This window comes from Quercus suber, unplaced genomic scaffold (genome assembly GCF_002906115.3).
Source record: "Quercus suber isolate HL8 unplaced genomic scaffold, Cork oak 2.0 scaffold_132, whole genome shotgun sequence".
In the NCBI taxonomy this organism is placed as follows: domain Eukaryota; kingdom Viridiplantae; phylum Streptophyta; class Magnoliopsida; order Fagales; family Fagaceae; genus Quercus; species Quercus suber.
In genome coordinates, this window is record NW_027069595.1 from 951940 (window position 1) to 1024028 (window position 72089).

At 33.5% G+C, this 72089-nt stretch overlaps 4 protein-coding genes, 1 non-coding gene and 1 pseudogene across 8 annotated transcripts; 3 read left to right on the forward strand and 3 right to left on the reverse strand.

The window, feature by feature from the left end:
* The first annotated feature begins 1035 nt into the window (after positions 1-1035).
* LOC112024640 (UDP-glycosyltransferase 87A1) lies at positions 1036-4444 on the forward strand. Its single transcript, XM_024057249.2, has 2 exons — positions 1036-1504; positions 3283-4444. The coding sequence occupies exons 1-2, from the start codon at positions 1036-1038 to the stop codon at positions 4185-4187; spliced, it is 1374 nt and encodes a 457-aa protein (XP_023913017.2). The 3' UTR covers positions 4188-4444.
* A 1067-nt stretch (positions 4445-5511) lies between these two features.
* On the reverse strand, positions 5512-6408 carry LOC112025941 (S-adenosylmethionine synthase 2). The gene is made up of 2 exons (XM_065776287.1): positions 6366-6408; positions 5512-6297 (listed from the first exon to the last, which is right to left on the reverse strand). Exons 1-2 carry the CDS (start codon positions 6406-6408, stop codon positions 5714-5716), a joined length of 627 nt encoding a protein of 208 aa, XP_065632359.1. The 3' UTR covers positions 5512-5713.
* Positions 6409-6415: 7 nt separating this feature from the next.
* LOC136068758 (S-adenosylmethionine synthase 2-like) lies at positions 6416-7539 on the forward strand (annotated as a pseudogene).
* An 11797-nt stretch (positions 7540-19336) lies between these two features.
* LOC112024618 (E3 ubiquitin-protein ligase hel2) lies at positions 19337-28096 on the reverse strand. Of its 4 annotated transcripts, none has more exons than XM_065776412.1 (9): positions 27953-28096; positions 27813-27849; positions 23084-23260; positions 22447-22749; positions 21834-22042; positions 21691-21739; positions 21511-21600; positions 21334-21396; positions 19337-21156 (listed from the first exon to the last, which is right to left on the reverse strand). In XM_065776412.1, exons 3-9 carry the CDS (start codon positions 23249-23251, stop codon positions 19579-19581), a joined length of 2460 nt encoding a protein of 819 aa, XP_065632484.1. In that variant the 5' UTR covers positions 23252-23260; positions 27813-27849; positions 27953-28096; the 3' UTR covers positions 19337-19578. The 4 variants fall into 4 exon arrangements, with proteins under 4 accessions (XP_065632484.1, XP_065632483.1, XP_023913003.2 ...); XM_065776411.1 differs by having other exon boundaries at positions 23084-23264; positions 27953-28095; XM_024057235.2 differs by lacking the exons at positions 27813-27849; positions 27953-28096 and adding an exon at positions 26559-26669 and having other exon boundaries at positions 23084-23264.
* A 15117-nt stretch (positions 28097-43213) lies between these two features.
* LOC112024642 (peroxidase 5-like) lies at positions 43214-45979 on the reverse strand. The gene is made up of 2 exons (XM_024057252.2): positions 45776-45979; positions 43214-44129 (listed from the first exon to the last, which is right to left on the reverse strand). Exons 1-2 carry the CDS (start codon positions 45953-45955, stop codon positions 43362-43364), a joined length of 948 nt encoding a protein of 315 aa, XP_023913020.2. The 5' UTR covers positions 45956-45979; the 3' UTR covers positions 43214-43361.
* TRNAI-UAU (transfer RNA isoleucine (anticodon UAU)) lies at positions 45109-45182 on the forward strand. Its single transcript has one exon. It is a non-coding gene; the product is annotated as a tRNA-Ile (tRNA).
* Positions 45980-72089: the final 26110 nt, after the last annotated feature.

Here is a 72089-nt window from a genome sequence, read left to right on the forward strand (position 1 = left end):
AAATAAAATTTTGAGAAAGTTTGTTTTGCTTTTCATCTTTTATTTACTTATTTATAGTTACGATAGTATTTCAATCTATAGTACCTGCTCCATTATAATTTTTCTTTATTATCAGGTCAAGTCATCAATTAGTTTTTGGTATAGATAGGATTCGACCCCGATCTTTTATTCATCGACAAAATGTTTTACTAGTTGAGCTAACTGGAACCCATATTTTTCTTTTAATATTCATAATATAGAAATTGTTTTAATTATAATATATATTACTTCAAAAAAAAAAAAAACTTTCATGCACATCACATAGGTTAGCAACTAGCTTCTTCTTAACTCTTAGGGTTTATTTAGATACCGCTTATTGCTGAAAACTGAAAACTGAAAACACTGTAGCAAAATAATTTTTAAATGTGTGAATAGTGCCGTGAGACCCATTTGTTATGAAAGTTTTGCTGAAAAAAAGAGGTCTGTGAGTCCCATGAACTATGCACGAGACCCACACAAAACGTCAAATGCCAGTAAAAACACAGACACTGGCATATCCAAATGCTCACTTAACATAGCCTTTCCTTGTCTGTTCCTGCATTAGAGTCTCTTAAGACAACTTTGAAAAATCCTTATGTCAACTAAATATAATCCAAGTGGTGACAACCGACAACCGTGAATATTAATATAAAGGAAGATACAAATGGGATTAAACAAACATAGTTTATTTTACAAAGCATACCTATAAAATAATTCATGTGTGTATTGTTAACTGTTAACTGTTAACTGTTAATATATGTTACTCAAAAAAAAAAAAAAAAACTGTTAATATATGCTAGATTGTATAATAGTTTGAAGTCCATCGCCTATAAAAGGCTTGTTGTGATTGTGTTGAGGCAGAGAGGCAAAACTAGAAAGATAATACAACCCTAGCTATCAATATAATTGCACTGTTCATCTTCTTTCTTTTATTTCAGTTCAATCATTTCTCTATATACCTGTGTTTAAGTGTGTCTATATATACATATATATATGGAATCAATCACCGTCCGGCACATGGTGGCGATACCTTTCCCGTGCCAAAGCCACATCAACGCCATGATGGGTGTTTGCAAGTCATTTTCTTCAAAACAAGGCCGTGGAATTCTCATCACCTTCGTTGTCACTGAAGAGTGGCACAGCTGCATCTGTGGCTCCGACCCCAGCAAGCTAAATGATAACAGTAACACCATTCGCTTCGCTACCATCCCTAACGTGTTCGAGCGTGAAAAAGTGGGTGACTTTGGGCCCTTCAACGAAGTGGTGAAGGCGAAAATGGAAGCTCCCGTTGAAGAACTCCTAGATCGACTCGACCCTCCGGTGGATAGAATCATAGCTGACTTTGAGCTGCAATGGCCACTCGACTTTGCAATTCGAAAGGAAATTCCAATTGCCTCGTTTTGGAGCATGTCAGCATCTTTTTTCTCCATGCTTCATCGTTATTATGTTTTCACTCAGCATCATCATTTGCCACTTCACTTTATAGGTACTTCCTTTAGTAATAATGCATGTTCGTGTGAATAAAAATAACAGATCTCATCGGCACCATTTATCACATTTTTTACGAAAATTTAATAACATGTGTGACTGTGATCAAAGAATTATTAATATCATATCAATCAACCTACCATTTCTTCTCTTTCACTCACATACGCACACATCATGATTGCACTAAAAATTATGATATGAAAGCTATGTCCATAACCAAGAGTCTTGTAACTCAACTAATTAGCATAACCTGAAGTTTTCAACAGAAACCTTCTGAATTCAAATACCCTTCTCCCATTATAACTATCAAATTTTCAAAAGAAAAAAAAAAAAAAAATGGGTCCATAAACTTTCTCTAAAAATAATAATCCTTCGGACACAAAGTGACATGATATACTTTTTTCGTAGGATACTATTTTTTGTGTTTTTTCTGTCATAACTACTTATATAAGTTGTTTTGATGGGTTCCACTATTAAAATAAATAAATACATTTTTTATTTAAAGACTAAATTGGAGTAGCGTAATAATTGGTTTTATAAGGTTGTTTTTATCAAAGATTTTCAATGTTCAAATCACTCATTTCCTAGCTACCAAATATATATATATATATATAAAGTCAGCCCGATTGAAAACCTAAACTATTTTATTAAATAAATGTTGTAACTAAATTATGACAAATTATTATTGACCATCAAGATAATCAATAACTTCGCATGTAAAAAGTAAGAAGAGTGTAATAGTTGTTATCAAATTGAAAGAGACATACAAAAATTTAATTAATATTTTTTTACTTCAAAATCAATTAAGAAGAGTGGTTTTTAAATAAAAAATTATGATATAGAAATTAAATAGATGTTATTTAATATATATCTAAACATAGATAGGAATGCACTTTAAGTCATTGCTTTATGTGTCAAATTCTATTGGGTTGGCTTTGACAATAATTGGTGTATAATATAATAAAAGTTGTGTCAATAATGGGCCCAGATAAGAGTAATGTTGCTCTAATCACAATAGATCATGTTAATTAACATTTTTGAAAAATAATGTCCCTAGGAATAAAATTTTATGTTTTACTCTTAGTGTTTCATTTTATGCTCTACTATATGTCTATTTTTTTTCATTTTAAACTTTAATTTAATATATATATATATATATATATATATATAAACATGTGATGATTGTTAGAGCAGATATAAAATGGACTATTCAATATGGAACAAAGGATTTTTATTCATGTCCCTGGTATTACTTGAAAAATCCCTGCTTCCTTATTGTAATTTTAATATATGTATATGTTTACTAGTTGGACCCCTCATAGAAATTAAATTTGGTTTGCATGTAGTTTCAAATCACTAGAGAGAATTCATTCCACTATATATTTTATTTCCTAGATCAAACAATATATTTGCCACATGCGTCAGAATTTTAAATAGTAAAGCAATTGTTAAACTTTTAAATTTATAATATTTAATCCAAACTATTAAAGGGTTGTTTGGTACATGCACTTAAAAACATATGTGGAAATAGGTGTGGGTGAAAAAGTGTGTAGAAATACGTGTAATGTTATTTAAAAACTGAAAACATGTGTTTAAGTTGTTATATCAAACGGGACTAAATATGTTCATTTTAACTGGAGAAGATCATTTTCCTGGCTAACTATTCACTTTTTGATTTCAACTAAGCCCACCTATTTCAAATGCAAAATATTGATTTGCAATTAGTGCATATTAGTCGGTTTCATAAGATAATTTGTCCTGCTTTGGGTGTGATAGATCAAGAAGACAAGCATGTGGAAAACATTCCCGGAATTTCTTCAACACATTTAGAAGACCTACGAATCTTATTTCATGTAAACAACCCAAAGGGAATGGAACAACTCATGAATTGCTTTTCAATGGTGTCCAAAACACAATATCTTCTTGTCAATTCCTTCAATGAGCTTGAAGCTCAAGCCTTTGACTCTTTGAAAGCAACATTCCCTTTCCCTGTGTACCCTATTGGTCCTACCAACCGTTGCTTGGAACTAAAACTTGATCAACATAGTTCCTTTACAACTACATCAACTATTGACTATCTAAAATGGTTGGATTCCCAGCCTAGAGGCTCTGTCTTGTATGTTTCATTTGGAAGTTTTTTTGAGCTTTCAAGCACTCAAATGGATGAATTCGCAGTCGCGCTTTGTAATAGTGGTGTTCGGTTCTTGTGGGTGACGCGTGGGGAAGCTTCTAGGCTGAAAGAAACTTGTGGTGGTGATAAAGGGTTGGTAGTGCCTTGGTGTGACCAACTAAGAGTGTTGTGCCATCCTTCTGTAGGTGGATTTTGGTCCCATTCTGGATGGAATTCAGTCCAAGAAACTATTTATGCAGGCATTCCTATGCTTGCTTTTCCCTTATTTTTGGATCAAGTTCCTAACAGTAGGAAAATTGAGGAAGATTGGAAGATTGGGTGGAGGGTAAAGAGAGCAGAGATAGGAAGTGAAATTTTGGTGGCAACAGAGGATATATTACAACACATACAAAGGTTTATGGATCTTGAAAGTTGTGAGGGAAAAGAAACTAGGAAAAGAGCAAGAGAGCTTAAAAATATGTGTGATCAAGCAATTGCTAAAGGTGGATCATTTGATTCTTATTTGGATGCATTTGTTAGTGACTTTTTAGAAGGCAATTTGAACCATTAAGAAGTTTCGTTATTATATGGGATTTATGTGGGTTTTTTTCTTTTTCTTTTTCTTTTTTTTAAAGAAGAGAATATGTGTGGCTTGCTGAACATGATTATGGAATTAGTAGTAAATGTATAATACTGTTATCTTAATTAAGTTAATGTGTCAATTAATTTGTTGCAAGTGGTTGATCTAGCCAATTTAATGTAATTATGACCTTAAGTTGCTTATGGTGATTAATGGAATCATCAATATCTTTGTAACAGTAGTGATAGTTACATATTGTGTATACGAAACACGGTTGAAAAATCGTATTTTGAAAATGTGATTTTAGCTGAAGTGTGTAAGTGTGTGTTACAATAATTAGTGTTTTTTTTTTTTTTAATTGTAATTTTAAGGTTGTATATTTTGATGAATCTCAAGACAATTGGTTGCCGACAATAGCAAGCAATAGTCAGCACCATTTTGTTGATTTGTAGTGGCAAATCGTTGATGTTGTTGGTCACTTGGTCCCAGATGGGGATGGCAGTTCAATTAGGAAGTGAAAATTATGTATTCAACTCAATAGGCGTTCCAAATGGGTTGGATTAGATTCGAGGGGAACTGCTAAATAAAACCGTTTTGACATTTAGTTTAAACTGGAAGTGGTTTTCGAAATAAGAGAATGCTGGGTGTCGTTTACATTTCAGCCTTTTAAAACTGAAGGACATGTCATCTCTTCTTTCTTCTTGAAAATAGATGATAGGCTACATGAACGGTCTCGCAGTGTTTCAAACCAAAGTCATTGGTTAGGACAAAAGAAGAAATACAAACCGGAAAATTATTGACTCAATATTATAAGATAGAACATGATAGGTTTTAAAAGCATTGTGAGAAAACCTGACTTTGCAAAATGACAATGAGCCCTACGGCCTAAATTTTCAAATTCAAAGTCTACTGGCTTAAGCCGGTATCACTAAAATGACTTGAAATGTTTACTTTAAGTCTTGGTTTGAGTGAATCAAAAACCATTGAGAAAGCCATAATGAGAATAAATACATTTATAACCCTTCGAGGATTTAACTATAATTTCAATATCACCCATTAATGCTTGAAGTGGGAGAACCTGCTTGTGGTCCAAGTTTCCAAAGGGCCTGTGCTGAGTCCCATTCTCCACTTCCTAGCGTTTTTGGACACATTGTTCTCAAATTCACGCTTAAGAGTGGATCAATAATCAGAATGTCAATGTCAACAAACGAATTCATGATTGCATGAATCAATTGAGGCTGCTCTGCAGCTGATCCTTTCTTCCATGTTGTAATCTAGTAAAGTCCATCCATATGGAGGCAGCAACATCTACAAGTTTCATCAGCTATGACTCAAGTTCATATATATTCTTTCACATGGCCAAAGGCATATAAGAAGAAGTGAAGAACATTACAGAAAGGGTAAAAAAATGAAAAGAAAAAGAAACACAATGGCAAGCAAACAATAGGCACCCTTAGATCGGAGGGCAGTTGCAAAGACCAATCATATTGATCATTTGCAAACAACTGGCACTATCTTCACTCTTGGGGCTTTTCCCACTTGAGGGGCTTCACTACCTCCCATGTGAAGTCGGTGTCATCTCTTCCGAAGTGGCCATATGCGGCTGTCTTCAAGAACCTGCCATTTCCACCTCTCTTAAGATCTAGGTTAATGGCAATCATTCCAGGCCTGAAATCAAAGCTCTCCTTAACAATCTTGAGAATCTCCTTGTCTGGAATCTTCCCAGTGCCATATGTGTCAACAAATACAGATAATGGCTCAGGAACACCAATGGCATATGAGACTTGCACAATGCACCTCCGAGCAAGCCCATTGGCAACAATGCTCTTTGCAGCCTGCCTAACAACATATGCTCCACTCCTGTCAACCTTGGTAGGGTCCTTTCCAGAGAAGGCACCACCACCATGGGCTCCCCATCCACCATAAGTATCAATGATGATTTTGCGGCCAGTGAGACCTGCATCACCATGAGGTCCACCAATGACAAAGCGCCCTGATGGGTTCAGATGGAAGATTGTCTTCTCATCAAGGTACTTCTCAGGGATGACAGGCTTGATAACATGCTCTTTAAGATCAGCAGCAATTAAAATAAAAATTGAGGCTTTAGAGTTTTGATACCTTATTTTGTTTATGGAAATTTTAAAGAAAAAAAAGATGTGATTTTTTTACGGTTGAAGTTGCTTGCAACAATTTCTTGGGTTGGAAGTGACATTACTTTCATGGGTTTTTCCTTGTTCTGTACTCAGCTTTAGCATATAGATTTGTTCTTACTATATCACATGGAAGATTCTGTTTAACTCTTTGGTATTTGCTTGATTTGAAAGTATGGATATATAGTGTCCGTATGGAACAACTTATTTAGTTTTTTTGCTGAAAGTGTGCTAAAGTATACTTATACCTTAAAACAAGTGAGAATAAATGAAAAAAAATGAGGTTTCAAAATATGTATATATATAAGATAAAAGTGAAGTTGAGAAACAGACTCATAGTCTTTATGCTTTCTAGATTTGTGTCAAGAGTGGTTTTTCTCAATCTCTGAATTGCAGGATCATATTCTTCTTCTAGTAGACTTTCATTTTAATGTAATTATTAGAGAATATTACTTGATACTTGTCTTGTTGGTGCTTCTTTACTTTTACACCATAATTGGTGTGTAGTGAAAGCTTGTTTGATGCTATTTTCTTTACTATTATTTGCCTTTAGAATATTTGCTTTTGGGAATCTGTTTAGGCACTNTTTTCTGATCAGTGCTTGATGCCTGCCTGAACAAGACCCTGAGAGCAAGGTTGCCTGTGAGACATGCACCAAGACCAACATGGTTATGGTTTTTGGTGAGATTACCACCAAAGCCAATGTAAACTATGAGAAGATTGTACGTGACACATGCCGTACGATTGGATTTGTTTCTGATGATGTGGGACTTGATGCTGACAACTGCAAGGTTCTAGTTAACATTGAGCAACAAAGCCCTGATAATTGCCAGGGTGTCCATGGCCATCTGACTAAGAGGCCTGAGGAGATTGGTGCCGGTGACCAGGGTCACATGTTTGGCTATGCTAGATGAGACCCCTGAGTTTATGCCTCTGAGCCATGTCTTGGCTACCAAGCTTGGTGCACGCCTTACTGATGTTCGTAAAAATGGAACCTGCCCCTGGTTGAGACCTGATGGTAAAACTCAGTCACTGTGGAATACTTCAATGACAATGGTGCTATGGTTCCAGTACGTGTCCACACTGTCCTTATTTCCACTCAGCACGATGAAACTGTTACTAATGATGAATTTTTTTTTTTTTTTTGTAATTATAACCCAAGAAAAAAAATAAGAGCACAAACAAAAGCATAAATTTCTCTAATTTTGAGCCCAATGAAGAAATTTGCATCATTTCTACTCAAACTATAAGTAAAGACATATTACACTGCTCCAAAGAGTTCTGCAACATTTGCGACCACCCCATAACAAAGATTTTACTAACATAAATCCCAGCAAGTAAACACATATCAAGCATTATTAACCAGAAACCAACAAAAAACAGAGACAAAAACAGAACTTGCCAGCAACCCAAATCATACAACAAGTAACAAAACAAATCCCTCTAACTTAAATCTTACACTAACAAGAAAAACTAAAGCACTAACAAGGGAAATTATCAAACACAAACACTTGGGCTAAACCCAGATGTGTGGTATAGGCAAAACCTGACCTTTGCGTGTCCAACCGTGTCCCCGTCTCTTAAAGGACTCTGTGTGCCTCTCACACTGAGACTTTGGGTCTGTATTTATAGGCCGATAGTAAGGTTTTTTCTATGTGAAAATGACCACTTTGGATATAATATACGGGATTATCAAAAAATAAAAAAGAATGGACAGTCTTTATTTTATATTTTGTTTTAGGGGGCAAATGCTACTATGGCATAGGCACTTCAGTAAGTTCCATGAGCTCTTTTTCTTTTCGATTAAAAAAGAAAAAGCTCTTTTTCTTTTGCATCAAATTTGTCCTCATGCTCCAATTAACTTAATTGATAAAATTTTTAGTAATTAAATAAAATATTTGAAGTTAAATTGTCGCTTACACAAAAACTTATTAGTATCTTATTATAATAATAAAGAGCACTGTGGGTACTTGACTCCATACAAAGGATTTTGTTCGCTTTGGGGAGCCAAACCCTCACGAATTTGTCCCCCGACCGAGTGCAGGCATTCACATGTGTAGTAGTGGTACACTAGTGCAAGCTCCAGAAGCATATAAAGCGCTAGTGGGAGGGTTCTCCTTCCGATGTGGGACTAAGTTGCCTCAAAGGAGTGAACGCCTGCACTCGGTCGGGGGACAAATTCGTGAGGGCCTGGCTCCCCAAAGCGAACAAAATCCTTTGTGTAGAGCCAAGTACCCACAAGCACAATCATAAAAAACGGACATCATAAGTCAAAACTCTATTAAAAAAAAACATTTGTCCTAATAACATCAAAAGATTTTTTTTTTTTGGAAACAAATCACATCAATGGTTAATGTTACAAATTAGGGCTAGTATACTAGTATTATTCCCTTTTTATATTTTGGATTGTTTCCAACACTTTTAAGTATTACAAGAATAACCACCAACAACCCTTAGTATGATCACTCTATAATAATAAGTGTTTATGGAGTGTGGGGGGCAAAAGTTGGGGTTCAAGTCTCTTAAAGGAATTTTACACACATATGTACACTTAGATTAGGCTAGAGTAGAATTTTTATCTTGTAAAAAATAAAAAATAAAAAAAAGTATTACAAGAATATCAAAATGTTTCTTTTGTCAACCATTCGTAAATGCTAATCCACTAAAAAATGACAATATTCTAAAGAAAAATAGTATAAAAAAAGTCTTTTCTAATAGGATTAACAACAATGCAATGAAGCATAATGGAATGAGTGTACTGACAATGTTATAATATCAACTGTATAAATTACAAATTTTAATAATTGATTTTGAAGCAACCTAAAATTTAGAGGGTGTAAAGTAAACTTTAATCTACAAAAAAAATTTTTTCCCAATTATGTTGGTAAGAAAAGTTTGTACATAAAACAATTTTAAATTTTCTCTTGATAAAATAGTGAGTCACTTCTTTTATTATGCAAACAATGAGTTTGTTAGTTTGTAAATATAAACAATAATAATAATTTATTTTTATCTTTCTCGTATGTCAAGAAGAAGTCTAAAGGAAATGCTTTTCTATAAAAATAAAAATAAAAAATAAACGTTTATTATAATTTTTTATGTTTGGATTAGCCTATTTTCTTTAACTTTTTTTTTTTTAAATAATCTAAATAAAAATTTAGATGCATGCTAGAAAAAAAAATTAAAAAATTAAAAAGTACCCGATTAATAAGCTAAATTAAAAAAATAAATAAATAAAGGCATACCCAAGACTGCCATCCCATAAACAAAAAGTGTGCGATTTGCTTACTTTTATAGTTTTACCAAAACTTAACTTTTTGACCAACATATGAATTTTTTTTTTTTTTTTTTGGTTAAATAATATGATTTGTACTTGGAGCATTTTACTTTCTAATAATATATACATGTTACAACATATGTAATAAAAAAGAAGAAACAAAAAAGGCTGAATAAGTATATTTTGTTGAAACTACATAAATAAGAATGTTCATAGGAAGCAAAATGAGAACGTTTGATGATGACTCCCAAATTGTTGGAGAGCTCATGGGAAGCAAAATGAGAAAGTTCCATCATAACACTACTCTGTCTAACTAGCTTTTCGGTGGTGGGGGTCCAGATTTGAAAACGTGTATATATGGAGTGAGATATGGGCCGTTGATGGGGTTGAATTGGTGGTGTGGATTGGTTGGAGTCGGTGGGAGAGAGTGACAGAGCCACCGATAGATATAGGTTTTTTTTCTTAATTTGTCTTCGTGGTATGGTGGGTCACCGGCTGAGCCGGTTGGTTTTTTGTAGAGTTCACACCACCTTGATGTAATTCTTAGCTTCATTTTCATGGCTTAGCTTAGATGAGGGGCTTGGCTCAATTGACTTTTTCTTTTTTCTTTTTTCTTTTTTCTTTTTTTGACTAAAATACATTCTAATCCTTTTAAGATTTATAGGGCTGTTATTTTGGTCCTCAAGTTCATAATTTATAGTAAACTCTATAAATTTCTTCTCAAGTCCAAAAACTTGGTCTTTGATTTCATTTTTGATAAGAGCGACTTCTAAAGTTTTTGTTGGGACTCTTTCAAAGTTAAAGTTCAAATCCTATAGAGAATTCACAATACCTGCTCTAAAATGTCTCTTCTACTCTCCCAATTCATAAAAGTTTCTGTAAAATGGGTTCTTGGGATTCTAATGGTACAACCCATACTCTGGCCAAATGGTCACATAATATATTTGGTTCTTTTGATATAGGTTGTTGTCCTCCCTGTTTTGAGTCTATTATCAGGGTCGAGGCAAGTAGTCCTACTTCTTTATAGTTCCTCTATTTTGTTTTAATAAATTCTTCTTAAATTTTAAAAAAAAAAAATCCAAAAACTTAAACTCTGCTTGGCTTGACTTGAGTTATTAATCAAGTTGAGCTCGAGTTCAATATTAAGTACAAACTACACTAATAAATTCATATTAAGCATATTATTAAGTCCATTTGGTTTGGATGAGTGGTATTAACTCCTAATTAATTAAGGTCTAAATAAGTTACGAGTTTATTTTTCAAGTCTATATCAAGCTTATTACCAAACTCATCAATGAGCATAGACTTGGCTTGTTTTTTGTCAAACCCTATTATTTACAAGTTTGTTTTTTTATAAACCTTTTTTTTTTTTGCTTAGGCTCAGCTCATTTAGTAAAGAAGCCTAAAACAACAGCTCAAGATTGACTTTTTTATAAATAAACAAGCATGAATAAGTTTTATATTGAGCCAAGACAATGTTGTTTTGTGCTTTTTTATAAATAAACAAGCATGAATAAGTTTTATATTGAGCCAAGACAAAGTTGTTTTGTGAACAGCTTGATTCATTAATTTACCTCCCTAGATAAAACTCCCTATTTATTATTGATTATACACAGCATTTCAAACACACGACTTCAACTTACATTCTTTTCTAATGGGAGAGAAAGAATCATTAAAACGTTACTAAAGTTTTGTTAGAAATTAAACACTTCATAAAATAATGTACATTTTTCCCATCTTAATTTTTTGTCTGTGTTGGAAAGTATAATTTACTTTTCATAAAAGTGAAGAAAAAATCAAGTCATTGATTGCCAAAGAAAATCATGGGATTGGTTAACAAATCAAAGGATTGATTGCTAAAGAAATTATCGTTGAATAATATGTATAATTTCTATTATAAATATGAATTCATTTATAATGTATACTTAGAATGAGAAGAGAGAGAGAGAAAAAAAAAGGGGGGGGGGGGAGGGGGTTAGAATGACAATAATTGTTTTTTAGATAGCTTATCTGTAGATGTATTGTTCTTCCATTACATTCAAAGAAGAAAAAGGATTAGCAAAGTTCGTTTATCATTTATTACGAAATTATTATAATATAAGTGTGTGGACAATTAGACATAACTTTTGTTATAATTTGTTGAAGCGGTTGATTATAGGTAATGGACAATCATCACACAAAATTTCCTCCAATTAATTTTAATCCATAACACGAAGTGACGTTTAAAAAATCAAATGATTTTAAAGGATAAATTACACAAAATTATAAATGACACGTGTTTCATATTTAGCTAAAATTTTGAGGGAACTAGAAGGCTTTACGAATTTTTTATATAAAAATAGAAATAAACGAAATATACAATTATACATATTATATTATTATTTTTTCTTTCTTTTAGATATATAGAATTTTAATTATCTACTTCATAATGATTATTCTTTATTATCAAACCAAAAAATTAAGTTTATTGTGTAGACAAAATTTAAAGTCCAAATTTTTTATACGGGGACGAGAATTTATTGCTTGTACTACTCACCAGTCACGGCTCATATTTGTTTGGTTGTTCTCAAAATGGGAATAGAGTTGGTTGTTCAAGTTATTAATGTCATTCAATAGATAAGTGTTTCTCTTACTTTGGAAAGGAATTTTTACAAGGAATGATAGAATATTCCTTAAAAATCTCTTTCAATCCATTCCTTTCATCCCTAGTTCTAATCTTCTACTTTCAGTAGTTGGTTTTTTTTTTTTTTTTGGCTGAATCAACCATTTATGTTCTTTTTTTGAGGCATTGATGTTTCAATTGATGTTTCAGCTTCCAACACCAACACGGAGCATGCCTTCATTTTGTGGAAGAAGTGAAAAGTTGGTCAAAATTCCAACAAAAAAGAGAGTCCACTAGTTATTTTTGTGAAGTAATATATATATATATATATATATCTGTGTGGCACTAATTAAATTCCAAAATGAGAATGGTGACCAACTCATCATCATCAAGATCCTCCAATAACAGAGGCAAAGTCTCTCTCTTTGTTCCCCTCTCCATATTTACCTACTTCTGTCCACTTACTTCTGCCCCCCTCAGTAGTCACCAACAATTCACCAACCACGTTAGACTGCCACGTGTCTGTGTCCAACATCTTTGGAGAACCTCCCCCATTAAAGAATGGAGCTAAATAGCTAATATAACTCATGAGCTCATTGGAGTCTAGCTCTTTGGTTTCAGCTCAAAAGTGAGGCTGTAATACTAAAATCTGCAATATTCCCAAATCAGCAATGTTAACTAGGACAAATCTTTCGCTACTTGTTAAGTTTATAAGTTATAATTCGCATAAAATTAGTTTTACATACAATTACTATTAACATTATATTTATTATATAATTATAACATGATTCATTTAAAAAAAAAACCATTAAGTTTAGAGTAAAATACTACTTTAGTCCCTAAACTTTACCAAAAGTTTGTTTTCACTCTTAAATTTTTAAAATTTTGTTTTTCATCACTAAATTATTCAAAAGTTTGTTTTTCGTCTCAAACTTATTNTCGTTTATCAATTATTACGAAATTATATATATATATAAGTGTGGACAATTAGACATAACTTTTGTTATAATTTGTTGAAGCGGTTGATTATAGGTAATGGACAATCATCACACAAAATTTCCTCCAATTAATTTTAATCCATAACACGAAGTGACGTTTAAAAAATCAAATGATTTTAAAGGATAAATTACACAAAATTATAAATGACACGGTTTCATATTTAGCTAAAATTTTGAGGAACTAGAAGGCTTTACGAATTTTTAATATAAAAAATAGAAATAAACGAAATATACAATTATACTATATATATTATTATTTTTTCTTTCTTTTAGATATATAGAATTTTAATTATCTACTTCATAATGATTATTCTTTATTATCAAACCAAAAAATTAAGTTTATTGTGTAGACAAAATTTAAAGTCCAAATTTTTTATACGGGGACGAGAATTTATTGCTTGTACTACTCACCAGTCACGGCTCATATTTGTTTGGTTGTTCTCAAAATGGGAATAGAGTTGGTTGTTCAAGTTATTAATGTCATTCAATAGATAAGTGTTTCTCTTACTTTGGAAAGGAATTTTACAAGGAATGAATAGAATATTCCTTAAAAATCTCTTTCAATCCATTCCTTTCATCCCTAGTTCTAATCTTCTACTTTCAGTAGTTGGTTTTTTTTTTTTTTTTGGCTGAATCAACCATTTATGTTCTTTTTTTGAGGCATTGATGTTTCAATTGATGTTTCAGCTTCCAACACCAACACGGAGCATGCCTTCATTTTGTGAAGAAGTGAAAAGTTGGTCAAAATTCCAACAAAAAAGAGAGTCCCACTAGTTATTTTTGTGAAGTAATATATATATATATATATATATCTGTGCCACTAATTAAATTCCAAAATGAGAATGGTGACCAACTCATCATCATCAAGATCCTCCAATAACAGAGGCAAAGTCTCTCTCTTTGTTCCCCTCTCCATATTTACCTACTTCTGTCCACTTACTTCTGCCCCCCTCAGTAGTCACCAACAATTCACCAACCACGTTAGACTGCCACGTGTCTGTGTCCAACATCTTTGGAGAACCTCCCCCATTAAAGAATGGAGCTAAATAGCTAATATAACTCATGAGCTCATTGGAGTCTAGCTCTTTGGTTTCAGCTCAAAAGTGAGGCTGTAATACTAAAATCTGCAATATTCCCAAATCAGCAATGTTAACTAGGACAAATCTTTCGCTACTTGTTAAGTTTATAAGTTATAATTCGCATAAAATTAGTTTTACATACAATTACTATTAACATTATATTTATTATATATAATTATAACATGATTCATTTAAAAAAAAAACCATTAAGTTTAGAGTAAAATACTACTTTAGTCCCTAAACTTTACCAAAAGTTTGTTTTCACTCTTAAATTTTTAAAATTTTGTTTTTCATCACTAAATTATTCAAAAGTTTGTTTTTCGTCTCAAACTTATTGAAAATGATTTACTTTCTATCCTTTAACTTTACCAGAAGTTTGTTTTTACTCTTTTGTCTCTAAATTATTGAAAATATATTTTTTATTCATCCATATTTTTGTCTTTGAACTATTATTATTATTTTTATAAAGTTTAAGGATGAAAATACAAATTATTAAAGTTTAGGGATGAAATAAAAAATTTAAAAAAATTAGAGACTAAAATAATATTTTACACTTAAAATTATTAGACCTTTTCTTCACTAAAATGTTAGAAGAAATCAAAAGGGATTGCTATTTTTGGTTTAATGATATGGGCCAAATTGTTTTACAGCTAGCTCATGACAAGGGAAAGCTGATGGTTGGCCTTGCTGCGTACACAAACGTGGGGGCATCCCTTCTTGTCTAGCCCAGCCATGCCTGCATTTATTACTTGTCCAAGATGGCATAACTCTCTTTTTCACTAAGGATTAGTTTTGATGAGCTTATTTGCGTTTAGCTTATATAGTTTTTAGCTTTTTTTTTTTTTTTTTTTTTTTTTTTGTAATTGTATTTTTTGGGTACTATCTCATTGTAATATTCAATTAACTTTTAACATTTATTTTTTTTTTTTTAATACTTATAACAAAAAGTTTTCAGTTTCAGCTAAATAAGCTATTCCTAATTAGAACCAAGGTACATAGACATGTGAGCAATAATGTCAAAGAAACATTCAACACTTCTAAGGGCTGTTGGTACGTAGGTTCCAAACATGATATCTGTACAATACAAAAAACTCAACCATGAAAATAGACTGTAGAAATCTATGATGTGAGGTGGAAAAGAAAAGAGTGAAAAAAAAAAAAAAATCATGGAAGTTTATGTGGTGCGGCCCTGTGGCCTATATTATGGGACAAGAGCCCAAATAGCTATAGTTTCTCTTTCTCATACAGTTTTCATGATAGTATATGTGGGGACAGTTTTTGCGGCCCAAGCCCAAGGAGGTATGGATTCGGAACCCACTGAGCCCAAAACAATAAATATTTGTAGAGATGTGGTGGGCGAAAGGGCTAGGCACAGTAATGAAAATGACAGTATTAAGCAGCAACACTGATGAGAGAAGCTGAATTAATGTGCTCTCGGACTAAAATGGGTACTCTGTCCGAAGAGATGTGTTTCATTGATAATCAAGGATTACAATTCCTGGAGCTACAACCATCTAATATATCCTTTCTCTCTCCTATTTTCCGATCCCCTTCTATCAGAGCGTACCCTTCCCTTATATAGCATTACCTTCTTACATCTCCTCCGTCCACTTGTTCATCATCCAGGCATCCACTTGAGTACATGTCCCATCATCCCACCTTTAGCCTTATGTGAGTGGCGGTAGCTGAGAAAGCACTGTTCAGGTTTCCTGCCACATAAATGCGGCCAGAAAGGTAGTGCAGGGCATTAAATGTGGTGGTTGAAGTATGCCTCCTTGATATTCCCCTGTTGCCGTATATCTTATAGTGTGTGTCCGAGGCTCCTCTCCCTCCTGACGCTTGTCAAATAGATCACTTGAACCTCCCATACTCGCGTTTGATCAAACCTCTTCGGATCGAGACTCATGACTGTTCGACGTATGAGCATCTCCTCGGATGGTATACGTGTTCATCCCCAGGCATCCCCCATTGCGCGGGGGCGTCCGACTGAAGGCTTCATCTCCTCGGATGAAGAGTGTTCCTCTTTTAGGGCCTTGGCCGAATAAGCTGGGTTGGGTTTTTCCCCCCCACTCTAGGCAAAGAGTCTCATGTGAGATTAACACCTTTCATAGGAGACATATCCTTATCGAAGGACCCAATACTCCCTTACCTTTTAAAAAAAGAAAACTAAAATAAGACAGTTTCCATAGAATGAGACCAATATTTACAAGCATCGAAACTCAATAATTAGATTCTTACTATGGTATTCTTCTCCAAAAAAAAAAGATTCTTACTATGGTAGATTCGATAGTATAACATGTGCTATTACATTCTCTCTTTTTGCCTAATCTCAGCATATTTGACTCCTTTGGTACTTAAAAATATATACTTTTGAATTCCCCACGTTTTCATTCTTTGGAAATTTGGTCATTTATTCCTTTGCCACCATCATTACTCGTGATGTCAAACGAAGAAAATGCTAGTGTTTTTTAACATCATTTGCAAGCTATATTCACCAAGATTAGTGTATTAAAAAATCATTGTGCTTCTAAACGTTTCACGATTTCTTTGCATAACAATTAATTGAAAAATGCATCAAATCTTAAAGGACACACACACATATATATATATATATAGATCTTAATTATTTATAAGATCAAAGGCAATCTAAATGTTCATGAGGTGTTGGAATCCACTTTGTTAACACATGATGAAAATTGTGTCACCTAACCCCTTTAATCCACCCAATAATAATAATAAGACGAAGAAGAAGATACCATATAGTTGGTAGGTTGGTTGGTCTAATAATTCTGATTGAGAAATGAGAATGGCTTATTTTATAGTTGAAGCAGCTTTAAGCATGATGTAATAATGATGCTAATTAGCGTGTGTAATTAATTGTAATTGATTATACAAGCATGCAGTGTCTCTATCCACTTTTACTTATTAAAACATTCTTTTTAGTCCATTTGCTTCTCTCTAAAGACCAAACTAGATAAAGCAGGGTGACATCGACTTACAAAAAATTCCAATTCATGCAAGATTTGGATCGTGTTGCATGCCTTATATATTGGTTTGTATATTTGAATAAAATTATATATATAAATGCATAAAGATGACACCTAGCTTTCCAATCTTCTTTGTATCAAAAAAGAGCTTTCCAATCTTCAAGTGGCTGAACTCATCATCCACATTGGTAATGTTCTTTTGCCCAACTCAATTTCAGCAGTGGAGTGCCAAAAATTTCTATTGCAATTTACTAAAGTAGTAAAAGTTATTTATTAACTATACTGTCCTACCAATCAATTTACTGTTATTTACTAAAAGGTTCATGTTATCTCATTCAGTTTGGCATTCATTACACTTGCGAGATCAACATATACTTACACATCAGTAGCCTTAGCTGACAGTTTTCACCTCCTTTAAGATTTTCTAGCACTATCATCAAAATCATCTCTCTTTTTGGCTGACTAGTAAATTCTGTATCTGAATACGTGTATTATTTTCTTGGGGGCAGAATGAATCAAAAATGAAGATCTTCATTTGCTAAATGGTTTTCAAATCAACCACTCCATGTGATTAAAGCATGCTAATTAGTTGAAGTCAGAAAAGCCTATTACCTCTTGTTACTGATGATAAAATGATCAACACTAATAAGGTAATCATAACCATTGACTTTCTTGGCACAATGGCTACAACAAAGGTGATTTGAGGAAAATATAGAGGTCTTTTTAGTTCCATATATTCCCAGCTTAAGAACAACCATGACATTTTCATCTATCACAAGCAGCTATACAGATACGTGCTGAAATTTAAAGGGCAACTTCTTTTATGAAACAAAACCAGAAACAAAAACACAAGCCTCAAGTTCTGAGGAGATAGACTCTAATCAACAATGAATTATGTACGCCGTAACAAAAAAGACCCAGGTCACGTTTAAGTTGGCCAACTTCTTTTAGCTTTTTAGCTTATGTACAGATTTTAAAGAATCACCTTCTCTAGGTAAAATTATGCTTTCAACCAACTTTCAGCAGATAAGCTTTCAACAAAAAACTGTACCAAAGGGACACCTCCTTGTTCAAGGATATATATATATATATATATAAATGCATAAAGATGACACCTAGCTTTCCAATCTTCTTTGTATCAAAAAAGAGCTTTCCAATCTTCAAGTGGCTGAACTCATCACCCACATTGGTAATGTTCTTTTGCCCAACTCAATTTCAGCAGTGGAGTGCCAAAAATTTCTTTTGCAATTTACTAAAGTAGTAAAAGTTATTTATTAACTATACTGTCCTACCAATCAATTTACTGTTATTTACTAAAAGGTTCATGTTGTCTCATTCAGTTTGGCATTCATTACACTCGCGAGATCAACATATACTTACACATCAGTAGCCTTAGCTGACAGTTTTCACCTCCTTTAAGATTTTCTAGCACTATCATCAAAATCATCTCTCTTTTTGGCTGTCTAGTAAATTCTGTATCTGAATACGTGTATTATTTTCTTGGGGGCAGAATGAATCAAAAATGAAGATCTTCATTTGCTAAATGGTTTTCAAATCAACCACTCCATGTGATTAAAGCATGCTAATTAGTTGAAGTCAGAAAAGCCTATTACCTCTTGTTACTGATGATAAAATGATCAACACTAATAAGGTAATCATAACCATTGACTTTCTTGGCACAATGGCTACAACAAAGGTGATTTGAGGAAAATATAGAGGTCTTTTTAGTTCCATATATTCCCAGCTTAAGAACAACCATGACATTTTCATCTATCACAAGCAGCTATACAGATACGTGCTGAAATTTAAAGGGCAACTTCTTTTATGAAACAAAACCAGAAACAAAAACACAAGCCTCAAGTTCTGAGGAGATAGACTCTAATCAACAATGAATTATGTACGCCGTAACAAAAAAGACCCAGGTCACGTTTAAGTTGGCCAACTTCTTTTAGCTTTTTAGCTTATGTACAGATTTTAAAGAATCACCTTCTCTAGGTAAAATTATGCTTTCAACCAACTTTCAGCAGATAAGCTTTCAACAAAAAACTGTACCAAAGGGACACCTCCTTGTTCAAGGCAATTTCCCTCTTCTAATCTGGCATCACAAGTCCATTAACAAATAGAAAAATCCTGCCAGTGCTGCACAAAATATACAGACCAAGTTGGAAACACAAGGAGAAATTATATTTAAAAATAAAAATAAAAATGGTAGCATTCTTGTGTCTAAGGTGCCAGCTATCCTATGCCTAAAAACTAGTACTTCTCCATTTGGATTAAACAGAAAATTCATCACTTTCTGGGGTCTCTCTGGGTAATTGACACAAGTCTCTGCCCTCCACCATTTTGCCAAACTCCACGAACTGGCCATCCTCCGGGCGGCTCCTTACCTCCATCTGATTTTTCTTCAGTCTGACCAGGACCAGGATCAGAATCACCAAGATCTAAAAGTTCTGTGGCATCATTACCTAGACGGTTTCTAAGGAACTTAGAAATTTTTTTCTTTGGCTTATTTCCAACTCCCCCAGTCTCCACATTTTTTGTTGATCCACCACCCGCTAAATGAGAACCATTTTCGGATTTTGGCTCCATTCTTGAGTGATGGGTAGAAATTAAGTTGGACAGTTCATCATCCACAGAAGCTTTTAATTTGCCTTTGGTAGACCGATACCCATCTTTTGATAAGACCTCCACCTCATCTTCAGAAGGCTTATAATTTGATTGGAAACTCGCATCCTTTGAACTATGGAACCCATTTGCTTCACACTTCTCCTTACCTTTTTTGGAACTTTTTTTGTTTTTGGACCGACCACCATTGCTACTTGAAATGTTTTCAGATGAACCAACAGTCATGTTAAAATTGTAAGTCTCAACAAGCTCTTTTTGCTTCCGAGGATCAGGACAGAGTCTTGCTAGCTCAAGGACAAGATGTGACAGACCAAACTGAAAAACATAGGCAAGATATTCCCCTGCATCAATTATGCCCTGGCGATACTCTGTGGATATTTCTCTGAATGCAGCAAATTTGTTCTCATCAAATTCTAAAGCAGCACGAATTTTCTCCACCAGATTCTTGTTAGCATTTTGAACATCTTCCACCTTTGGCAGTGGGTGGCTACTTGAGGGTGCCTTATTAGTTTGAGAGGAAGAAACCGGAGGAAAACTAGAGAGAGAAATATCAAAAGGCCGTCTATCTACAAAGTTTGGATTCGAAACAGAGTGGCCAACCTGATTGGTGCTACCTGAAATCCTTGGCGAACAAGCAAAATTAGACGATGCAAGTAGATGAGCTGTGGCTAGTCCAGACTGAGCAGGGCTTGTATAACTAGATGATGAAGACTCATTAACCTTCACAGGCTTCCTCTGGGAAGAATTAGGAAGATTAGATAATGAGCTACTGGTTGATGAGCTAGTTAAATGACTTGCTGCTGGCCAAGCTTGAGAAGAATGAAGAACAGTTACAGTTCCATTGTTCCGGCGACGAAGGCAAGCAGCCATAGTGTTCCCTTCTGAATGATTTCTAAATTTCTGTCGACTTCTCCTTGAAGCCACAGGTAGCGGAGGAAAGGATGATTCTTCCAGTGTTGCCCTCGTATTTTGTGCTGAAGCATGGCTTTGTCTTGAAGGTGTCTCAGATTCTCTGGTAGCTAATGATTCAAACGCATTTGTGATTGATGCAGTATCCCTTGCTTGGTGATTGGAAACTGCTTGGGTACTTGATGAAGCATGATGATGATGTTCTGTATTGGCTGTCTCAAGACTAGCTTGAATGGCCAAAGAAAGTCGATTGTCTGACAAATCCAAATGAGAGACACATCCTCTACCTTGACGATCTTGCTCATTTCGTCGGTACTGGAAGCTTGTTTGTATCTGGACATAAATAAGAAGAAACAGTAGAGACACCCATATGCCCAAGAGAAGAAGGATTAACAACAGAAAGTGGAAACATTTTTACACCAAACAGGTCTACAAATTGTCCAGATTGCAGCAGACGGTGGAAAGATAACAGACAAGACTACAAAAGGAATTTAAAAAATGCATACAAACCTGAAGAGCGGCATTCCTCTTGCAGCGAGACATGTGCCCTCCATGCTCCATGGCATTATGCCTCTATAGATATTGGATTTAAGTGAGACAATAGAATCTACCAAAAAAATAACAAGCGGAAACATACTCAAAACAAAAAGAGAATGTAGAGCATATTTAGGCCAACAAAGATGTCACCTTGAGTTCAGATTCGTTTGTGAAAACAACAAATTTTTTGGCAATGCAGGCTTCATTCTCACATAAATGATGGTCTTGACGAAAATGGATCTGCAAGATTATACTCTTGATTTCAACATAAATTTCAAATATGACTATTCACTGAAATGAATACATGTAAGAACACAGAAAACAACTGGCCTCCAAGTCATCATAATTCTTGTAGTACTCATATTGTCCCGGATGCCGCCTGCAATGAACAAGGTAAATTGGATCCATGGTCTGTATGTTTGCTTAAACTTCAAGGAAGTTACAACCCTCTCGTAAACAAAAGCATCATTTACCTTTGGCATATATGGCAAGTATAATGTTCAGTGGACATATGCAAGTACAGCTCATTATCTCCATAGAATGGATTTTGGCAAAATTCACAGATAGGATGTCCCATAAATCCACCTCTTTCACTTTCAGTGCCATCAACCTCTGAATCCCCCGTCTTTATATGCTGATTTAATTGTGACTTTTCATATAACTTTTGCTCACTGATAAATATCTGGTACACAATTCAAAGTGAAGTCAGTAACATTGTAGTGCAAGGTCACGTACAACGTTCATGCTTCTAAAAAAAGAGAAGAATTTCAGCAAGATAGTAACAACAAATTTCTACAGAAAATTTATAAGGTACCAAAACCCAAAAGATGGAAGAGAAGAGGGTGCTAAGGTTAGAACTCAAAAATCTGCATAAAAATTTAAGATGTGGAATTCTACAAGCAACTCCCTTGTGTCCTTTCACAAACCAGTTATACAGTGAGTATTCAACTAAAAGAGAAAAAGATAAAACCAAATCCAGAAGCCACATTGTAAATACTTTATATGCAACTCATTATATTACCATGTCATGTTTGACAAATACTAATAATAATTCATCAATGTTTATTTCATGCAAACATATCTCACCTTCCTACCTTCCAAACATAGACTGCACATGAACAGCCTATGTTGGTGGAACAAATGGCCTCTCAGCTGCTCAATGTTCTTGAACCCTGCTCTCCTCTTTGACCCTTCATTCCTTTGTTCATTTTTCTTATCACAAACAATGCATGATAGTCTGCACATGGCCTTTATCATCTTGTAGTGATCCATATCATCAAAATACGCTTGTGTTCCTTCATGATACCAATATTGTCCAACTTGACCCTCTGTTGGATCAGCTGGAAAAACTGAAAAGTCATTAATCATCCTTGTATAATCTCCTAAAGCCTGGAAAAAAGGGAAGTAATGAACAAACATTACAACCAATAAGTATATAAAAAATAAATCATGCAATAACTCATCAAAAATGGCAGCTACAACTCAGTGAAGTGTGAAAATTGGTCTTTTTCTCTTTCTTAGCAGTGTCTGCAAGCAGAAGATAGACGAATGGAATTAATTGTGGAGAAGTTACCATATAACAACAGATCTCGGTTGGATCCAACAAGGATGAAACATATAAGTCTAGAAGAAAACTTTCTAATTCATCAGAGTTGCCAATTCTCCCATAACCAAGCACAGCAATCATGTATGTACGTTAAAGATCTTACTGAAAAATGCTAACCTTAGTGACAAAGATGATATTTGATTCGGACTTGCAAAGGCAGCAACGACGATCATCACAGATGAAACGGAGACGAATGACACAGGTGGAGCAGACCTCCCGATGGCCACATGATCCATATGCAACCCACAAAAGTGTCTCAGCACAGACAACGCAGCTATCGTCCATGGTATATCTCTTCCTAAATGGAAAAAAATGATACGAGAAAAGTGATTTTATGCTCTGATCACCCATTTACATTCTGACCGTAACCAAGTAACCAAATAGATATACAATATGCTTTTTTCCCTTAATTTGCAATGGTTCCCACTAAGGACTCATTCATGTTCAGATCATGACCAAGGCCAATGCCAATAAGGTTGACAGATTAAAAGTTGTTTATGATGGGCCTTCATTTGTAGTCTGGCCACTCCATCATATACTCATGTGAATTATATTCTTATTACTGAGCACTAATAATGAACAAAAGTTTACCTATCAAAGACCAGTGAATACATGGCTCCTTGAAGATTTATTTCAATCAGTGAAATGACTAAAGAAAAAGAAGACTTAAAACTTCAAAACTCATAAGCTCCCATCACCAGTAAATACAATCATCTCATAGATCTCAAACCATAAGGAATTTAATAACTAATAACAGTGAATTTTACACCACTCTGCATTTGTGATATCAATACACATTAATTATCACAATCAACACCAAGAACCTTGATAATGCAAATTAGACCTCAAAAACCAATTACTACTTGCAGGGAGCTCTACATCAAACACCAAAATCAGCCCAAGAACTATGTATGACCTTTCAAACCTATTATAGCAACAAAGCATGTTAACCCACAAAAACAATAGACATTGAATAATGAACATCCAAAAAATGTGCTTCTTGACTGGATCTGTACATGAGCATCTGTATGCACGAGCGTATATGTACATAGATAGGGTCAAATCATGTTACACCTAGCATAATTCTTCCTTACTTTTACACCATCTAAAAAAATTTTATTGAAGTAATATTTTGAAAATCCCATAGTTGTGTTACATGTTCTCTATGTTCTTAACACATTGATGTGGACAAGAAAGAGTTTAAGGAAAAACAAGATTTAATACCAAAAGATTCAAGATTTGTGGTCTAGTTTTGATGTGGGACTTTCTTGACACTTATCATTGGTTACTTTAGTTATTATCAAGTCTTGGTACTAAGGTTTTTTTTTTTTTTTTTTTTTTAAGGTTATAAAGTTTTTGGTTCGGTCTTAATAGTTTTACTAGAATATGGGCAATTTCGAAATTTTCAGATTTTCTGCAATGGGTTGTTCTAGAGGAAAAGGTATTTTGTATCAAATAATACCACGTCATCCATATCAAAATCCCATAAACAAGAGACGTGTACAAAAATAACTACCCACTAACACGTCTTAGTGGGTAGTTATTTTTTGCTGATATGTCTCACATTTATTAAATTTTGATTCTGCTGACAATGTATCATTCATACCAAACACCTTCTTTTTGCTGATGATACTATATTGTTTTGTGATGGTGCTGATTTTCTTTGAAGCTATTACAGGCCTGAAAGTTAATGTAGGCAAAAGTGAGATTGTTCCTATTGGCGATGTTGGGGATTTGAATGGTTTGGCTCGTATCCTTTGCTGCAAGGTGGGCACTCTGCCTATGAGATATTTGGGCATGCCTCTTGGGGCACACTATAAGGATGCATCAATTTGGAATCCTATTATTGAAAAGATGGAGAAATGGCTGGCTGGATGGAAAAGATTGTATCTGTCCAAAGGAGGTAGGCTTATTTTGTTAAAAAGTACCCTATCGAGTCTTCCCACCTACTTTTTATCGTTGTGTACTATCCCTCGGGCTGTGGCTGCAAGAATTGAAAGAATTCAAAGGAATTTCCTATGGGGGGCCTCAGAGGATGTTTTTAAATATCCTTTAGTTGCTTGGGATAAGGTATGCTTGCCAGTTGAATGTGGTGGTTTGGGAATCCAGAGAATTGGGCTGTTTAACAAGGCTTTGCTTGGGAAGTGGTTGTGGCGGTTTGGGAAAGAAAACCATAGATTAAGGCGTCAGGTTATAGCAGACAAATATGGAGAGACAAGAGAAGGCTGGTGCACTAGAGGGGTAAGAGGAGCTCACAGGTGTGGGATATGGAGGAGTATTAAAGAAGGATTAGAGAAGTTCTTTAGCCAGATTTTGTTTAATGTGGGGGAGGGTAGCTGTGTTAGTTTTTGGCATGACCCATGGTGTGGGCCTACTCCTTTGAAGGAACTCTTCCCTTCCATGTATGATTGCTCTGTTTCTAAAGAAGCATGGGTCTCTGACTTGGTTGTAACAAATTTAGGAGGAGGTAGGAGCTGGAATTTATTGTTTCGTCATGGTCCTCAGGATTGGCAGGCAGCCACTATCTACTCATTCTTTGACTTTATTTATTCCTCTATGCTGAGGGGTGAGGGGGATGATCAGTTGGTCTGGAGATTGACTACATCTGGTGTTTTTGATGTGCGCTCTTTTTATAAGCTATTATCTAGTCCTACTACCGATGCCTTTCCTTGGGAGTGTATATGGCGTACTAAGGTGCCTAAAGGGTGTCTTTCTTCTTATGACAGCAGCTAATGATGGGATACTCACCATTGACAACCTTATTAAAAAAGGCAATTTTTGGTTAATAGGTTTGCTTGTTTTGTTGTGATGGGGAATCAATGGACCACCTTCTTCTTCATTGTAAGTTCTCTCACGCTTATGGTGTGAAGTTTTTGCAGTGTTTGGTATTCAATGGGTCATGCCAAGTCAGTGAAATCTTTTTCTTTATTTGGAGAAACTGGTTTGGAAAACATCTTTCAATCATTTGGACATGGTCCTGCATTTTAATGTGGTTAGTCTGGCAGGAAGTAATCCTCGCATTTTTGAAGACAATGCGCAAACTTTGGAACATATAAAATGATTACTTTTTGTACTTTGTTTCTTTGGGCTCGTATTTGGGGGTGTACAAATTGTACTGCTGTAGCTGATTTTTTAGTTTCTATTACTACTTAGCACAAACAGCCATAAAATACATAAACTTCATCAACCCACTTTTGTAATCCTCATATAGCTCCAAAGTTCAAGTCTTTGCATCACAAGTCTCTAATTTCATCCACAGCAAACTCATTCCACTGTTTTCACTCCTAAATGCATATCACACGCACTTTACCATGCTCTATTTGCCAAGATTTTACATCAACTACTCACAAATGCAAATAAAGTCAAACAAAAAGCAAACTAAACCCTTCATACTTTCATGCAAAACCCACAAAAATTAACCAACCCACCACACCTTTTACCCAACTAAATTGAATAAACAGAGCCACCACAACCATAACCCAGAAATTCTTTCATACACATATACACAAAAAACCCAAAAAGATCAAAACTTTCATTCCATTTACACACACGCACACACATCTATAGACAGAGATAGAGTCTTAGAGAGAACCTGAGGGACTTTTGATTAGTAAGAACTAAGAACAGATCTGCAAGAGAGAGAAGAGGGCTCTGTTAGAGAGAAATACAATAGTGAATGAAATGCAAATCAAATCTTTTATTGAGAANACTATCTACTCATTCTTTGACTTTATTTATTCCTCTATGCTAGGGGTGAGGGGGATGATCAGTTGGTCTGGAGATTGACACATCTGGTGTTTTTGATGTGCGCTCTTTTTATAAGCTATTATCTAGTCCTACTACCGATGCCTTTCCTTGGGAGTGTATATGGCGTACTAAGGTGCCTAAACGGGTGTCTTTCTTCTTATGGACAGCAGCTAATGATGGGATACTCACCATTGACAACCTTATTAAAAAGACAGTTTTTGGTTAATAGGTATTGCTTGTGTTGTTGTGATGGGGAATCAATGGACCACCTTCTTCTTCATTGTAAGTTCTCTCACGCTTATGGTGTGAAGTTTTTGCAGTGTTTGGTATTCAATGGGTCATGCCAAGATCAGTGAAATCTTTTTCTTTATTTGGAGAAACTGGTTTGGAAAACATCTTTCAATCATTTGGACATGGTCCTGGCATATTTAATGTGGTTAGTCTGGCAGGAACGTAATGCTCGCATTTTTGAAGACAAGGTGCAAACTTTGGAACATATAAAATGATTACTTTTTCGTACTTTGTTTCTTTGGGCTCGTATTTGGGGGTGTACAAATTGTACTGCTGTAGCTGATTTTTTGGTTTCTATTTCTTTAGCTCTTATCTTCTGGCAAATTGTACTGCTGTAGCTGATTTTTAGTTTCTATTACTACTTAGCACAAACAGCCATAAAATACATAAACTTCATCAACCCACTTTTGATAATCCTCATATAGCTCCAAAGTTCAAGTCTTTGCATCACAACGTCTCTAATTTCATCCACAGCAAACTCATTACCACTGTTTTCACTCCTAAATGCATATCACACGCACTTTACCATGCTCTACTTGCCAAGATTTTACATCAACTACTCACAAATGCAAATAAAGTCAAACAAAAAGCAAACTAAACCCTTCATACTTTCATGCAAAACCCACAAAAATTAACCAACCCACCACACCTTTTACCCAACTAAATTGAATAAACAGAGCCACCACAACCATAACCCAGAAATTCTTTCATACACATATACACAAAAAACCCAAAAAGATCAAAACTTTCATTTCATTTACACACACGCACACACATCTATAGACAGAGATAGAGTCTTAGAGAGAACCTGAGGGACTTTTGATTAGTAAGAACTAAGAACAGATCTGCAAGAGAGAGAAGAGGGCTCTGTTAGAGAGAAATACAATAGTGAATGAAATGCAAATCAAATCTTTTATTGAGAAAAATGGTTTTATGATTCTGACTAACAATAAAAAGGGGGAGAATTTTGTCTCCGGGCACTGTGTTTCTCGGGGCCTGTTTTTCAGTTTGCTTTGTGTTTTTCCCCTGAAACCGAAAGAAACCAATTTGATGATGGGGACTGTCACAGACGGAGTCACTGTGAACTTATCTTTGTCAAAGGGAAAGTGACAAAGTGACGTCGTTTCTTACTTTGAGAAATTGGAAAACTCTTTAGATTTTCCTACGCTTTTTTTGGATCGAAATATTTTTAATTTTAAGAGATTAAGAGAATCGTTTTGGATTGCAATTTTTAGTGTCAATGACTTTTCTTTTAGAGAGAGAATTATGAAAAAAAAAATTGTTGTAAAATTGAAAATTACATCATCTAACTTTGACTTGTTTTCGAATTTTTTTTAAGTTTTTTTCTTAGTTTTAATTCTTTAGTTTTCACTTTTTTTTTTTTTTTTTTTTTTGTGATAAGTAATTTCAACTCGTTTATAATGTAATCTTTTTGTTCAATCCATGTAGTTAACTTCACTAAAATGACATTATTTTGAAAACTGAAAATACTCATACTAATGATGAGATTGAATGAATCTAGATGGAATGATTAAATTGAAAGGATATTTAAGTTAAACAACTAAAAATAATAAATGAAATAAATGGTTGAATTTAAAATATATCAAAGTTAGATAGGGTAATTTTTTTGCTTAAACTTTGTTTTTATAATGATATAAATTAATGGACGGATTTGTGCTTTAGAAATGCATATTGATGTGGAATTGTGGATATGAAATGATGAAATATAAGAAAATTATTGTGTATAAGCAATAAAATATGAGAATATGTATCATAAAAAATAATTAACTTTTGTACACACAATTATTTTCACAATTTTTTCTTATGGAAAGTTATGAGTGGTGCACTATTACTTTTACACAAATATACTATTGACGTCATTTTTATTTCCATCACTCATAGCTTATAACTTCAATAAGTTGTAGAACAAGTTGTGTGACTAGATCCATTCAAAACTACTAAGACCCTAAATTCAATATGTAATAAATTTTTTTCATAAAAATGTGTGTATAAGCAATAAAATTTGAGCTTGACCAACTCATTTGAACAATTTTGAACCCTTACAATGCCTCCACCATTCTTTGCTCTATATTGCTCTTTGTCATTCAAACTTTGCCAAATTCAACATAGATCTCAAGATCGCCACCATGATGCCACCATTGATGAGGAGACTGAAGTTTTTGACTTATCCAACCAGCAAAATTCCCACGCTTCGTCAGTTAACAACCCAATCCGTTGATGAAGAATCCAACTAAACCCAATCCATTGAAAACTCTAGTGGAGAGAAAGAGGAATCATAATATTTTAAAAAATGAGGAAACCTCAGTTGGTTCAACTAAAGTATGTTTTTATCCTAGAATTTTGTTTTAGGTCTATTATATTGATTCCATTATAGATATTTTAACTTTCCAATTTTAATTCTCATTCTTTGAAAATTTTTAGGCCATCTTAGACATACATCCTATGTATGTTAAGTAGTTACCTTGTTTTTTTTTTTATAATTTATATATAGAGGGCTGGGTTCAAGTTACACCTGGTGTAACTTTAATCAATATTACATCACTCAATATATTTTAATTAAATGTGACTTTTGACAAATCCACCATCAAATTACATTATTTTTTTATATTCTCCATACTTGCAAAATTTTAAAGTAATCAAAGATTAATAATCATGTTATCAATCAATTGTTTAAATTCAAATTTTTCTACTTTAAAATAATGCAAAAAATATGAGTTTATAAATCATATGGTATATAGCATTCAAATGGCATGAAAATTGGTATGAATATTAAGAACATATAAAACATGTAATTCAACTGTGAAATTTTCAAATATGAATTTTATAATAAATTATTGAGTGGTGTAATATTATTTAGAGTTACACTAAGTGTAAGTTAAAACTAACTCATATATATATATATATAGACTTCATGGTATTGTGTCAAATGAGTATTTTTTTAAGGCATTACAATTTTACATATTATTATTCTAATATACATTTTGGGTAAATTATACTAACACCCTTGAGATATACAGCAAAATTGAATCTGCTCTACCTCATTTTTAAGAAGCGACACTTCATCCCAAAATGATCAAAGTAATTTACACTTCGCCCCCAAAATAATTCAAAAAAAGATGGCACCAGTGTCAGTTGCTTTGATAATTTCAAGAGAGGTATCATTTCTTGAGAATTTCGAGGGGTACAATTTCTTAAGAATTTGGTGTAGGAGTGTGTCAGAATAATTCACCCATATTATTTTTTTTATTAAATTTAAATTCTATTCTACATTCTCCGTTAGAAATAAATATAGTAAAATAATTTAACCATATCATGCTCTCTTTAAAGGTAAAATAAATAGTTCTATATATAAATGCAATCATAATAAATATTTATTAATAATTTTTTTTTAATACAAGATAGAAATTATACTCTAACTTAATCTAAGTGTATACGTGTGTGAAGTTTCCTCTTGGAGACTTGAACTCCGGCTCTTACCCCTCACACCTTACAAGCACTTATACTTGTGGAGTGATCATCATACCAAAGGTAGAGAAATTATAAGATCCACATGGTGGACAAGTGATGTGGTCCATTAATCCACTAAAAAACTTTCATCCGTTTAAAATTGTTAGTTAGAATTTTTTTAAATAAAAATTAATTACTGACTCAACAATTTTAAACAAGTGTAAGTTTTTTAGTGGAATGGTGGACAAGTGACGTGGTTCACCAGAAAACTCTATAATTTCTCCCAAGGGTGTGCGGTGGTAAATACCTATTAATAACTAACATAATGGATAGTAAAAAATAAAAATCATATTCAATATATGGATTTTTTTTTAGTGAGAGTTTCAACCTATAGAGTCCACTTCTAATGATAGTTATTTATCATCAGATCAAGACACCAATCAATTTTTGGTGTAGGCAGGAATTGAACCATAGATCTCTTATTCAACTATCAGAAATTTTACCAGTTGAGTTAACTAAAACCCACAATATATAGATTATTGATTAGTTTATATTTAAAAGGAAGGACAAAGGATTACCAAACAAACACTGTTAGTTTTTATTTTTTATTTTTATTTTTTTATGGTGGAGATAGTTACAATATACTGATAATTCCACAATTCAAACTCTTTTTTTCTTAGACCTCTAATCACTTTGTGTTGAGGCATATGTTAATCTGTTAGGATTTTGTGGTTGGAGTCTTGGAGACAATTCAGTCACATAGTCATAATTTTTTTTTTTTTAATCACAAAGCTAAGGACACATTTGGTAGACTGTAATAGATACTGTAATGTAATAGATATTCCTACGGCATAACTATTCGATTGTTTGGTTATGTTTTTATTATAATGAATAGTTATTCCTTATGAATAGTTATTCTTCAAAATGAGGAATAACTATTCTTTATCAAAAGTATTGAATATCTATTCCTTCACCTTATATAATAACTTTTTAAAGAAATTTCCTAAAAAACCATTAGTTGCCACATCTTCAAAAGGAAAGAAAATAAATTTTTCTTATTGTTAATTATTAACTCTATTTTGAACACTCTTAAAATAAGTGTATTTTAGGAAATTTGACTTAAAAATGATTTAATTATTATTTCTTTTTATACTCTACTAAATTGTGGATGCATATTCAGAATTATATTCCTAAATTGTCACCAAACTAGCTAATGAATAGCAACATTTATTATATTCCAATTTGATATATTCCTTGTAATACTTATTCCTATTCCTATGTAATAATTATTGTAGTGTATCAAACATGCCCTAACTTATTTGTTAACAGTAAATAATAAGTCATTTTTCCTTCAACAAATAACAAAGACACGTCACCATAATGCTATGGCCTCAACACCCATCACTCTCTTTCATTTTTCTTTTCCTTTTGAGATTTTTTGGATAATTAAATTTTTTTTATAGGTTGGATAATTAGTTTTAACCCTTTACCAATCATAAACCTTTTTTTTTTAATTTGGGTACCCCCTCGAAATAGAGAAAATATATCATGTTTTAGTAATACCAACTCAGTATTTGTTTTGGTATTTCCTGCCCAATAAATGAGTGACACTTGTTTCAAAAAATCACATCAGATTACTCCCATAAATGATTAATTTATCTTCCTGATAGTATAGAAGATTGTGATTAATTTATTGGGGTAGTCTGATGTGGTTTTTTGAAACAAGTGTCACTTATTTATTGAGTAGAAAATATTAAAACAGATGCTGAATTAGTATTACCGAAACATAATATACTTTCTCCTCAAAATATGACTACAAGGTTGGATAATTACACTCTTGGCATTTCAAGGGGTGTACCCAACAAAATGGCAGTCATAAACCTTCTTCTTTTATCTTTCCAAAATAGTCCGCTGTACTTCTATATATGATCTGAACCAATCACGTAACTTCTATAATAATTGTTGTATATTTATAAAAAGACAAAACTTGAGTATAATACTTTAGGTACTGTTCTTTAAGTACATTTTTTAAAATTTAAGCCACGTGTCCACTAAAGTTAACTTAACAAACGGCGTTTAAATTTTAAAGTAATAACTCAACCAACACTCTCAAGTGGTCAAGCTTTTACTATCACACCTTGAATGAAGAGAAAGTGCAGTAAACTCATTCAGAAGAAGGAGAGATCAAGAAATTAAATAGACCCATCACCCATCAGTGTCATTCACGTGAGCCATGACTCATGAGCTTAGTCTCTAAGGTAATCCAACCTGCAATAAAAACCAGATGCTTCAAACGCTTTCACCTTCATTTTCCCAAGAAACAAACAAGTTCCAAGCAAAAATTTTGGTTGAAACTCAACAAATTTTCGGCAAGATCCCTTCGCTACCACACCTTGCATTTATTCTGGCCACTATGTGAGGAGGTAGATTGGTTTTCACCCACATGAAAACCCCATAATAGAAGCTTTAAGAGAGAACTAGCCTAAAAGAGAGATGAAGAAGACAGCGGGGCATGGTGGTTGCGTAGGGATTCACGATGAACCTTGATTTCCTTGAATCTGGTAAGAATTTTTGGTCCATGGCCTTGCTCCTTATTTCTTTCGATCTGTTGCTGGGTAAGCCATAAAAGGAGGAGAGGATTTGACAAAAAAAAAACAAAGCCAAAGAAATATTAAAGAGAACATAAAAGGAATCTGATGTCTTCGGAGGAAGAGACTTTTTAGTACAAGAAATCTGAAGGAGGAGACTTGGTGGAAAGAAACTAAAATCATCAATTGTGGGCTAGTGAGGAAAAACCCAAAAACCAAGGCAAGGAGACAACGCGTTATCTTTTAACGCCCGTTTGTTGAGTTAACTTTAATGGACACGTGGCTTAAATTTAAAGAGGCATCTTAAGGAACTGTACTTATAGTACTGTACCTAAAATATTGTGTAATTAAAATGTATAAAAAATGACAACTTTTTTTTTTTTTGAGAAGGAAAAAAAATAAATAAATAAGGAGTAGTTAAAAAATGTAAAAAATGACAACTTAAATGTAAAAATATAGTAGTTAATAGGAAAGATAAGGAGTTAATCAAATATTTAATCTCACATTAAAAAGGTGAGAGACTCTTTTATTTATTTATTTTTAAATGTGGTGATTAATAAGCTGAAATGTATTAGAGTAGATATTGGACCAAATACGTGGGCAGGAACCAATCATGTAAGTTCTATAATAATTGTTGCATAAAATATTGTGTAATTAAAATGTATATAAAATGACAACTTAAATGTAAAAATATAATAGTTAATATGAAAGATATGGAGTTAATTAAATATTTAATCCCACATTAAAAAGGTGAAAGACTCTTTTATTTTTTTTAATGTGATGATTAATAGGCTGAAATGTATTGGAGTAGATATTGGACTAAATACGTGGGAAAAGGTGAAGAGAGGAGTATTGAGTCCAAATCTTCTGTCTCACTTTTCTTGCTCTACTCTATACTTTACCAATAAATACTTACAACATGTTCACCTAATTAATTAAATACTATCATTATTGACTTATTAATACTATAGTTATTAATTAATAGTAGTATTTAATTAATTATGTGAACACGTGACAAGTATTTATTAGTGGAGTATAAAGTAGAGCAGGAAAAGTGTGACAGAAAATTTGGACTCGGAAATTTTCACCCATTTCATGAACTAGCGTTTGGGCTTATTTATTTCTTCAAAAATTCCTTATCATAATTTATAGAGTAATTAAAAGCATTCTTTATTATTAATGCCTTTTTGAAATGAAAATACATTTTAAAAATAGAAGCATTTAGAGTTCAAATATTAATAAAAGATACTCATATATATATATATATATATATATATTTTAAAAATAGAAATATTTAGGATTCAAATATTAATAAAAGATACTCATATATATATATATATATATTTTTTTTTTTGAGGAACCATATATATTTGTTTTAGATGGAAAGATAGAGTGCTTAGAACATGTTTACTAAAATAGTCTTCTTCAATAATAACCAAGAAAAAAAAATGCGTTCTTTTTATTTTTTAAACATTGTGTATATAATCTCCTTATCAAACGTCTTCATCATTTGTATAGCAATTACAAGCATTCTTTACTATTAACGCCTTTTTTAAAAACATTATGGATATAACCTTCTTATCAGTTATCAAACGTCTAGAAACAATTTGAATAATGATTATTACGCACTACCGTACGCACTCGGTATAAAAGTGTAGATATCTACCTTTACAAAATGTGGACATTGAATAGTTTTCATGAAAAAAACGTACCATAAGGATGAAGAGTGCTGAGTCCGAGGCCATTGGTTCAGCTTCAGAAGGACACATTATCCAAGGCCTATCTTTGTATTCTATCGCTCAAAATAAAAAGTTAAAGCCCGTTTAATACATCAGTTGATAATTGAAAATTATTATTTAAAAATATTTATAAAAGTACGTATGAATAAAAAAAATATAAAAATATATAAAATATTATTTAAAAATTAAAAATTATTGTTTAAAAACACAAACTAAACACTCTTAAGTTGAGAACCATTTATAGGCCTCTCATCTTTGTATTAGAATTTAATCATTACGCAGCCACCTGGTAACGTAGGTCAGGTCTCTTTAATCATTACACCATATACCAGCTCATAAATGAACCCCGACACATTTTAGCCAAGATATGAGAACTTTTAGCCCTCATTTTAGCCAACGATTTAATGATACGTATATGCCTAAATACTAGGTTGGTCGTAATTGGCGAATGGAGTCCTAGCCCAGCCCTGAGCCTACACTATTTACAACTAGGATGGTATTGCACGGGATATGAATCCTTACAACTACTCAACAAACCCTTTAATGAGCCAACTACAAACTACTGACAAAACTACTTTACATCATTGGGAATCATTTATTAACCCTGGGAATGGTTGGTGACCATAATATCAAGACAAGGGCCAACATCCCAACTGCGCTGGAATGTACGTACGTATCAAATATTGGACTAATGATTTCATCCTAAGTAATCTTTAAGTTGTTACATTGTTATGATTAGAATGAGATTGCTTTCACTTGGATTCACAGTCAGTACTATATTTATTATTTACTAATCACAATATATCATATCAACATTTTATATTTTAGAAAAAAATTATACAAAGTATTCCGCTTGTATACTTAATTATTATTGTTTAATTTAATAGTATCTACTGGTTTTCAACGTTAGTTCAAATCTTTATGAATAGGTAGTAGACCAGAAACAAGTCCTTCGGAGTAATGAGAGGGACACAACTTTCATCACAACTTACTTATATGACAAGTTGTGAATGGTAAAATAAAAGTGATAGGTCTATAACTTTACTACTCACAACAGACACGAAACTAGTAAGAGGCAGGGGGGCCCCAATTTTTTTAAAAAAAATAGTAATAGTATACACATTTAATGGATAGTTTAACAATTGAGCTCAAAATAATTTTTTTGGCCCCCCTCCTCCCAACAAGTTACAAATTGGCCCATGAAAATGATAAAACCCAACTGGCAAACAACTATACTACAACATTTGTGTTATTGTGTTGGCTGTTTCTTACCTTTTCTTCTTAGATTCAAGCTATTTTTTTATGAGTGTTAAGATTGACTATTTGAATTTTTGTGAAAAAGATATGACTATTTTTGTTGAAAAGAAAAAAAAAATGCGCAAAAAAAGAAGAAAGATAGATGAATACAAATTACAAACCAAGTTAATGTACTTGTAGTGAGTGAGAGTGGGGTGTGTGGGTGGCCATTAATCAGTGTGTGGGGTGGAATGGTAGGTGTGTTTCGCTATTAATTTTTAACTTAAAATATTTAATTTTTTTTAACTTACTACTTACTAGTTGGTTGTTTATTAGTAAATTAGTTTAATTTTATGTGGGGTATTATAGAATTGAATAGTTGTGTTAATAAATTGGTGCTAATGTGTAGTGTACAGTCATTAGTATTACAAATTTTATTATATAAATTTTATAAATTCATGTATCATTAATCTAAAGAAAATTAGGATTGAAAGGGAGATTGTTGCAAAGTTTAGTACAAAATCAACTATAGATGATTTTTGTTATTTAAAAGAATGTTGAATTCTATTTTTAAATTATTAATTTAAAATGTATTAATAAACGGTTATTTTGTTTCTCCTCTCTTTTGTTGATATTTTTTGAACATTAAATATATGCTAACTTGTATTTTAAAGATTTTTTTTATTGAGGTTTTGGCCCCTCCTAAATTTTGATCCTAGTTCCGTCCCTGACTCACAACTTGCACGTGAGCAAGTTGCAAAAGTTGTGGTAAATTTGTTTTGAGCATTACTCAATCATTCATGTTGTTTATAGTACTTGAACGAAGCAACAATCCTTAACTTACATTATTCTTAGTGATTCATTTCAACTTAATTTTATTTTTCTGATCATAACATGTTCTGAAATTACACTATTGAACCATTAACATCTAACCTATTTGTTAGTGATAATATCATAATATGTATAATAAAAAAAAAAAAACTTATTGGTGTTTCCTTTCTCCCTTTTTTCTAAGGATTTAGCATGGGTGGACATATGTAGTATCTTTGTTGGCTAAGGGGGCACAAAATTACTTAAGTACAGTTTCTTCGACGTTGTATCTCATATTCCTCAACTGAATTCAACCATATAGCTGTATTAATCAATGCAACAAAAAGGTGTTATTTTACCCTAAGACAATTTATTTAGGGTGAGTGTGTGCTTCTTATTTTCTCCGTCCTATATAATGTGCTCATTTTATTAGTCTGGTTACTTTCATCTTATAAAAGTTCGCTCATGCAATGATTAATGGCCAGGGCAAGGCTAACTATAGCTTTAGTGACATTATTTTAAAACGGTTCATATAAAAACTATAAGCAAATGAGTTGCAATTATACTTTTCTTGTCATCTGGAAAAAGAAATGGTAAATGGACTAATTAGAAAAAAAAAATGGCAAATGGATTTTCAAAGGTCGTTTAAACCATAACCATGGCAGTGACACCTTTTGCCAAGTTTACATCAAATGGAAGCCTACTGATCCTTGTTGTAAGGTGGCATGCTTGAAAGTTTCCTCAAAATATATTTATGTACAAACCAAGGCATGTCAAACTCAAGCACGTCGTGATACCATATTAATTTCATAGGAAACTATCAGTCAGTTTTCCTCACCAAAGGCCATGGTTTTGTACACCTAGATTTGTGGGCTACCTCATAAATTGTAAACAAAAATGGATCATGATATACGTTCATTGAAGTTCACCTTTTATTTTTTATCTGTTTGAGGTTGGGGGGTGGCAAAATACAATCATGTTAAACCAAGTACAAGGACAAAACTAAAAACCATATATAAGATAGATAATCATGTAGATGGACTTTGTTCACATAAAAGTAATGGAAAGCCAAGTCAAGACCTCACATTCTCAAAAAAGCAGCAAACATTCCCAAAGGTGAAAACTTTCTTTTCTACCAAATATAAAGTCCTAACACTACAAGATTTGACCCTAACAACACCATCAAGACCCAAAAGACTAGAAACTCACAAGAAATAGAAAAATAAACAAAGCACAAAGCAACTAACTAGTAGATCCCAAACTACTAATACCTAAAACAAGTCCTAACTCTGAAAGACCTCAAACAAGACCAGCAAGCCAGAGACCCTGTCGTGCATCCATGTCTTTCATTCTTTCATGGTGGTGAGCCAACACCAATGGGAACACCACTACCAGGGATTGTGGGGAGGATTGGAACACAGCCACCTGGAAAGAAAGTACAAAAGCTTGATGGACCAGAGCCAGAGCCAGAGCCAATGCCACCAGCAAAACCTGGACTTGGAATGAACCCACCAGCCCCACCAATGCCTCCAAGAAAGTTCTGAGGGTGATCAACCTCGTCATTGCTCTTGAGTTGCCTTCCTCCTTCAACATCAGATGAAAGGACCAGTAGCAGGATGGTGAGCATCAAAAAAACCTTAGTAACTCTCTCCATCTTAACATAAACACAACTCTCTGAAGTCTGAATACCCTAGCAATGCTCTCTCTCTCTCTCTCTCTCTCTCTCTCTCTCTTACACACACTTTCAAACACACACTGTACAATGAAGAGAAGCTTAGTCATATACACCCATCTTATAGTACCAAGCTTTTCCATTTAAAGAAGGGTCTCAATAACTCTCAATTTGCTTAGCTTATAGTGTAGTCCGGGATGGAAAAGTAGTGAGAGTAGTCACTAAATGCAATTTAAATTATAGTCCTTTTGGCAGGGATATAACACACACCAAACAACCAACTTACTTGAAGTTACTAGCTAACCATGAGTTGGTAATTTGTTCACATAAATGAGTGGTGGATTAAAAAATTGTACATTTTGTAGCTAGGTATAAGTATAACTGCAATTTTGTAACTTATTTTTTGAACCCAATTAAGTCAATAAAAATAAATTCAAACGTAAATAGCTATTTCACAACAGATGGAAGCATTTTGGTTGCTTTTAGCACATTCCATTATTTGGTAGCAAGTGATAATTTTCATTTCCAAATCCATTCAACGTTTAACCTAAGGACACATCTGTAGAGAGAGAAAGTTCCCGACCTATCACAAGCTGACACGTCACACTACCAAGACCACAAAATACGGCCAATTACAAAGCGTCACATACTGCTGCTAGGTTTTACTATTGCCATTCAGAAGCCAACAGAAATTTGCCAAGTGTCATGCAAGAACCAATCATGCATCGGCTCGTGCAAGCGATGACACAAGCAGCCTCGCACGTGTAAGCGATGACCCAAGCAATCTCGCACGTGTAAGCGATGACATAAGCGGACTAATCAGACTGTGACATGTGTCACCAATCAGACTCCGCCACGTGTCGCTCATCCACCCCAAAACTCCTATAAATAGAAGCCTTCCTAAGACATTTAGGAGGACATCAAGCCATCTGAAGCACAAGCAGTATCAGAGAAGATTCAGAAGTCCAGAAGCTCTGCCGGAACCAAGCTCTAAAGCCTCCAAGAACTTCAACTTCGAATACGAAGAACATTTGAAGAGAAATCATCCAAATCATCCGCCTAGATCCAAAATTCTGCGGGAATCAAGCCTAAAGTGTCCGAAAAACATCAACAAATCACAAATCAACGAAGCTCTACGGATTCAAGCCTCTAAAGCACCGAAAAACTTCCACCACAAACCTTCAAAGACGAAGAACGCACCAAGAACACGAAGAACATACGAAGAACGTGAAGAACAAAGAATTTCTAACAAGCTCATAGTCAGAGATTCATTGTAATTCTGTTTCAACAATCTTCGATCCATCCCTCAACCAAATTGAAGGATATTTTGTGTTCAAGTCAATCACATCACCACAAATCCAAATCAATAAGTCTTGCAAGGAGATCGAATCAGAGGATCACTCTTTTGTAATCAGATAGAATTGTACCACACATTCATCAATACAAAATCGCATTTGTGAAACTATTTTACTTGTTTGATTTATTTCGAACCGAGAAATTTAGTCATCCACAACATCCTCTTATTTTTTGTCGGTCTGTTTCGTGGCAAGGATTTATGATACCAATCTGATAGGATGGGAATGTCCAGAGAAGCATCCATGTTGAACAAAAAGTGACTATCTAATATCTATGTCTTAGCCAAAAATAATAAAATAAAATTTTAAAGAAAAAACCATCCATATAGTACAAAGGATTTAACATAACTTATGGTATTGGTCTTGAATTTATGACGGTCCTACCCAACAATAAATGAATTGCGCAAAGGAACTCTGAAGATTTTTCTTCTTGACATAATGGTTAATTAACTCTCCAGTAAATACTTTTCCAAATTCTTGAACTGTCGTTCACTAGTTCATATATGTACCCCCACTGATACATTTCTATTATAGCGGGGCAATACTCAACTGTTGTGCAGCATTGTCGCAAAAATTAAATTTGCCATCATTACTATATTGAAAGCGAAACTCTACAGAAAGGGGTTAGTTTAATGTGAATTCAATAGTTTATAGGCGAAATCACCATTTTGAGAGTCTAAGGGGGTGTTTGGTAGAGTAGTTCGAAAATTATTGTTTGTAATTTTTTGAAATACGTATAGGTAAAAAAGTGTGTTAAAATGCGTAAAATGCTGTTTAAAAACTAAAAAATGTTGTTTGAAATGCCAAACCAAACGGGCCCTAAATCTTCTATCTCACTTTTCCTTTACAACTCTATATACCACAGATAAAAACTTGCCATATCTCAACATATTTAATCAAATTAGTAATTTTTTTGCATTTCTTTATTTCAGTTGCTCAAAATAAATATTAAAAAGATAAAAAAAAAAAAGCATCCAAGACCCAACAATAGAATCCCCATTGCCACCGCCAATCCTCACCGGCGGAACTAACAAGAGGTCTTTAGCGTCATCAACGCAGTTATCCTCTGCCAGCAGACCACACAACCAGCTCATTGTCTTCTTCGAATCTACAAATTAAACCCATATCCATTACCTCCTTGTCTTCCTCAAAGACATTGTCTTCTTCAAATCCCATACAAGTTTTAGCAAGTCAAAAGACCAAAAACCAACTAATGTTACATAAGATCTCCACCAGAAAAATGACCAACCAACATTTTAGCCCACCCAACAAACCATAAAGAGCCAAACTTCCAGAGATACCCATTTCACTTTGTGGCCTGAATTTGCAGATCTAGATTAAAAATAGGAGCTGAAAGCTTAAGAGCCTTGGAGATCAGACAAAAGAATAGGAATCCAAATGAATGTTGGTTGTGGGGGTGGATGGCCGGCGTTGATGTCGCCGGCGAACTTTGGTGGTGGAGGATCGGCAGTGAGATGTTTTGGGTTTTTTTTTTTTTTTTTTTTTTAAAATTTTATTTTGAGCGACTAAAATAAGAAATGCAAGAGTAAAAATTAATTAAATAAGTGACCATGTGTCAAGTTTTAATTTGTGGAGTATAGAGTGGTATAAGAAAAATGAAACAAAAGATTTGGACTCCCTATCCTTACATTTTGGTGTAGAGGCTAATTTGGTCTCTACTATTAACTTACTAATGAAAAATGCATACGTGTCAAACGATTTGCATTTTTGGTGCACACGGTTAAAATAATAATATTAAATTAAATAATTAAATATTAAAAAATCCATGTAAGCATTTTAGTAAAAATAAATAAAATTCCACGTCAAACAAAAAAAAATTCTAAAACACATCATCACCTAGTCAGCCACGAGTTTTCTAATCCACTAACTCAAACAGATTTACCATTTAACCTTAAAGATCTGTTACTATGTAACCAATCATTCCAAAATCTTCATCACCAATAATATCTAGTAGTCGTTGATCTGCGAACCTCCACCTTCACATTCATCACCGAAGTGTATGAAGGTGGGTCAACTTTGTTGCCGAAGGTGTTGACTGGGCTATTTTATTAGAAGTCAGAGTTTTTCCTTTTGTCTTTCCTCAATGTAGTATATTTTAAAGTGTTTGCAATTTTACTGGAAGTTCATTCGATTACCAACAAAGTCTTGAATTATGTAATTTTTTTTTCTTTAATTTGTTGTTACTTTGATTCTAGGATATATCATTATCAACCAGCAACTAGTGGAACTTGGTATTTGATTTTGGGTTTTTTTCCCTTTAATTTGTTGGTACCATTTGCATTTAATGTTATTTTACAAATTAAAAAAGAATAAGAAAAAAGTTCTATCAATCTCATCAAGCCCAACATCCCTTTGATGAACAAAACTTTAAATGAACCTTAAGATTTGATCGAGAATGCCCAAACCGTTCATGGTACAGTTGAAGATTGAAGTTGAGATTTGGAATGGATAGTGAGGTTGAAGCAGCCATGGCACTCTCGGGTTGAATGTGAAGGTGGATGTGTGTATATCGGTGGTGGCTAGATCTAACTATTGGTGAAGATTTAAAATTGTTTGGTTACATGGGTAATGTGAGATTCATCTAGATAAGTGGTGAAATGTATTAGTGGCTTAGTAGACAATTCATATTGCTAGCTAGGTGATGATGTGTTTATTTTCATTTGTTGTTATTTTATTATTGGTCCACTTGGCATTTTTAATATTATTAAAATTTATTATTATCATTTAATTAGTCATGTCAACTTTATGTGTGATAACTGTGTAATCCGTTAGCCACATAGGTATTTTTCGTTAGTGAGTTAATAGTAGGGATCAAATTAATTGTAAGTTGAAAATAGTATGGACCAAATTGACTATTACACCAAAATGTAAGGACCAAAATAATGTTTTCGCCTTTATATAATTCATTTTTTAATGGTTGGTCGGAAACTTGGAATCAATAAAATAGGAAGTATGGACGATTAATTTCTGCCTCTTTTGGTCTTTTGGTGAATGAAATGATATGCTCCACATATGTGCCGAAGAGGGCTAGTTTTCAAAAAAAATTATAACTCATTGTCATTATTTTCTTCCAATAGTAAGAATTAAGGTTCAAATATCTTCACTTGTTGTAAAACACACACACACACACATATAGAGAGGATCAACTGCAATTTTTATTGAATTTGATTGAATGAAAACTAGAATAACCAAGTTAGGGTCAGCTAATTAGTAAATAGCTTTTTCAAATCATTTTGTTTGTTTGTGTTATATTCACTTTACACATTTTTTGTATCAATTAAAAAAAAAATTAAGATAGATTTATGCACGTTTTTGTAACGTCACAAATACAAAGTTATCCAATTATTTTCTGAACAGAATTTATTCAAAGGCTTACAGAAGAACTTATTTATACTTGAATCATCCTTGAAGAATGAAACCGTGTAAGTAATAATACAGAATACTTTCAATTGTCACACAGCCTATAATTTAGTTCACGAACTTGCAGTCTTTCCTAATTCCACCCTGGCTCCCTGTGATCACATCAGTATAACCCATTTTCACCATAGCTGCTGCAAACTTATAAGCCCATATTTCACCTTGCTTTGCATTATTCCTGACAATTTCAACCGTTGAAGAGCTGCTCAAAAGAGATTGATCAGAGGTTAATAATCCATTGTGATTCTTCAAATCTGTATAGTACTTATTATCAAGCCTATGTGGTGTAAGTACATCAAGGGGCACAGTTATTGGATAGTCAATGCCAGCGTTTTTTGGACACTTGGTCTTTAAGGCTCTAGCAAATTTGGGATCCATTGAAGGGTCTTGTGGTTTTGTTTCACTGAAATTATATAACCGTTGCGTGAAAGAAGAACAATGTGACCTTCCTATGGAATGTGCCCCAGAAAGTGTCACCATTTCATCAAGACTAAGGCCTTTTTTAGCAAACCATTTTTTGAGTTTCTTGGCATCAAAGTTAGGTGCTGGAAGGTTATCGTTAGGCTCATCTTCGTGGGAAACCCTGCCATCACGGCGTCCTGATGGTACCATGTAACTTATGCCTCCAACTTTGTAAGCACTGTCACGAGCAGCAAATGCAATAATATCTACACAAGAAACTGTTTGTGGGCATTGAGCTTCAAGTTGAGTCTTTGCCTCATATATCACTTCAAAGCCTCGTAAGGGTTTGTTCGCTATATTTTCCTTCTCTGCTTGGTTTCCAGGTGTTGACTCCAATAGGATAGAGGCATCACAACCCTAGCATAGATAAAATGGGAAAAATATGATTTAACTGTAACATCTTAGTAGCATTCAAAGTATTCTTTTAAACACCCCACCCCCCGCCAAAAAAAACCTTAAAATATTGGAATGTGACGCAATAATTATCTTACGTATCAGATATAATCTATCATGTTTTTTAAAGTATGTAGATCCCACGACTATGTTGTCGAAGTATTCTTCTCGCCAAAATAATAATAATAATAATAATAATAAACTTAAAATATTGGCACATAACTACATCTATATATGATAATTATATATGCAGTGGACAAATGCAGTACGCCTTTGATTATAAATGGTAATTTATGTTTACGTGTTATATCGACTATGAGTATTTGGTTGTATAAGCGTTTATTAATTGTGTTAAGATTTCTCGACAAAAACATGATTTGTTTATTAAATAGGTTAACATGATACAACTTGACACGACCAGTCTGACAAATAAATCATGCAATCAAAGTTAACACATTTACTTTACACGAATAACCTATTTGCAATTCTCACATTTTATAAAATGAAAAAAAGTACACAATTAGATTGCAAACAAAATTCTTCTAAAAGATTAAAGATTTGAAACAAAGTCACAAACAATTAAAATATAATTATAACTATAAATTTTGAAGAGTAAATTTATCAAATTAACCTTAAATTAAATGAATCAAATGAGTTCAAACAAGTTTCACATGTTAAACTTGAATTAAATAGGTCAATTCATGTTAACCCGAATTTGACCCGAAGTCGTCAAAATTAAGTTGTAAACTTCTAATCTTGACACCCCTACTCTGATAGCAAAGAGATATTTGTTTCATCTATATATTATGAGGATCTGTTCTTAAAGCAAGTTCAACAAAAGTCGTGGGTTAGACACCTGTTGCTATATCCTGTCCGTCAAGATGAACCTTTCTTCGGTGATACGAACGAAAAAAAAAATATCTTAGAAGTTTGTTCCCGAACTGGTCCCGTAGCTCAGTTGGTTAGAGCGTTGGTCTTATGAGCCGAAGGTCGCGGGTTCGAGCCCCGCCGGGACCATTTCTCTCTCCGAATTTTTTATTCTAGCATTTTTTTAAGGTAGCCTATATATAGCATAATAGCAATGCGCAATTATGTTTGACTTGACTCTCGCTCTCTCTCTCTCTCTCTCTCTGTGTTCTTCAAATATAACAAATATGACTTCGAAATTAACATGAACAAGAAGCTTTACAAAACAAAACCAAAAAAAGAAAAGAAAAGCAGATTCTATTGAACAGAAGATGTTGATGGATCTTGAAAATGACTTTGAAACGTGCATATATAAGAGGTTTAACAAATAACAAAAACAGATTATATTGAACAATTGAACATGTTAATAGGTCTTAAAAAGTGTCTTTGAAACATGCTTGAAAAGCTTAACAGATAACAAAAGCAGAAGCTATTGAACACAACATGTTAATGGGTCTTGAAAATGACTTTGAAACATGCATAAGAATCTCAACAAATAACCAAAAAAAATAAAGACTATATTTCGAGCATAATATGCTCATGAGTCTTAAAAAGTGACTTTAAGAAATAGCAAATTAACAGATTCTATATATTGAACATAACAATTAAGTTGATTGGTGTATTGCAAAATTGAGCTAGCATACCCTGACAAAACAGTCATGATAATGCATTCTGATGATGCCAGCAGCTAGGCCAGGATTCCTTGACACAGCTTTGTACACAGTGTTTCTCACAATGGTCTCGGCAGAAGGACAAGTTGATTGATAGTAACCCACTTTGAGTGATGATGGCATGGCCAGTGACACTGACACCATCATAGACATAGTAACAAAGAGAACCAAGCAAGATTTGATGGTTGTTGCCATAGTTACTCTACAACTGATCAAATACTGTAAAGAGTGAATGATGAATAGGCGAAAAGAGCAAAGAAAGAACAATATATATTATAAGCAAGTTGGAGATGAAGGGAAAGGTTGATGATAACGAAGTATATATAGGCAAGAAAATAGTGAAGACATGATTGGCATGCAGTTTTACTTTTATACAAAAACGCGTATAGCTACATGGAAGAAAAACTTGAAGCTGTCTAAGTTTGAGGGTTTCCGTGGTACGTAATTACTTAAAAGGAAACAGTCTTCAGTGGCCCATTAATATCCAAGTAGCTTATTTTGTACAAGATCTTTTAGCCTATTAGATTTTTAGTAGGTGGTGATGTATCTATCTTCGACTTTCAGGGAACTCTACTTGACAATGGAGAGAATAAGAAGGCAAAATAATCTTCATACCCCTTCATGCGTTCATAATATGCAGACTGGGTCATGAGTCATTCATATTTGAGCTTAATTTTCACTATCATTAGGGTTATAGTTTTTCTTCACGTGTTAACAACTTGATTAGGACAAGAAAATGGATGGAAAAGAACCGAAGGGAATATTAGTGCATCCCACTAATACTATTCTACTGTTTGAGAGCTCTTCAGAAGAGAAGAATGGAACAAGTCTAATAGGGAAAATGCTGATCATTTTCCTAAATACTGAAGAGGAAATGAATTTTTTGTCCCTAATTAAGTGGAAAGAAATAAAATATAAGAGACTTAATAGTAAATATGTGTATATTTATTTACTTTTCATTCTTTAAAAAAAAAATTCAAATAGACTGGAGAAAAATAAGAATAAAAAAAATAATTATTTTTTCTATTCCATTCCATTTTCATTACAATTTACTTATTTCATTTCATTTCATATACATATAGTGTTTATAAACATCCATTATAGAGTATAACTTATTAGACAAATTAATTTATGAAGGAACAAGTATTTATTGCAATTGGGAAAATAGGTTAGTAAACAAGTAGTTATTTAATATTCTCAAAGTTTTACAACGTGATTAACAGGGGTGGCACTAGCTGACTTGCAAATATATATATATATATATATATAAAATATTTTATTTTTATTTTGTTTTCACCCTCCTAAAATAAAATTTTCAGGGAAAAAAGTAAAATTTGAAAAGATTTAAATAAAAATTAAAATCTAAAATCTAAATGAAAATGGTGTTTTAGATAGTTATAATATGCTGCTAAAATTTAAATGCATGAACACCAGTTTTTCTTTGGTTAGTCATTATGTCCCCTTCCCCAAGAAAGAAAGAAAGAAATCCTTTATTTAATTATCGAAATGAGAGATCTTAATAACACTACTAATTCATGACATTTACAGCGCTGCATAGTGCATTCTCAACTAAATGAACTAATAAAAATTTGAACATGATGTAGGATGGCAACAAATTTTCCCAAGACTGCTACGATCCATTCTACAGCCACTGAAAACCTTTTGTAATTTTCGTACCCCAATCTATTTCTATTGATGGGGGGGCCAATTAGGTGAGTTGTTATTCAATGTGATGGAGTAATAAGTGAAATTTACGTGAATTGTTTCAGTGTTAATATTTTAAGGTTTATGCTCTACTCTGAATAAAGATGACTCGACATTTTATTTACACATATAGGCAAATGTCTCCAATATTACATCTTTTTGCTATGGTTTTTTATTTATATTCTTTTTTCAATTTACTTTATTTCATGTTTTCCATGAGGTAAAGGCTTGATAGAATAGAGGCTTTGGGTTGTTATTTTTTTTTATAAGTAATAATTTTAAAAAAAAAAGAATAGGGGATCTCCCATATCTATTAGATAGACTATAAAATATATATCTTTGAAAGTAATTAGAAACATTCTATGTTAAGGTAAAATTAATATTTAAAATTTAGGGATAACAAATCTCTTTGTCACAAAACTTCAATTGAAATAAAATAAATCGTTTTTGTGAATTAGCTTGGAGTAGCTTTTATCTATTAATTAATAGGTTTTCTAACAGAACTGAAACAATTACGAAGCGTGCAATAAACACTGAATGGTTGAACTATTAAGAAACTAGTTGTTTTTTCATGTTAGCCTTATTAATTAATCCATGAAATTAAAGCTGGGATTTGTAAGCCGAGAAAGGTATTTCATTAGGCTAAGAACGAACTCTTCCCTATGGATGACACTTATGGCTTGTTTGGAAGTTTAGAGAGGGAGGAGAGTAGAGGAGAGTAGAGGGGAGGGAGTAGTGGGAGGAGAGTAGAGGAGAATGATTCATCTCCACCTTATTTGGATGTTTTTAAAATTAGTAAGGGGGAAAGGAGTAATTAGCACTTCCCCTTGTGTAATTTTGTTAATATAATAAGGGTAAATTAGGTAATTTATTTTGTCAATAGTTTATGTACTCTATCCCTCTCCAAATCTTTCCAATTTTGGGGAATTAAAATTGGGGGGCTAGAGGGAGTCCAAACCACTCCAAACTCCTCCAAACCCCTCCCCCTCTTCTTTAAAAAACTTCCAAACAAGGTAATTGCATTACTCTCCCTCCCTCTACTCTACTCCCCCTCATTTTTAAACATCCAAACATGCCATTAAATGCGTCCAATAGACCTTAAGTGGGTTCCAATTAATTTTGAAAATGTAGCTACTTGATTAATGGGATATATTTAGCTGAATTTGTCATGGTTAATCACTCAATGGCTCGGACTCTAGAATTATTTTTAGGACTGTCAATAAATAGATGAATTTTGTATAGGAAATGAATCTTTGTAGTCTACGAGATTTCTTACTACAATTTACCATAAGTACTAGCATGCAAAGAGAATAAAAGATAAACTATTACTACTTATTTGGCATATTGGTTCATAATACAATGAATATACTCATTATTGTTGTCTAAAATGAAATCTTAAAAATCATCTATTGTTTATAAATACAAAAACATATTAATTATTATTGTTAAGTGAACTTTAATTACTTGCTCAAATTTTTTATCATATTAGTTTGTTTTACTCTTTCGATTCTTTTATTTAACAATTCAACTCATACCTTTGACAATTATTACGTTCTTTGTAATTTTATTAAGTATGTGTTTGAGTCTTGATTATAAGTGAGCTTATTGCTCTCTTTTTTCCTGCTGTATGTGGCGTCCCATGTGAGTCCCTTACTTTTTATATTTAGCTTTTTAACTTTTTATTTATGCTACTTTCAGACAAAAGTAGAGATAAGTTGTTCCCAGATGGACTAACGAATTTTTGTTCCCCGTGTTAACAGTTTATTTTGTTCTTCCCCAATCACTCTAGCCTATCCCACCCCTAGTCCTCCAACTAACAAATAACAAATAAAACACATTTTAATTTACCACTATTTTTTTATTTTCAAGGTTTTAGATCAAATTGGTTTTTGTTGGGCTTTTTTTTTTTTCTTTGTTTAAAATGCTAAGATATTGGTAAGATGGATCATATTCAATTTGTATTTCTAGTGTACATTAAAAAAAAATAAGGCCAAAGTGTTGAAAATTTTATTTTAGGAGGGTCAAAACAAAATAAAATAAAAATATTATATATAATATATATTTTTTTGAAGTAGCTAGCCCACCCCTGTTAATCACAGAAAATTACTAGATACTCTAATACTGTATGAATGAATATTAAATAACTAGAACTATACTGTACTTGATCTAATACGTAACCTATTTTCCCAATTGCAATAAATACTTGTTCCTTCATAAATTAATTTTTCTAATAAGTTATACTCTATTATGGGTGTTTATAAACACTATATTTATGAAATGAAATGAAATAAGTAAATTTTAAATGAATGGAATGGAATAGAAAATAATTATTTTTTTATTCTATTTTTCTCACATCTATTTGAATTTTTTTTTAAAGAATGAAAAGTAAATAAATATACATATATTTAATATTAAGTCTCTTTATATTTTATTTCTTTCCATCTTAATTATAGGAACAAAAAATTCATTTCCTCTTCAGTATTTAGGAAAATGATCAGTATTTTCCCTATTAGACTTGTTCCATTCTTCTCTTCTGAAGAGCTCTCAAACAGTAGAAAGTATTAGTGGGATGCACTAATATTCCTTTCGGTTTTTCCACCATTTTCTTGTCCTAATCAAGTTGTTAACACGTGAAGAGAAACTATACCCTAATGATACTGAAAATTAAGCTCAAATATGAATGACTGACCAAGTCTGCATATTATGAACCATGAAGGGGTTGAAGATTATTTTGCCTTCTATTCTCTCCATTGTCAAGTTGAGTNTTGGGTTTTGCTTCCCCCCCCCCCCCCCCCCAGGTTCAAATCCTGGTTTCGTCCCTAATTGTTTGTGTTCGATAATTTGGTGGATGTTGATAAAATTTTAAAAAGCCAACTTGGAGTTTTGATAGGCATCTGATTGTCATGCAACGATATACAGGAGATGCACCAGTGCATGAGCTCGCTTTCAACTAAATACCATTTTGTGTTCAACTCCATGACATCCCTACTAGCTTTCTAACTAGGAAAGTGGCAGAAAATTTGTGCAAAATAGTGGGTGATATTCAAAGGTCCAACGGAGCGATGGATGAGGACAGAGGTAGTTTTTTTCAAGTGAGAAGAGATGGATTAGATTCAAATATGAATGATTACTGAGTCTATGCTATTGGTGTGGGTGCCTAAATCATGATGACAGGACTGCAAGCTATGGGTTCAAAGTAATGGTACCTTAACCTTGGACCAACAACCATTTGCCCTTTTCTGAAAGCACTGCCATACAAATCGTCAGGGAAGGACATGATCTATGTCCCCGATTACTATGAGAAGAGGGCAAGCAAATTGCAGGCACGAAGCAGGGATGAAGGTAGCTCTCATAATGTGGTTCACGTTCAGTCAGGCACTACAACTCTAGCGGACACAGAACCAACAGTGGCGAAGAAAGGGGATGAGGAAAATTAGACCGTCGAGGCAATTACAGAAGTAATTGTGTAGCGAAGCTTAGGGAAGGAGATAGAAACGTTTGGGGCCATAAATGATAATCACTCAATGCCGAAAAATAAGGAAGTAATTATGACTAACGTAAGGTGCAATGATTTTGATTTCGGCCAAAATTGGGAATTAAGCCCATTTTTCCAACTATATAGTTAGTAGGCACGGTTTCAAAAGTATATATTTGACTAACATCTCGAGTCTCTAAAACTCGATTTATAAACCAAAAAAATTTTAAGTCTCAAGTCTCTCATGTCCATTCCAAAAAATACCAAAAAAAAAAAATCCCAGAAACACAACAATCCTCGCACAATGAAACACATTCGCTATTTATTCAACAATTAAACAATTTTTTTGGGTTTTTCTATTTTGACTAAAAATTGAACTTGAATACCCAAATCAGATCAGAGGGAGAAAGAATCTGAGGAGAGAGAGCTCACTTCTCCTCGTCGAGTTGATGCTTGGGTCGCGCGACGTGGGTTTGGTGTGGTGGTGGCGTGGTCTGGCTAGATTAGGTGGCTATGGGTTCTTTGGTTTTTGGTCTGATGAGAAGGTGGGGTGGGGTGGGGTGAATGGTTTGTAGTGTAAGGAGATTGAATATGTAGGGTTAAAAGGTGGGCTTATAAATCAAGTCTTAGAGATTCGATTTCTAGGTGGTCAACATGTGGAAAAAATGCCACATCAGACGTGATCAGACCATGGAAACTTTGAGACTTGATTTATAGGCCCTAAATCGAGTCTTTAAACTCGAGATGTTAGTATAAAATATAGTTTGAAAACAGTACCTACTAATTATATTGTTTGGCAAACGGTGATAATTTCCAATTTTGACCTCTGATTTCCTTTCCAAAAAGGATGAATTTAATATGGTCTTTAACCACTCCAACTCAGCTAAGTCAGTTGATACAGAATTAATGGGGGCAATATTAGTGGGGAATAGCATTGAAGTGTCCAACATGAATGCTAATTCCATTAAGGCAGCAAAATTGGAGTGTGACCAAACTTCTATGATACCATCATACAAACCCTAGCCACCTCCATGCAAAATATGCACGTGCCTACCAATCTAAATGATGAGGCTAGCGGGTCAATGGCCAAGATTAATGATTAACCAACAAGCATTAGGACTTGGAAAAGACTTATGCGCCAAGTTAACCTAGCTGGGGCCGAGAACAAGTGTGATGAAAAAATTAAGAGAAAGGTCAGCACGTGCATGGTCAGGGGTAAAGCCAGAAATTTGGTTTGGGGGGGGGGGGGGCAAGTTGTGATGCTAATATATTAGTTAAGATAAACCTCTACATACACACACATAAATTAATTTACTAATAGAATTTATCATCTTCTAAATTTTAATGAGTACATAAAAGTCATGTATTTCTTCTATTAGACATGTATAAAAATTTATCGTTTTCTACGTAGTTTAATTTGTTAAACCTCTAAAATTATATGATTTTAATTTAATTTCTCTTTCTTTTAATAGCACCATTGAAATGACTCAAAATTTGGAGGGGGGGCCAAGGCCCCCCCACTCTTGTGTGTGGCTCCGTCACCGTGCATGGCGACTTCCACAAACTCTCCAAGCAAAAGGTTGCAAGTGATGAAGATCAACCCCTCGTCAGATTTTAATGGTGGAGGCTGCTGGGCAGCCCTGCCAAGAGTCATGAGTCTCTTAATATGGAATTTTCGCGGGCTTGGGAACCTAGTGACAAAGAAGGAGCTTGGTGATTTAATCCAAGCAAAAGATCCCTCTGCTATGTTCATTGCCGAGACATGGACGGACGAAGCAAGGCTAAAAAAAAAGAAAGACGAAATTTACTATTTGATCACATGTTCTTTGTACCTCGGATTCATAGAGGTGGGGGACTAGTTTTGTATTGGAAGGAAGCAATGAAGTTAACAAAAGAAACGTCCTCAAAAAATCACTTTGATGCCCTTTTGTGCAAGAGCTCATCCTTGACAGACTATGGACACTTAGTTGACGAAGCAAAGGAGTTAGCTAAGGATTTTTCAAATATTGAGTTTGGTCATGTACTAAGACAAGGTAATAGTTCAGCCCACAACATTGCTAAACTTGCAAGACATGTTAGCGAGTTTACGATGTGGATGAAGGATGTTCCTCCATACCTAGTTTTTGTAATTCAAGCCAATTTGGCTCTCTTTGAATAAAATTACAGTGTCATTTCTCAACAAAAAAAAAAAAAAAAATCCTCTACAAAAAATGTTTTCAAAATTAAATCAATAAAATCCTACGTTAGATCAATTATGTCTCAAGAAATATTAAATGGATTATTCATTTTATCAATTGAGAGATGTGATGTTAGCACAATTTGAATTCAAAAAATTTTATAATCAATTTGCATCTAAAAAAGTGGAAAAAAAAAATTTTAAATAAAAAATTATAATGAAGAAAATTATATATATATATATATATATATATTATTTTATTATTAGATAAAAGAAAAAAATTTATTTTAAAATATTAATTTATGTATATTAAAAGAGTTTAAATAAAATATTCTTTTAATTATTAGACTCATATAAAAATATTGATTGTGTGTATTTTTTTTCACAACTAAAAGTTTTAAAATAACTCCTTTTTTTTTTTTTGAAAATTAAAATAACTCCATTTCAAAGCTCTTTAAACTTTACATTGGATTAGATTATATATGAGCCAACATTTAATTAACACATTCCTCCCGGTCAAGTGGTCAGCTCTCTTTAAAATTTGTAAAATACTGTATCCACGGCACTTAAAAAAAAAAAAAAAATCTTAAAATTGTTTGATAGACAAAAAAGTAAGAGTAATACTACAGTTACAAACTATTTTATAACATTTTTATAAAATATTAATATGGTCAATATTTTATTAGTTTTTATCAAGGCCCACTATTAATATTATTTTATTTATTTATTAATAATTACTCATTACATTAGCAGTTTGTAAATTTTTTATAAAATAACTTGTATCTCTAGTATTATTCAAAAAGTAATTTCAGTAATGAATTTAAATTAAAACCAAGAGAGGTGCTACGTCCACTTCTTCACTAAAAAATCATAAGTGGCTAATTGTTATTAGTTCAAATTTGAACCTAACACTAAAATTACTTTTTTGCTCCAACAATAACAACCAGTAACAACTTGCCATTTATGATTTGTTGTAAAAATGTTGTGGATATATCATTTAACTTAAAACCAATAATAAGTAACCATTTAATTAATATTTGTTTTTTTATTATAAAAATGTTGTGAACATAATACTCAGTCTCTTAAATTTTAACTCTTTTAACAGTCTTTTCTGAATTATAGACACGCTTTTGAGCTTACCACCTAGAGCTTTTGTCCTTGGTTCGATGTTTCTTCCAAATCTGCTTCGTCATCACATTTTACATTTTTACAATTAGGCCCTACACAAAAACAAAGTGGGAATTATAGGTAAGTTACAATTATAAGATTCATTACTTCTTTCCAAGTCATAATATGATTCCAATTCGTGTTATAATGTGATTCTTTTCCTTAGTGGGGCAAAGTAAATTAACATATATGGTTAAGGACTTTATGTCCAACATATCTGGCTTTATAGTTAAATTAACACATCTTTGTGTACAAAATGTTTTAGGGGGTATTGGGGAGAAAGGGTAGCATATTTTTGAATAAGCAACTAATTAACAATACTAAATTTTTTACCTAAGATTGCACAGTTAACAATAAAAAAAAATGAGTATAAAAAAAAAAAATATTTTATCAGGCTCAGGGAATAGAAACACTGAACCCAATTTTTCCCCCTGAGAGTGTGAGATGCGATATATAAATGGATGCATTTCGTTAAATGCACACAACATTGATACAACTATACACACAATTTTCGTAAAAGATAAATTACACGATCATGAAATAGTGTAACAAATTATCAATTGTATTGATTTGTATATATGTGAGTACAATCCTCTGTATAACTCTTTACAATGAAAGAATATAATAAAACTCCTCTGATTCGATCTCCAAGTAACTTTACGATCCAAAGAGCTATGAAGTTTGATCTTGAATCGTACTTTGATGTCTCCAAGTTGGATGTGTGATTGGATGTACTTGAGTTTTGATTTGAAGTTGAGGGCTGTTGGCTTGATCTCGAACTTAATTGGAGGAAACTCTCTACTTTGATTTGAAGCAGCAGAAATGAGCCTTGATTTTGAGGGAGCAAGGGTGCTCTTTTGGACTTAAAGATGACTCTTTATTTTGGCAGAGTGTCAGTAGGGTTTTTTTTTTTTTTTTTCTCTCTCTAAGTGTTCTCCTGTTTTCTCACATGAGAAGCCTCTATTTATACGCAACTCAGGTTATATAATTTAGAATTTTCTCTCAGCATTTATTGAGAGTTGAATTTTGAATTTAATTTAGTATTTCATTTAATAAGAACTTTTCATATGGGTCTTTTTTTTTTCTCTGACGCTGCCATATGGCTTTCTTCATTTGATGTTGCCACGTGGCTTGATTTCATTCGCTAATCGTCCACGTCATCAATTGGAGATTAATTTGATCACAAATATTTTATCATGAGCAATCGAATGGTTGTGAATATATCATAAAATTTTGATGTCTACAACAACAAACTTCACAATTATAGTTTTTTTTTTTTTTTTTTTTTTTGGCGAAAACACCATTTTAGGGTCATAATCAATTTGATCCTTATATTTTGGTAACAATTAATTTGGTCCTTATTATTTTCAATTACAGTTAATTTGGTCATTACGATTAACTCACTAACAGAAAGTACCTACATGACAAACGGTTTGTACAGTCAACACAATTGAAGCTAACATGGATAATAAAATAATATTAAAAAAATTTAATTCATATTTAAAAAAGCTACCTCAATATCATAAAAAATATATATCCGAATTTTTTTTTACAGAAAAATTTTAAAAAAAAATTAATTCCTAATTGTAAAAAAGGAGAATTTTTTTAAAAAACTTTCATCTGGCCTTTAAAAAAAAACTTTCAGTTTCTCACTTGCCAAACACATCTCAAATTACTGTTCCCTTCCCCAAACCAACAGTCCAACACGGTTACAACCCATCAATCCATCCTTTCTTTATTATTATAATAAATAAAAAATAAAAAAAAGCTTGCAAGAAACCCAAATTTCCCAGTTTTCTCAGCCACCAAACAGAGCATTAGAACCAATCCACACTATAGAGATCTCGAAATTATTGAAATAGTTTGAAAAATTAAACACAAACATCATATTACTCGTCAAAGAACAACTTTAGATTTTCTGGGTTGGGAAATTTCTGGCCTTGGGTTTATTTGATTTGATGCTGGTGGGACATTGCTCATTAAAAAAACAACTCCAAGATCTTCAATTTACGTTACTCAAGAAATGTATTGGCGAGCCTGACATTGGTACCAAATCATGGCTTATAAGTTATAATCACTATAAAAGGAAATTGAAGAAGGAAACGTTGCTGCGCTTGAATACTTTGAAAGGGATGAAAGGGATGAAGAATAAACTCATTGTTTTGGATCACTCACAATACAAGAATGTTAAAGTACTTGTCGATGTGCTAAAGGAAGTGGGGGGTGATTTGTGGGATTTGAGTTATTTGATTATGAGCAAAGATGGCTAGATTTTGGAGTTTTTTGTTATTCATTTTATTTTATTTGGGGGGGGGAAGCATAACCCAAAAAAAGTTTCACAAGTGTTGATTTTAGCTGACCAAAAAATGCATACACATCATACTAACATATTTGTGAATGTATTCTAATATTAATTTTTAGGAATTTATTCTATGTAATGATTCAAATTATTTCTTGACTTGCAAAGTCAAGAATCTTTAACCCATATAATTTTTTTTTTCTTTTCGATATTTATTTCTTTAGTTTAAAATTTTAAATTTAAAAAAAAAATAACCCACAAGCTACAGCAATATTGTTATTAATAATTTATTAACACAATAAAGTTACAACAAAATTAATGGATATAAGGGAGTACACTACTACATTCATTTCAAGACAACTTTATGTATATAAGGCAGTACATACTATAAGATCAGACCCAAAAAAAAAAAACAATTAAGTGCACGTGGCTTTATATTGGCCACAAGAACCACAATGAGTTGGAGCCATCTTTGCCATAATCTCCAAGGTGCCTTTGTCAATCATCATTTTGCAAAATAGAGAGAAGGCATAGACTAAAGTCTGAACGCTGTGGAATTAGAAAAAAAAAAAAAATAGAATAAGAAGAAGAAGAAAGCAGCAAAGATGCAGACGGCCAGAGAAGAAGAGGCTGGTGGTGGTGCAGCACTAATGGCATGTTTGGATGTTTAAAAAATGAGGGGGAGTAGAGTAGAGGGAGGGAGAGTAATGCAATTACCTTGTTTGGAAGTTTTTTAAAGAATGAGGGGGAGGGGTTTGGAGGAGTTTGGAGTGGTTTGGACTCCCTCTAGCCCCCCAATTTTAATTCCCCAAAATTGGAAAGATTTGGAGAGGGAATAGAGTACATAAACTATTGACAAAATAAATTACCTAATTTACCCTTATTATATTAACAAAATTACACAAGGGGAAGTGCTAATTACTCCTTTCCCCCTTACTAATTTTAAAAACATCCAAATAAGGTGGAGATGAATCATTCTCCTCTACTCTCCTCCCCACTACTCCCCTCCCCTCTACTCTCCTCTACTCTCCTCCCTCTCTAAACTTCCAAACAAGCCATAAAGGATTGTTTTGCTAAGGATTTGTCATTTGTACTTAACTTGTTGGTATTTTTTTCTATACTGGATTTGTGATTGGCTAAAGGTTATTTTAGTTATCCAAGTTTATGAATTGTTTTGTTGGTTTGCCTGATGGATTTTCTTGATATTTTTGGGGCAACGCAGCAAAGGGATGGTTTGATTAAAACAATTTGGGAAATTTCATGGGTCAATTTGTAAAAATATTTGGGGAGGGGGGCAAGTATATACAATTTGGGATCAAAAGTTAGAATTTTTGTATAGTCTATGCATACTACTAGTTAATTTTTCAAAATCTGAGGGGGGTCATGGCCCCCCTCAGCCCAAGTGTAGTTCCGTAACAATACAATATTGTTTCCTTGGTTCCTAACTCTAAAACCATTTGTCGTCCTCCAAAGTTGCCGGAAAGTGCTAGCAACTGCTTCCATTTGGAGGAATCGTGCGGTGAAGAATTTCGTGGCAATAACAAATTTGCCCCTCCTATGATCTTCAAGGAGGATGACTCCAGACCTCCTTATCCGAGAGTGATAGATTGTTCCAACTCATTGTCAGTTGTTCCATCGTCCACTCAGGTAGTTCACAAGTTCAATTTCGGAGGAGAGAATTTTTAAGAACTATTTCCCCAAACCCACAAAAAAAATATATTACCACTAGCTTGAAGAGTATACGCGATACTCTTGAGAACAGACGTTGTAAAAACAAACTCTCCTTCGAAAAAGGGACAAAACTTCTACAGCCTAAACAAAGCAGGAGATTCTACTTTCTTAGAAACTGACAGCCTTGTAGTTGTTAAACCCGTTAAAGGGCTTGTAGAGGCAGTTATAATATATACTATCGGTTAACTTTTGTAAGCTATGCATGCATCTAAAAAATAATAATTCTTTTTATATAATTTATTTTGTCAATTGGATTAGTTTCTTATGTTTGTGAAACTTCTTTTAAAAGTTGTAACAAGTGAAAATAAACATATACGTTGTCATTCGAGTAAAATTAATCGACATTAAACTATAATCATACGTTGAAAAATGACCAAGTATTTTGATCAAAGATTTTATGTTTTACAATATCTTTTCCGCTTGAACTTCTAATTGGGCCCATGAACCGTCATTTTAAAGGAAACTTCATGATCTTTTAAGACAAGCACAAATTCACCATGATGAGATGGTTGGACTTCTAGTCAATCATTGACTAAACCTTGATTAAGCTTGGTTAAACTTAGTAAAAAATGGTAATTTGGGGATTTTGAGCTCTTAAACCATCAAAATGATGCCTGCAACATCTTATCAGGTAAATGTTTTTTCTTTTTTTCATGTAATTCCTTTCTTTCCATGTTAAAAATGCATTGGCTTTTTAAGGCTTAAATTGGTATTTTGGAATGCAAATTGGGACCAAGAAAAATACAATATCAACATTCATTCTTAAAATCATTAGGGATTAAATTTGAATAGTGGATAATGTTAAAAAATCTATTTCTATCTTTTTTGTTTTTCTTAGCGCATTCACAGCTAGGCCTATCCATGGGTTGGGTAGGGACAGTTTTGGACCCAACTCGGACTAGACTCGTTGGCGCCTTGTGAAAGGCAGAGGGACCCAAAATTGACTATCGACATCAATTAGTCGAGATAGTTTTTGGTTTGGGTGGTGGCCAATCGGTGGTGAAGGTCACCAAAATATGCTAAAAGTTGTTGGATTTGGCAAAAATTCTCTGAAATTTGCTTAGATTTGGCTAGATCAGGCTAAATCTCACTAGATCTGGTCAAGATCTTTCCAAATTTGACTGGATCTCCCCAAAACAGAGCTTGGTCTTGCCAAACTTGGCTGAATTTCTTATATAGCATTGGTCGGGTCAGGTGGCTCGAGTTTTAGAGAAGGAAACCCACCACTCAACCTGCCAAAATCAGTTCTTGGAGGCGAATACTCACTGTAGAGCGACGAGAGCCTTGATTCGGGTTGGTGTTAGGGTGTTTGGTTAGGTTTTTGGGTGGTGGTTGAGTCTAGACTCCCCTACTCACACCATTCAATGCAAAATAGCTTAAAAGGTCATTTTGCAAATTCAATCCCAAAAATCATTGACGTCTTGTCAGCTAAAATTGTGTAAATTAACATTGCTACAGCAATAATCATTTGAATATAAACAGCTATTGTTGCTTTGTATTTGAATATTTTTATATTGTTTTCACATTTGTCTTTTCTTCTCTAAAAGAACCAAGAAGACTCTCTCTTGTTGTCTCTATTATTTCTTGCTTCTCTTCTCCCTTTGTTAGTGATTGAGGTCTAGGAGACTTGGATTCACGGGATTTGGATTTTCTTGTGGTGGCCAGGTGGTTGTCGAGTTCTGATTGGTGCAAATTTGTTTCGGGTTAGGCTGAGGATATTTTTTTGTTGATCGGTTTTGGAGGCTACTTTTAAGCTCCATTGATGGTTGGATTTTGTGATGGTGGCTAATTGGTTTTGTGGTGGGGGTTTATCGGTGGCAGGATGAAAAATTTTGGGTTGTAACTTTGTGGCGGTAGGGATGGGCTCAATGACATGGGTTTCTCTTTGCTTGGTGAGTTGCAACTTTTTGAGTATGAAATTTTCTACGTTACTACGATTTTTTATTTTTATTGTATGAGAATTTATGAGTTGTCACTCGGTGATTGTTGGGATGGGTTCTTCCATGGTTTTGGATTTCTACTATTTTGGGTTGAGAGAGAGAGAGAAAAAAAAAAGATGAAGGAAATAATACAAAAGAGAGAGCAAATTAGGGATGTGAAAGAGGACGATCCTTTGAATACTATGTTCTTTGGGTAGTCAATTAAAAAAGATAAACATTGGGAGGGATAATCCCCTATGCCCAGAAATAGATGGTCCCTAAGCCTACCGAAGTACTGTTGGTAGAATATCTCCCTCTTTACACGAAATTAATCACCAACTCCACCCACAAGTTTCTTCTATAAATTCCCCCCTTGAAAACAGAAAACATCATAGAAAGATTGTGAACATCCTTGACACTATTAAAGCATTAGCACTGGAGAATGCAAATGCCAAATGTAAGGAGAATTTAACATTTCAAGTCCCAAAGTGCTCAGCATTAAGGAATGCTAAACCCAAGTATTGCAAATTTTTTTGCAATACTGCTACAGTGTAGTTCTACCTTTAGAATTGCACTGTAGCACAATTACAAAGCTAAATATTAGTTTCTTATTCCATCAGTTCTCTCTCTCCTTCAGTCCTCTCCCTCACTCCCACTCTATCTCTCCGTCTTCTACTCCCTGCAAAGTCCCTCTTTCTCTCATCTCACATCTCTCTTTCTTGTTCAAGGCTTGCATCGGAGTTGGGTTGGGTTGGGTTCGTGGTTTGATCTGGGCATGGTGGTGGGTTGGGATCGGTTAATGGTGGGTTTGGATTGGCGTGGATTGGCGGGTTGGGTTTGCTGGAGATGGTTCCGATGGGTTTGACAAAGGTTTGAATTGGAGAGGGTGGGTTGCTGTGTTTAACCGTGGGTTGCTGTGTCATGCTTGGTCGACGAGGTTTGGGTCGTGCTGGGTCGGTGAGGTCTGGGTTCTGTGTTTTGGTCAGTATGGGTCATGGAGTGGGTTTTTTTTTTTTTTTAATTTTTTAATTTTTTAATTTTATTTTTATATGGATTTTTGTTCCGGTGGGTCTCTCTCTGCGAAATCATCACTCTCCTTTCTCTTCGAAATCATCATACTCCCTCTCCATCTTTCTTCCTCACTCTTCCTCCTTTTTCGCTCCGATCTATGCACAGTGAGGATTTTAAAATCACTCTCTTTCTTTACCCATCAAGCCATCAGATCCTTTTCTCTATTCTTCACCTCCTTCATCCATCCCTTCTCTCCCTTTGCCATCTCACACTTAAAATAAAAATTAAAAAAAAAAAAAACACCTCAGCCATCTCAAGCATAAAAACTAACCAAAGATAAATCTGCCTTCATCTCAAGAAGCTTTGAATTAGTTTCATTCATCAAAAAGTACTTTAATTTTAGACTTGAATATTTCTTGGCATCCAAACAGCAAGAATCCAAAATCCCAAATAAAAAATCCCCATAAACCCAATTGAACAAATTCTTCATAGCTGGTTCATGTAATGGCCTAGTTTGTCTGGCGGATGATGCTTCCAGTGGTGACCATGTCATTTTTCTATTTCTCTGGAACCCTTCAATTCGTAAAGCCATATCCCTTCCAATCCCTGCTGTTAATATCCCAGCTTCTTATAAGCCCATCTTGGGTTTGGCTATGACCATGATTACAAATTAGTGACACTTGTGTACCTTCAAGGTTGCACACATGGCACCAAATCTAAACTCAAATTTTCAAAAAATTTGCACATATTGGAGCCAAAATCCTTACTGTGCACAGATCGGATCTAAATTTTTGGAGGATTCCTTGTTGCATGTTGGATCTTCGGGTTTAGGAGGGATTGGCAGCAAGATTTTTTTATGGGTTTAGGTGGCTGTGGTTTCTGATGAGAGGAACGAAAAAGGAGGAAGAGTGAGGAAGAAAGATGGAGAGAGAGTCTGATGATTTCGAAGAGAGAGGAGAGAGAGTGACGGTTTTAGAGAGAGAGAGAGATATGGATATGCGTGTTTGACGTTTTGAAAGTGAGAAACGTTGCAACTTAACGGACAATACAAACTAAAACTCATCATGTGCGTTTCACATGATATTAGGACAAGTGTCACCATAAATTGTTGCCACCTAATCCTGTTTGTAGCAATTCCTGCACGCTTGTTTGCAGCAAATCCTTGTCCNAATTCGTAAAGCCATATCCCTTCCAATCCCTGCTGTTAATATCCCAGCTTCTTATAAGCCCATCTTGGGTTTGGCTATGACCATGATTACAAATTAGTGACACTTGTGTACCTTCAAGGTTGCACACATGGCACCAAATCTAAACTCAAATTTTCAAAAAATTTGCACATATTGGAGCCAAAATCCTTACTGTGCACAGATCGGATCTAAATTTTTGGAGGATTCCTTGTTGCATGTTGGATCTTCGGGTTTAGGAGGGATTGGCAGCAAGATTTTTTTTATGGGTTTAGGTGGCTGTGGTTTCTGATGAGAGGAACGAAAAAGGAGGAAGAGTGAGGAAGAAAGATGGAGAGAGAGTCTGATGATTTCGAAGAGAGAGGAGAGAGAGTGACGGTTTTAGAGAGAGAGAGAGATATGGATATGCGTGTTTGACGTTTTGAAAGTGAGAAACGTTGCAACTTAACGGACAATACAAACTAAAACTCATCATGTGCGTTTCACATGATATTAGGACAAGTGTCACCATAAATTGTTGCCACCTAATCCTGTTTGTAGCAATTCCTGCACGCTTGTTTGCAGCAAATCCTTGTCCTTAAATGAATGGTTTTCTTATTTAAAGATATTGAACTGAGCATTATATTAGGCAAAGTGGTTAATTAATTGCAACCATGGTGTGGGACCCATAAGGCAGCCGTTGGAATCAAAAGGTTTACTACTTTTTCGAAAAAGCAAACAAGCTAAGAAATAGCAAATAGGGTTTTACTATTACAGGTTACGTGTGTACTAGTGCTCTAATTGTCATCTCACTGTACATTGATAGGACTCCAGTCCATGCTAAAAAGTCTACACTACACTATACCTTGTCTACACTATACTTAGTCGTTGTCAGGTTTGCAGTTTCAATCAAAGCTATATTGCATTGTTTTGCTTCAAAAATTATTCATATTGTGTTTTGTTCAAGTCTCTCTCTAATATTTTGTTAGCAGCTGCAAGTATATTTAATATCACTAGCATCAAAGAAATAGGTGTCACTTTTGGACACAAATACCTCCTTGGCCTATTTTAGAACCTATGATTGGAAACTCAGCGTAGATTCCCATTGCTTTCTTCTTCAACATAAACACAAATTTCCTTTTGATCAAATAAATATTTCCTTAAGAGTTTAATTTGGGATGTATTTGCTGCTTCACTGGAAGTGTCTAGTATCCTCCATTCCGTGCTGTAAAATTGCGTGATGTTTCCAGCAACTGCAGTCCTAATCATAGAGTTCAACTATTACCTTGTTTACCCTTACTTATTTAACATTAATATTGGTTTTCCGTGTTTTTTTTTTTGATTCGTATGACTTTAATTATTTCTTTTGGGTTATGTGCAAACCATACATTCATTGGCCCTCTTACCCGGCAGCATTTCATGAATTCCGTTGTTATCTTTTAAATTCCTCCTTTACCTGTACATATACGCTTGAGCGAAGTTCTTTTTGGGAGGTGTGTACGAGTGAATTTATTGGGGGTGAGGTAGGCAGTGGAAATATGCTCCTTTACAAACTTGCATTTTTGCTTGGGCAATAAGATAGTTTGTTAATTGTTATTGTTAACTTGTTACTAGAGTTAAGCTGGTGTAACAGGTTGTTGCACAATTTGTGTCATTATTTTTCCACATGGCAAATCATGTACAAATTAGTTAACAAATTGTAATATAAATTGTGTAACAAGTTGTAACAATAGAATAACTCTTACTTTTATCTCCCACAAAAGGTGAATATTGAGATTTAGTCACAAGTGGTGGGAGAAACCGACTTGGCTTTTTTTCTTAATTGAGTATTCTGATGTAATTAAAAATGATACACAACATGCCATGGTTAACAAATTGGAAAGACCATATATATCTCCCATTCTTAACAATATTTGGAAGATTAAATTAATTTTCAAGTAACAAAACGTGCTCTTTTTATGATATAAATTATCGAACCAATTCAAATCAACATGAAATTTCTTGAATTAGCAGCAACGAGAACCGATACAAAATAAGTAATTTTTTGGTCCAAAACAGTGTAACTCATCCCACCAAGGGAAACATCAGTGAATGATTCCTAATAAATACAACGCTATGCAAAAAATAATTACTATGGTTTCATGAGCGGATTTTGTTAACTGATGACAGGGCCATAGTTGAGATGAATTTATTGTTTTACTAAATAGTGTCATAAAACCAATAAATAATTAACACATGTATTATTATTAGAAAAGTGTAAATTATATATCATAATTAATAACATATGCCCACTAATTAATATGTCTGACCCATATGGCCAAATCTCACTTGTATTCAACTTGAAAATAGTCAAGTGAATTCAAGTTAAGCCCGCGCGTTCTATCAAAAAAAAAGTTAAGCCCACGCGTCTTTCTCACTGAACCACGCGTCTTTTGTCATTGTAGACTATAAAAGGCACAATACTGATATCACTGATTGACATAACTGAAAAGGCACAGTTCCACAGGAGGTTGAGAAGAGAGAGAAAACAGCAGAGTGAAGATTCTTGCACAGTGAGCTATCAACATGGCTAGGGCTAGGGCTAGGGCTAGGGCAAGGGGATCAACCACGTCGACGAAGACAACGTACCACATGAAGTTCACGGCGGAGATGACTGCTGTTACGGACCTCGAACCTGTCGCCGGCTGGGAAGACGAGTCAATCGCATTCAACATCAAGGTAATTTGTTTAGGTAGTTTTTTCTCTTTCTTTTCAATGTTGTTGCGATTCTTGATTTGGTTTTTTTTTTCTTTTCTTTTCTTTGAGGTAATTTTCTCTTTCTTTTCATTAATTGTTGTTGCGATCCATGTGTAGCATAATTAAAGATTATTATGAATCTTAACATGTCTTAATTATAATATAACTTTTTTGTTTAGATAGTTTTTCTCTTTCTTTTCAACGCTGTTGCGATTCTTGATTTGGTTTTTTTTTTTCTTTAAGGTAATTTTTCTTTTTCTTTTCATTAATTGCTGTTGCGATTCTTGATCATGTGTGTGTATATATATATCATTGTTGTGAGGTAGTACTACTTTACTTTTTACTCTTCTTCCTCCCATTCGTTGCCTTTTTTTTGCTTCTTTCTCATTTGTCTTTTCTTTACTCTTTGTTTTACGTAGCAATGTTCTATTTTGTATATTTGTTTTCTCTTTCTTTAAAAAATTAAAAACCTAAGAACTTATGAAGATATCGGTCATTTTCCTCTCCGGGTCCTATAATTTATTATACTATTTTATTTTCTTTTAAATATATTGCACGGGTTAAATTACTGAATGAGTTTGGAAGGAAAAAAAATATTTGAGTTTAAATGGTTACTATTATGACTTAAAAAAGAAAAATAATTAGCAACGTAGCATAGATGCATGGAATGCTTGTGAGGAGATGGATAGATGGCTATATCTATCCACAACAGGCATTGGAATCATTTAAAAAAAATGTAATCATAAATAGGTAATAAATAACACTGTATAACTAAAAGAAAATAAAAGGACATAAGAAAATGACTTAATATTTTAAATATATATTCATAGTTAATTGGAATTTTTTTTTTTATAGAAAGTAATTAATTGATATCAAGAACGTAATAAATTTAGGCCTAAAAAACTAACTGCATATATAAATCTTTAAATTATTATTTAAAAAAAATATATTTTGTGATTAATACTGAATCAGCAATGTACAAAAATCTATACAGTCTACACGTCTAAGTATTACTCTATTCTTTGTAGTATATTATATGCCCATACCAATTTAAAAGGAAATTGTGTAGATCTAACTGATAGAGTCACGTAACACAAATATTCTAATAACACTCTAGGGAGATAGTTGGAAAACAAAGCCCAAGTGAAAGATGAAATAAATAAATGAAACAAATTTAGTAATTTTTATTTTGGGTAAAAAGTAATAAAAATAAAGATGGAATGGTATTTTACGTGTACCTTCCAAGAAGTTGCCTTTCTGCTTAAAAGTTGCTAGTGGCAAAACTCAACTCCCTCACGTGACTATCATCTCCTCTTCTACAACGCCACTTTTTCTTTGTCTTTTTAATTCTTTTCCTTCCTTAATTCTCCTCATTCTTATCTTTTCTATGACATTCCCTTGTCTCCTTTTTTTTTTTTTTTTTTTTTAATCTTGTTTTCTCTCATAGTGCCTCTGTAACTCTCTCCTATGTTTTCAATTTTTCATTTTATTTATGTTTCTTTTCCCCCACAATAAGATCATCCACTGCTTTCATTCTCATCGTCTTCTTCCTCTTCTTCTGTCAAATGCTGTAAAAGTTGAAAAATGGGAAACTGTTGTGTTTGGTGGAGTTTGGACCTGTAAAGTTGAGAAGTAGAGAGACGCATCAGATCATGAAATTAAGACTTTATTATTTTGGCCTCTCTATTTTTTTTTTCTTCTATGTTTTCTGTGTCTTTGTTTTACAATTGTATGATACTTGTATCAAGTGAAACAATATAGTTTTTTAAAGAGAAGTCAACTTCTGTTTGTGTTAGACAATTTTGAGGTTAATAAATATGAATAATGTGGTGTACCATCATCGCTACCGACGGTAATTGTTCCATATTCTTCAACAATGATTCAAGAGTACTCCTTGAAAAACAACATAATCAATGGCCAAAATATAAAAGAAATAGTAGAAAAAACAGAAGTAGATCAGAATGAAGTGATAAATAAGGACGAAAATGGCAGACCACGAAAATGCACCTCCAGTTTAATTAATGGTAATGACTCGGAAGCCCCAGTGATTTTCATGAACATGTTGATCGCTTGCTGTATTGGCGTTGAGATTGTCAACAATTTTTTTCAAAGAGAGAGCGTGCGGTTGGAAAAGATAAACTGCTTGCAAATTGCAGTTTTTTTGCAGTCTAGTTATATTTATATGTACCGAGGGAGAACTACTGTATGATACAGTGTAATGCCTTGTTTCTTTTGGTTGTGGTTAGTTATTTAAAATTCCAAAAAACACAATTGTTCAGTGTCTTATTCTGCAAAACAAAAAGACACAATTGTTCCGTTTTTTAAACGTAGTTGTGCGGCATAAATTTACGAGCCACGTGGCACAATGAGACGTGATCAACAAAATGTCAAATACTTCAGCTATTAGTTATTATATAGATGTGTGTGTAATAATTAATATGGTATATATATATATATATATATATATATCTTTTTAAAGGAAATGGTATACATTTGATTTTGAATTTTGATTTGTGGTATTTGTGATTTGTGTAATGATTTTGATTTTGGGTAATTTTTTTTAAAATGTTGTTTGACACTTTATGATTTGTAGAGTTGTGTTTAATTTATAGTTTTATACAATTAAATGGCGTCTTTTCTTTGAATTGATAATTTTATGTTGTATAAGAATATATATATATATATATAAATTTTTAGGAACCCGAAACACCTTGAAACGGTAGACCGAAATAAGCTGGTATCAAAATCTTCCATTCCACTGGACAAATTGAAACGGGTCCGAAACGGTATTCATAAGTGATATATATATTGTCATTTTTCAAATCTATAAGTTGGATTTCTTTATTCGGATTTTGTTGAAGGTTTAAGAGCAAAATTAAAGATTATTAAGAATCTTAACATGTCTTAATTATAATATAACTTTTTTGTTAACCAAAACTCATTTTATTTTCATGCATCTAATGTGGAGAAAATAGTTGTCAATTTTGATGGTTAATGATTTTTGTGCTTTGTTTATGGAATCTGTTCTCATATATTGTTTGGATGTAATCCAGCTGAAGTGTGAGTACTGTGGGGGTATCAGTCCGGAATTCAGGAGAATTTGCAAAGAGGACCTTGTTCAGAATGATGCACATTTGGTTGAGAGGGTATGTTATGTAAATTAATTTTAAACAAAATCGAAAAGTAGATGTGGTTTTAATGTGTGTATATAAATAGTGCTCCAGTTTTAATGTGTGTATATATGTGGTTTTAATGTGATGTTATTGATTGTTTATAGTGCTCCGACTGTGGAAAACGCACTGGTGTCGTTACTATTCTTAGACAGATAGGGGTGCCATTGAAAAATGGCATTGAAACTGTTGTGATGATTCTTGACATCGAGGGATGACGCCCGTTCCTAATCAGTTTGATACTGAATTTAACTGGACAGCCAAAAGTCAGGTAAATCTCTCTTAATTCTTTTGGACTAGGGAGCTTAAAAAAGTTAAGCCCTCTAAACTGTACTATTAGAATGAAATATTCATGGGTTGCTTAATTGTCTGTTTTCAGGTTACTGGAGCATCTTCAGCTCATTTCAAGATTGAACCAGGACAGCCCCGAGATGTGTATGATGGTGAGGAAGGTGATGAGACCCCGATGGGTACAATTGACCGCATTTCTTGTTGCGTTGAGAGTGTGTAATATGTCTACCACTTGCACTATTATCTTTCATTCTGTTCAAGTTTATTTGAGTCTGTGTCATGTAAAAAAAAAAAAAACTGTTGTCTTGTGGATTTTCTATATTTTGTTCCACTTGAAATGGTCCACAGTCCGCACGTTGAATTCTGCTTTTATGATAGTTACTTACGGTGCTTTGCTAATATCTTTGCAATGCATTGCAAATGGTCTACCATCTGTTGTTGCATTTGAGAAATAAATGGAAATGCATTTGAACTTTTTGCACGTTCACATGATTTCCAGAGCACAATAGCTTCTGAAATATATTTTTGACTACTAATTTCTTGAACACTTGGATTATATTAAAATATATAGTTGTAACATTTATATATAATATATATATATATAAATATTTTCGTAAAGTTAGTCTTAAGAATTTATATTAATTAACCACTCTATATCATCTACCACCTGAATTGCGGTTCCTATGTGGGAGACTAATGCACAGATATTATTGTTGTTCTACAGTCAAATGTGACCAGCTTAATAGAAATCCAAATTTGGAAGTGCATATGTAATAATAATGACCCAATTGTTGTAAGTAGAGAAAATATAATTATTAGCCTTTGCCAGCGCCCAGCGGAGTAGGTAAGAGATCCAAAGAAGACAAAGGCAAAACTCATGTAATCCTTCAATTAACTATTTTTGGGGGGGGGGGGGGGGGGGTGATGAACAAAGTTTCTCTCCAAACTAACCCTTCAAACTTATTATATATTTTTATATTAAGTGTGAAATTTGAAATTTTAACTATTAGGTTACATGTTCTTGTTACATTCTTTCATGTTTGCAAAATTGCAAGAAGATCAAAAATCAATTGCTATGTCATCAAACAAATGTTAAAAATTTCAAGTTTTTGTAATCTAAAATTGTGTATAAAAAATAAGTTCATTGATCAAATAGTAAATAACATCCGATTTGAACAAAATTTGACATGCATATTAAGAGCATAAGTAACATGAAATTTAATGATTAGATTTTTAAAATTCATACCCGAAAAAGAAATATATGATAAGTTTGAAGGGTTTCTCTCCAAACTAGTTTGGAGAGAAACTTTGTTTAAGAAGGGTGTAGTTAGATATTGTATGGCATAAGCATCATCTAAGGGTCGTGCTATTAAGTTGTTTCGTGGTTGCTCCACGCTATTGCGTAATAAAATGACCTGTAAAAGACATCCTAATACGATATTAGGATTTTTTTTTTTTTTTTAAGGAACTAATACAATATCAGGAATTAAATGCACAAACAACGAAAAATAAACAATGGAATAAGTGAAAAATCTAGATTTTCAGGATCTACTATAACATGGTTGTCAAAATCGCAATCCGGATCGTAAAATCGCACGATTTTACAATCCTATCTCACCAAAAAATTTAAAATCGTAGTAGGATCACAAAAATGGTAGGATCGTATGAAAGATCGTGTAAGATCATATGTAAAATCGTGTAGGATTGTATAGGATCGTAGGATCGTATGGGATCCTACCGATCCTACCATTTGGCTTGATTTTTTTTTTTTTTTTTTTTTATAAGTGGGATTCATTTGGGTAAGATAATCCACCTAAACTCATAAGCCCAATAAGTTATCAAAAGCCCAATAATGAATTGAAGTTCCAAATTTACTCTTATACCAACATAAAATCTCAAAAAAAAAAAACCTATAGTACTTAAGTTTAACGTTTTGGATGTTGATACTAGGAAGGATATAGATGATGAAATGGGACATGATAATGACAGTGATTAGATTAAAAGAACCTTAGAATGTGAATTCTCTTTTAAATTTCATATTTGTAATTAGCTAGTTTACCTTAGATTGAAAATTCTCTTTTGGATTAAATATTGTAAATTTGTAGTTAGCTAGTTTTTATATGCTAACTAGCCTAACTTATTTTGGATTTGGGACTTAGAATTTGGAAAACAGCTTCCATATATGTAGATAATATCTTGGTACTTAGTTGCTAATTAAACATGTACTGAACTTTTTAGATACATTATGTCAAAAGTTAAATATATTTTGTTTCGTTAGAATGACATAAGAACGATGTAATGCGTGCAAATTACATTTTATGATGCAATTTTTTTTTAATGGATGGATTCATATTTTAAGTGATTATATAACATACAAAGTCACTATCAATAGGTTTTTTTCCTTAAAATCTGAAAATAGGTAGGATCTTACGATCCACGATCCACGATCCGATTCTACAATCCACGATCCTACCTACCTCCCACGATCCTACGTAGGATCCCAATTTTGACAACCTTGTACTATAGGCAAATTGAGCATTGTAAGCTTTAAGATCAACATGACCTCTTCCATGAATAAGGATGCTATTTGATTGAGAAGTCGCTAACAATGGAGGTTCCAATAGGGTTCTCAAAGATAGTAATTATTTGCTGGTCTAATTGAAGAAGAAAACCAAAGGTTGAGACTTGAGAAGGGGTTGCAATACGGTAGCAATCTTTAACAACAATGAGAGAGAGAGAGAGAAGAAGAAGAAGAAGAAGAAGAAGAAGAAGAAATTTGAGGTTTATTGCTGTAGAAATTAGTGGACACTGTTAAGAATCAATGTTAAGGACCTCGTTTTGTTTAAAGCAATTATAGGGGTAGGACTGTAAATGTCAAAATGATGTTGATTTGATTGCAATTACCTAAAGCACTCACATTAGTGTATGTAAAATAGTCTAAGGTGTTTGTTTTGCACATTTCAACCGAAAAATTACCCATATTAGTATTTTATTTTTTGAAAATCCGTATTAGTCTATTTAGAAGTGTGTAAATATGCATTGTTGCAATGGTAGCCAAGATTGCTAGCATCAAAATGTTCCAAGCTTGTATTCATTACAATTGTGACCTAATTTTGGGTATGGGCACCAATTTTTATGGCCTTGAAAAATTTCCACCCGAGAACTCCCACATTTTGCCAGCATTGATGAGTCGACTTCATGAAACGAAAGTGAACGGTTCGAAAGAGGTGGCGGTTTGGGGGACTTGAAGTCCCTTGAGCGAGTTCCTCGTTGATAGAGAGCTATAGTGGCTTAGGGCACATGAATGTTGGGAGTGGGAAAGAGATTAGTATCAAGGAGTTGGCTAAGCTAGTGAAGGATGTGCTTGCATTTGAGGGGAAGCTAGTTTGCGACATGTCCAACAATCCAAGCCAGATGGGGCTCCTAGGTAGCTTATGGATAGCTC

Excerpts from the sequence above, each read along its gene's own strand:
- LOC112024640 (XM_024057249.2), top strand. The coding sequence starts at position 1,036 with ATGGTGGCGATACCTTTCCCGTGCCAAAGCCACATCAACGCCATGATG. Across the intron at positions 1,505-3,282 it reads TTTGCCACTTCACTTTATAG|ATCAAGAAGACAAGCATGTG; the intron begins GTACTTCCTTTA and ends TGGGTGTGATAG.
- LOC112025941 (XM_065776287.1), bottom strand. The coding sequence starts at position 6,408 with ATGTCACTTCCAACCCAAGAAATTGTTGCAAGCAACTTCAACC. Across the intron at positions 6,298-6,365 it reads TGTTGCAAGCAACTTCAACC|CCTCAATTTTTATTTTAATT; the intron begins GTAAAAAAATCA and ends AAAACTCTAAAG.
- LOC112024618 (XM_065776412.1), bottom strand. The coding sequence starts at position 23,251 with ATGGACGATAGCTGCGTTGTCTGTGCTGAGACACTTTTGTGGGTTGCA. Across the intron at positions 22,750-23,083 it reads ATATCATCTTTGTCACTAAG|GCTTTAGGAGATTATACAAG; the intron begins GTTAGCATTTTT and ends CCTTTTTTCCAG. Across the intron at positions 21,397-21,510 it reads CAAACGAATCTGAACTCAAG|AGGCATAATGCCATGGAGCA; the intron begins GTGACATCTTTG and ends CAATATCTATAG.
- LOC112024642 (XM_024057252.2), bottom strand. The coding sequence starts at position 45,955 with ATGTCTATGATGGTGTCAGTGTCACTGGCCATGCCATCATCACTCAAA. Across the intron at positions 44,130-45,775 it reads ATCATGACTGTTTTGTCAGG|GGTTGTGATGCCTCTATCCT; the intron begins GTATGCTAGCTC and ends TATCTATGCTAG.